The sequence below is a fragment of the Tripterygium wilfordii genome, chromosome 5, assembly GCF_013401445.1.
Source record: "Tripterygium wilfordii isolate XIE 37 chromosome 5, ASM1340144v1, whole genome shotgun sequence".
Classification (NCBI taxonomy): Eukaryota; Viridiplantae; Streptophyta; class Magnoliopsida; order Celastrales; family Celastraceae; genus Tripterygium; species Tripterygium wilfordii.
Genome location: NC_052236.1, coordinates 7,812,138 through 7,884,226, shown reverse-complemented (window position 1 = coordinate 7,884,226; position 72,089 = coordinate 7,812,138). Strand labels below are relative to the sequence as shown.

At 37.9% G+C, this 72,089-nt stretch overlaps 2 protein-coding genes across 2 annotated transcripts; both read right to left on the bottom strand.

Annotated features, from left to right (window-relative positions):
* Nucleotides 1–59,274: 59,274 nt before the first annotated feature.
* Nucleotides 59,275–63,223, bottom strand: LOC119999073 (purple acid phosphatase 3-like). The gene is made up of 7 exons (XM_038846585.1): nt 63,095–63,223; nt 61,770–61,926; nt 61,563–61,670; nt 61,356–61,480; nt 60,368–60,496; nt 60,215–60,282; nt 59,275–59,488 (listed from the first exon to the last, which is right to left on the bottom strand). Exons 1-7 carry the CDS (start codon nt 63,221–63,223, stop codon nt 59,275–59,277), a joined length of 930 nt encoding a protein of 309 aa, XP_038702513.1.
* An 856-nt stretch (nt 63,224–64,079) lies between these two features.
* On the bottom strand, nt 64,080–68,600 carry LOC119998562 (annexin D5-like). Its single transcript, XM_038845908.1, has 9 exons — nt 68,468–68,600; nt 67,750–67,861; nt 67,541–67,632; nt 66,663–66,707; nt 65,943–66,088; nt 65,582–65,800; nt 64,739–64,933; nt 64,551–64,640; nt 64,080–64,464 (listed from the first exon to the last, which is right to left on the bottom strand). Exons 1-9 carry the CDS (start codon nt 68,598–68,600, stop codon nt 64,261–64,263), a joined length of 1,236 nt encoding a protein of 411 aa, XP_038701836.1. The 3' UTR covers nt 64,080–64,260.
* Between the last annotated feature and the right edge of the window lie 3,489 nt (nt 68,601–72,089).

The window sequence follows — 72,089 nt, the reverse complement described above, 5'->3', positions numbered from 1 at the left end:
GATTGTATTTCCGATCGATGGGAAATTTTCCCGATCGATGGGAGTTACTATTCACAACACAACAAATTTCCCAAAAAAACTCTGAATTTAAGTGGGTCCAAACCAAAACGACCCCAACTTGTATGAGAAACGACATAGGAGTTTAGGGAAGTATAAATAGATAGTTTTTAGGTTTTTAGAGGGACTCTCTCTCACATTCACACACATTCTACTACCATTGGAGAGCTTGGAGCCACCATTGGAGCTTAGAGAAGAAGAGGGTCTACAAGGGGGTTTTCTCTCTCCTTTTCTATCCTGGTTTCTATGGTTGATTTCCTTTGTTTAATGATGTATTTTGCTTCCATGAGTGGCTAGATTTCTTACTAGGGTCTTAATGTAACCAAATCTTGAAGATTCAATAAACTTGGTTTCCTTATTTATTGATTTATCTCTCTCTTGATTGTCTATGGGTGTGATTAATGTTTTTAATGTTTGGCCATCATTCAATTGATTTGTTGCATAGATTGAGACCGGAAGGAGATATCTAGGGTTTGCCTCAAGCCATAGATGACATAGGGTGCATGAACCGTAGGAATATAGGTTTGTGACTTATGCAATCGTTAAATGATTTTCATAGTTCTTAATGGGTTTTTGATATATTAATCCGATTGTTAGGAATAACAGGGATTTATATTGAAAATACGTTTGATGTATCGAGGAATAGAACATTGAATAGGTTGGGAAATCGATTATTATTATAGAGAGAGGAATTAGGGATTAAGTGACCAAGGGAATTGAATTGGATAGGTGAGGTGACGTTAAGTACCCTAGTGCTTTCCATCTTTGATTACATACTTGTGTTTGATTTGTCTTTGTTCTTTTGCTTTAGTTTAGTTTAAAAACAAAACCAATCTCGAATCTTTTTCCCCAATTTGCATAGTTGTTACTAGTTTGACATTGATCTTGATTGCCATTATATCCTCGTTGGGAACGATAATTTACTCATCTCTTTATTACTTGTGCGATTTGTGCGCTTGTAATTAAATCCATATCACTAGGCCCTAGGCACTTGGAAAGACCCATGTACCGTAATTCTTTCACTGAGAGAGTATACCGTATTCCACTATGAAAGACTTTTCTCACCTAACTGCCAGATCTGTTCGATATGAAAGAGTCCTGAAGGAAGAACAAGTATCCAAAGGAACCTACTACAGGGATTCAAACTACATGGTGGCCAATGTCGATGAGGATCTTAATCAAGAGGCGGCCGTAGCAGAGATTCTAAGCAAAAAGTCCTACATTTGTAAAAATATTATCAAGTCAGAACCTTCAAAGCAGCCAGCTACAGAAACTAGGGGTGGAAGCGGTACTGTTCGATTCGGGTTAAATCAGATTACACCAAAAATTGAATATATCCAAAACTTCAAATCATTACCGAACTGTAAATTGATAAATCGAACCAAACTAAAAAATACGATTTGGTTTTTGATTTGGTTCGGTTTTTAACAACCCTAGCAGAATCATCCAGGTCAGCCAAGTTCTATGCTTATGACATATCCAAAACAAAAAATCTTTGACTGCCACCTGGCAGACAAGATGATTAAGCTACCTCTTAAGCATAGAATTCCTCCTCCAAAAGATATCAGGAAGAAAACTTACTGTAAGTGTCACAATTCTTGGAGCCGCTTTACGTCTTTACCAATGATTTGTAGCTTTTAGGAATGAAATTCAAGCAAGGATAGAAAGAGGAGACTTTATTGTTTTTGAACCAGCAATGGGAGACCTCCTGTTTAAACACCAAATCCTAAGCAATTTTGGTCTAATTAGAAGTTTTCACAGAGACGACAACCAATGAGACCCTCTAGAAGGTCGACGTTTTGCCCAGAATGTGGACACCATACATTCAATTAGAGACAACCTTTGTAGAAAGAAGGAAGATTCATCCCAACCCCAAGGAAGAGACCTAATGCTCCTTTCCAAAAGTCTGGAGCTTGCAGCTCGGGTCTAGGCTCGGGGGGCAAGGTTAATGTAAGGAAGGTAAATTTAGAAGATTTTAACCAATTTTAGTAGGGTAAAGGACTGAAGGTTCCTTTCCAAAAGTCAGAAGCTTCAAGCTCGGGTCCAGGCTCGGGGGCGAGTTCAATACAGGGAAGGTAAATTTAGAAGGTTCTAATAGATTTCGATAAGGTAATAGCGGAAACGGGATCGAGGGAGCCAGAAGGTTTAGTGCCAGGCCAATCCAACATCATTCATCTCAACAGCCGTTTAAAGAGCCTACCCAGTTTCCATCTAGGCAGTCTATTGAAGAAGGCGTTTAGTTCGTTGCTGGTAAATTTCTATCCTTAGCCTTGGGGGAATCGACTACTATTCACTTTTCAGGCAAGTGGCCCAATATCCAGCAGAAGAAATGCATTTTCATCAGAGTAATTCATACCAACAGGAAACTCAGAAGAAAGACACTCTTGACTCAAAGAAGATAACATTCCTGAGGCGTCAGTCTACTGTAAAACAGGAACAGGGCTTGGGGGGCAAGAATGGTAACTCTTCTATAGACCCAACATACTATGAAAATCTCTCCAGTAATGTGACTTATATTTTGCCCAGAGATATTGCAAATGTTGAAGCCATCCCAATAGTAAGTCTATTTATCATGGATCAACCAGCAGTTGCACTATCTTGAAGTATCCAATCAACGAACAAAGCCAGAAGTCAATCAAAGGTGAGCCCCATAGACATTCTCCAATAAAAACCAACACTCAGCATGATTCAGCACCTGTGGTCCATCTATCTTTTAGGACATGTAGATGGAATGATGGTCAATAGACTCTTGGTGGATAATAGATCAGCAACAAATCTTATGCCTCGATCTACTATGCATAAAATTGGTAGGCAAGAGTTTGAATGGGTTTCCACTAACGTTACTATATCAGACTTTTCCGGAGGTATATCTACAGGTCATGGTATTCTAGTTGTAAACCTCACTATCGGAAACAAGACCATGACCACTCCGTTCTTTGTAATCAACTCATGTTCTTCGTATAACCTCCTATTGGGAAGAGACTAGATAAACTCCTGCATGGCAATCCTATCCTCTTCGTACCAATGTGTAGTGCTCTTGAACGAGAATGACATAGAAGTGATCAGGGTAGAAAAGAATCCATTTTTGGCATCAGCAAACTATGCAGAAGCTAGGCCCATAATGAAGACATTGGCAACGTCAGAGTTACAGGCCTGGACAAGCAAGGCAGACCCAAATCACTCACCTTTAGCAAGGATTCATCCTTGGAAGAGGTAAAATCTATCTACACTCAGGTTTTTGGCCCCCTAATGTCCAGAATTTATAGGTCGATTACTGGTATCATCCAAGAAATCAATGAGGTTGAGACCACCGACAAAAGTTGAACAGGCTCAGGCCTTGAAGGTCACCATGCAAAAGATAACCTCCTACTTAGCAGAGAAATATTTGGAGAGATTGTTTCACACTAACTCCTTAGTAAATGTAGTAGAACTGGTCTTTGAAGAAGACCAACTAGAAGATCATGCTCCGAGCTAGAGGAACTTGAAGCAGCCCAGCAAAGCTAGATGACCTAAAAGCTGACATTCAAGATCCTTTAGAAGAAATCAAATTTGGAACTGAATAGTCTCCAAGACCGTAGTTCATCAGTCAGTTCCTGCCTCTAGACATCAGAAAAGAAATGATTCAATTGCTTGAAGAATTTCAAGACTGTTTTGCATGGAAGTACAAGGAGATGCCAGGCCTCTCCAGGGAGTTGGTGGAGCATAGGTTGCCAATGGAGGAAGGCTATAGAGCGCACAAGTAGCCTCCCAGAAGAATGTCAAATGAGGTGACATTGGTGGTCAAAAACGAGTTGGAGAGACTCCTCAAAGTTGATGTTGGGATTAAAAATTCTACACTAATATAACACTTGTATGATAAGTTAAACTGGTCAGTTAAAATAGTCTTGAGGTAAGCTTCTGGTAAACTCCAGAGGTTACCACAACCAGATCTGAATCTGCAGTTTGTGTTTTACTTGAACTTTATCTCTGTATTGATTTGGAACGTGTTTTTATTTGGATAACATTGATATGGATCCCATCTAATCAGGAGAAGTGATAGGAACAAAGTATTAAGGTTTGATATGGACTCCTTGTGGTTTAGTTGTTGGATAAACACTAATGTCCATTAATTGGATATATATGTGTTGGTTTTATCTTAAACATGTGTAGCAATTATCTTCAAGATAATCATCTTATCAACATTTGAGATTATCAGAAGTGGTTCGTGGTGTCTATATAAAGCACATCGACATGGAGGATCGAAGCTTTGAGAGAGAAAAACCTAGAGAGAAACATTTTGTGCTTCGAGTCTATTTTGTTTGTTTTTTTTCACTCTCTTAGATGTTTTGATGAGTGATTCATATCTGTATTCATTATGAGAGAGTGTGAGTTTCATGTTTGGGTGCTGCTCTGTTGACTTCTCTGGTTGATCCATAAAAGGAAGAAGAAGTGTAAGACTGCACTATTTCGAAGTAACCTACGTAGGCTATCTCGTATGTTATCTGGATCTTACTTCAGTACATAGTCTCTTGGAGGCACCAAGAGCAATTGCAAATCATTATTGGTGTGTTGATTTGGGGTTAAAGCATACACTGAGTCAAGTTGTATGATCGAGTTGTAGATAACGATAGATTGTAAATTTTTCTTCACATAGTGGATCGCTTTGACGGGCTAGTCACTCATAGACCCGAGGTTTTCTCCCAGTTCGGGTTCCCTCGTTAAATTTGTGGTGTTCTTATTTGTTTATTTTTCGCATTGATTTTCTATTACGTTGACTAACAATCTTGAGAAAGGAACATTGTATTATCAATTGGTATCGGAGCAAGTATCAACGATGGAATCAAGATTAACAAATCAGGTATCACAGCTTGATGGATCAAACTACTCATTGGAAAGCCCGTATGAGGGTATATTTGAAGTTCATTGATGAATGAGTTTGAATGTTAGTTGTGACAGGGTATAGTGTACCTGAGTCCATTGACGACAAGGGTAACAAAATTCTTAAACCTTTTGAGAATTGGACTAAGGCTGACCTTAAAAATGCAAGTTGGAACAGTAAGACAATAAATGCTTTATTTTTTGGTTTGAGTAATTCTGAGTTTTACAGGATCTCACACTGTGAGGATGCAAAAGAAGCTTGGGATCTGTTGGAGGTGACACAGGAAGAAACCAATACAGTTAAAAGGTCAAAGCTTCAATAACTTACCGCTATGTTTGAAAATTTGAGGATGAAGAAGAATAAGGTATTTGATGACTTCTATGAAAAGTTGAGTGATATTGTCAATACATCATTTACTCTAGGAGAGCCTATTGAATCAAGCAAAGTGATAAGGAAGATTCTCAGATCTCTACCTGAAAGATTCACAATGAAGGTGGCAGCAATTGAAGAAAGCAAAGACACTGAAAAAATAAAGGTAGAAGAATTAGTTGGCTTACTACAAACTTTTGAGGCAAGTTTTCTAAAGCCTAAAAAATCAAAAGGTGTTGCTTATCTCTCTACTAATGATTCTAATAATACTACTAATGAATTATTGCTGTTAACAAAAAGTTTAAAGAAATTCATGAAGAACAGGAACTCCAAGGATTTGAAGAATGAGGAATCTTCATCGTCCAAAGATAAAAAGAAAAGTAAAGATCCAAATTCCTCTTAATGCTTTAAGTGTTAAGAATTAGGACATTTTGCTTAAGAGTGTGCAAATCAGAAAAAGAAATCGAAGGTTTATTAGACCACTTGGAGCGATGATACAAAAGAAGAATTTGATGCTGAATCAGAGGATGAAAAGGATACTCTAGTAGCCTTTCTAGTAACCTTAAGCGACCAAAGATTTGAAACAAACTCAGAAGAAGATGATTCGGTTATTGATATATGTGAGCTTTGGAGTGCCTATGAAGACATGGTTGAGGAAGGTATCAATGCTAAAAAGGAAAGACACACTGCTATTAAAGAGAAGGAACTTCTAGTGCTGGAAGCTTTGAAGAAACCTTATGTAACCTCTGATATAGCCTACTTTACAGCGCTGAAGCAAAAACAAAAAACATGCTAAAAAAGGTTTGTTCTATTGTTAATAAATTTGAATCTGGTTCTAATCATTTGCAGAACATACTTGATATGCAAAGGACAAGTCAGGAGACGTTTGGACTTGGATACGTAATAGGTGAAAGTTCACAAATGGGTGCACAAAACAAGACCCCAAAATTTGTAAAGTTGGTTCCTTCCACCTCTAGGACTTTGGCGCAGGAAAATCAAAAGTGCAATATAACGTGGTGAATTTTAAAAATGGGAGAACACCTTCTCAGTTAAGGTATGAAAATTTTTATCGGTTTGGCTACACAGCTTAACCATTCCATCCTCAATCCTTCTACGGGAGGCAAATTTCACAAAGGTATGACCAAGGTAGGTTCATTCCCATTTGTCATTATTGTGGAATCGAGGGACATATTCATCCACATTGTCATAAATTGTATGGGATACCTATGTCATACATGTCTAGAAGGACTAATGTTGTGCAAATGCAGAAGCAAAATTTCTTTAACAGGTTTCAACCATTAGCTGAAGATGTAACTTAAGATAGTTTACCTAAAAGGTTACCTAGAAAGCTACCTGAGGCAAAATAGCCTACACAAGCACCTCAAGCTAATAAACAATGGGTTAAGAGTTCAGAACCAAGGTGCATGTTTGTCCAGACAGCATTAGTTGCATTCAAGACTAATTCCTGGTACCTAGATAGTGTTGTTCATGACACATGAGCGGTAAAAATCCTTTTTCACATCTTTTGAGTCTTTCGATGGTGAAAAGGTAACTTTTGGTGATGGTAGTCAAGCTAAAGTAAAAGGTAAGGGCATGATAAGAGCTTCTGATTAATGCATCTTAAACAATGTTCTATATGTTGAAGGTCTCAAAGCCAACTTATTCACTAAGCGATTTTGTAGGATCTACAATGACAAACATACGTGCATCTTAAAGGCTAAGAGATCTTTGGACAACTGCTATACTATCCCAATTGAAGCTGGCTTTTCATGTAATTCTTCTATTGTTTCTACCACAGATAGGTTGTGGCATGAAAGACTTGGGCACCTCAACTATCAAGACTTGAAGAAATTATCAAATAAGGAGGTAGTACGAGGAATGCCAAGGATTGGCTCAACAAAAGGTGTGTGTGGTCCATGCCAACAAGGTAAGCAAACTAAGGTACCACACAATAAGGTAAGTATTGTAAACTCTTCAAGACCTTTTGAAATAATTCACGTGGAACTTATAGGACTTACCCAAGTTGAAAGTCTGGGAGGCAAGAAGTATATTCTTATTGTGGTAGATGACTTTTCCAGATACTCATGGGTTAGGCTTTTGCGTGACAAAACTAAAACATTTGAAGCCTTCTATGATTTGTATTTACTATTGAAAAATGGAAAGAAAGATGATGGTTTTAATTTGACTAAAATTAGGACAGATCATGGAAGTGAGTTTGAAAATGCTAAAATTGATACTTTTTGTAGAAGTTTTCGAATCAAACACGAGTTCTCTACCCCAAAGACTCCTCAGTAAAATGGTGTTGTGGAGAGGAAGAATCGGGTACAAGAAATGGCAAGAACTATGATGCACGCAAAGAGTGTTGCACAAAGGTTTTGGGCTGAAGCAGTAAACACTTCATGCTCTATCTCTAATCGAGTTCATGTGAGATCTGGAACAAAGCTCACGTGTTATGAACTCTGGGAAGGAAAGAAGCCCACTATGAAACACTTCAAAGTATCCAGAAGTAAGTGCTTTATCCTTCGAGATAGGGAAAGCATTGGTAAGTTTGACACTAGAAGTGACAAAGGCGTTTTCATGGGATATTCTTTAAATAGTCGAGCTTATCGTGTTTCAATACCAAAAGCGAAATGATGATGGAATCAGCAAATGTTGTTATACATGATGATGTTTTTGAAAGTGATGTTGGACAAAAGAATGTATTTCAGTCGAGAAATGATGAGCTAAGTACAAGTGCTGAAAAGGAATCTGAAGGTACTGATATAATTTCACAGCAAGCTACCTTTTCATAAGCAAAACTTGCTGTAACCACTGAAGTAACCTTGGAAAAGCCTACATCAGCATAAGTGTTGAAGTATTCTACCTCAGATGTTCTTGAGCCTTCTAAACAAGTAAAAAAGAACCATCCACAAGATCTCATTCTTGGAGGAATAACCGCCCCCATGAAGACAATAAGGCAACTTCAAAATAAGGTAAGTTACTTGTGCTATGTGTCTCAATATGAGCTCAAAAATGTTAAGGATGCCTTAAATGATGAGTCATGGGCGGATGCAATGCATGAAGAGTTAAATCAATTTGCACGCAATGATGTTTGGACTTTGGTTCATAAACCTGAAAATGCCAATATCATTGGGACAAAATAGACTTTCAAGAACAAAACTGATGAACATGGTTTGATTACTAGAAATAAAGCCATATTAGTTGCACAGGGGTATACACAAGTTAAAGGGGTTGACTTTGATGAAACATTTGCACCTATTGCTCGTTTAGAATCCATTCGCATTCTTTTGTCTATAGCGAGCTTACTTCGTTTTAAGTTGTTTTAGATGGACGTGAAAAGTGCATTCTTGAATGGATTATTAAACGAAGAAGAATATGTTAAGTAACCTCAAGGTTTTAAGGATCCAAGCCATCCATCACATGTGTATAAACTTAACCATGCCTTGTATGGTTTGAAACAAGCCCCTAGGGCTTGGTATGAAATACTCACAAATTTTCTCTAATGTACAGAATTTTCAAGAGGAACAGCTGACAAGACACTCTTTGTAATGAAAGATCACAAACATATTTTGGTTGCTTAAATATACATCGATGATATTATGTTTGGATCCACTTCTATTTCTTTGTCAAAAGAGTTTGGTGAGTTAATGAAATCTGAATTTGAGATGAGTATGATGGGTGAATTAACCTATTTTCTAGGATTTCAGGTGAAGCAATCCCAAGAAGTGATATTTATTTCTCAAACCAAGTATGCAAGTAACTTGGTGAAGAAATTCGATGTAGCCTTGAGCAAACCAGCTCCAACTCCTATGAGCCCGAGCACTAAGCTAAGCAAGGATACAATTGGAAAGTTTGTGGATCAGAATTTGTATAGAAGTATCATAAGAAGCTTACTGTACTTGACTGCAAGTAGGCCTGACATTGCATTTAGTGTTTATGTGTGTGCTAGGTACCAAGCCAATCCCAATGAATCTCACCTTACGACAGTCAAAAGGATCTTGAAGTACATCAATGGTACGCTAGACTTTGAAATTTTCTATTCAAAGGACACTAATGCGTCATCGACAGGTTACTCGGATGTTGACTGGGTAGGTTACAATGATGATAGAAAGAGCACTTCAAGTGGATGTTTCTACTTAGGTACAAACTTGAGAACTTGGCATAGCAAAAAGCATAATGTTATCTCCTTCTCCACAGCTAAAGTAGAATACATAGTTGCTGGAAGTTGCTGTACTCAATTGCTTTGGATGAAACAAATGCTCGTTGACTACGAATTGGAACAGGAAAATATGACCATATTTTGTGATAATATGAGTGCTATTAATATTTCTAAAAATCCTGTTCAACATTTTAGGACTAAGCATATTGACATTCGCCATCATTTCATTCGAGACCTTCTTGAAAGCAATATCGTGAAACTTGAGAACATTGTTATTGAAAATCAATTGGCCGACATTTTTACAAAACCTCTATACACGTAAAGGTTTTTGTTCCTAAGAAAAGCACTAAGGGTGATTAAAATAGAATAGATTTTTCAAGTAAGCTTGAGGTAACAAGTTTGTGGGATATGCGATTGAATTCTCAATCGATGATTATAGCATTGATTGTTTGATGTTACCTCCACATGTGTTTATTGTTAACTGGCTAATCCATCCATGAAACTGAAAAGATCATGTTATTAGTCATATATTGTTATTTCACAAATCTCTTCTAGTAAAGTCTGAGTAATATAATGTGTGAGAATTGACTTGATAGGTCTACTGAATAGTTCGTTGGGAAACTTGATGCAAACAACACAAATGGAAAGGGCTATGTCAAAGGTAAAAAGAAAAAAAAAGAAAAAAAAGGAAAAAAAAAGGTATGTAGCTTTTGAAATAAAAGAGCCACCTAAGTGTGATTGTGAAAGCCGTCATCTAATCTATGGTTTCACCTCTTGAAATAAATGGGGTAACTTGTAAGTTGCTTGCATATACATAAAAGTACCAACGGATCTAGATTTGACAATCTATGAAAAGTCTATCTCTTGTATTATGTTATATCTTGATCTAACTAGTATTGAGATTAACACACAGATGCACAAGAACGAATAACATGCATCAGATTTCAAGGAAATGATGAGGGAATAGTAAGTCCATTTCATGAACACATCTTATGGTAAGTCTTTCTAATTATTGTTTATTTCATTTGATTGAGTATTAAAATCTAGAAGTTCCATTCTTGAAACTAATTTCTCTTGATTATCTATTTTATTTGGATACTTTTTTTTATGTGTTTTTAATTCTCTGGGATAGCCTAATTGTGTTCTAGGTGGGAAAATTTTTAAAGTAGGTTGGCCAACTGAGAAGTAAACTGTAGTGTAACCTTAAATGTCTAAACAACCCTGACCCAAGGACATTTATGGAATTTTGTCCAAACTGACAAGTCATTTAAAGAGGTATGCTTTTCAAAAATGGCAAGTTGCGTGGGAATGGGTGAGTTTCATTGAAGAGATACATCTTTCAGTTTTCTACTCTTTCTCAAATAGCAAGTTACCGGTTCGGTTTTTCTCTCCCATTCCTATTTCACCCCTATCTCTCTTCCGTTTAGTTGCTAAAACCCTATTTTCTGTCGAGTTCCATGGCCAAAAGAAAACGGAAGATTCCAAAGTCTTCTTCAGTAGCAACATCGAAGAGACCTCTGAAGAAGCCAAGGAAGTCAAAGAAGCCACAAGAACTGTAATACCCCGAACTTCATTTCTTTTAGAAATTAGGTATGATAAACACGTGTTGAGTATATATATATATATATATATATATATATATATATATATATATAATCATTAGAAATTAATACCGAGTGATTTGGGGGGTGTACGAGTGGTTTTAAAACTAAAATTTTTGACTACAGGGGTAACCGTCCGGACAGTTTGTAAAAGCTGTCCGGATAGATATAGAAGAAACTGATACAGGTGCATTTTTAGCTTAGGTGTCCGGACACCTATCCTTAAATTTTTCACCCGAGAAGTTGTTTTAAACACCCATTTTCGCGATTCTTTCAAAATAACCGACCAAAACAAACCCTAAACCTCATTTTCTCTCAAATTTCCTCCCTCCCATCAATCTAAGATCATCAACCAAGGTAAGATTACTCTCTTTCAAGTTGTTTCAAGTTGGATTCCTAACTTCTCTCTCTAGCTTACATATTCCAAAATCCCTCTCTTTGTTCTAATCTTTCAAGGTTTGAACCCAAACTCAAATCCATGGGTTCCTACATCATTTGAGGCCTAAAGGAAGCTTGAATCACTTCCCTCTTCTTGTTTCTACAACCTTGGTAAGTTTCTTAAACCTAAAAGCTAGTATTTAAAGATTAGGTGATTTGGGATGCTAGGGTTTCATGGGTTTTGTAGATTTGGGGAAAATTCTATAAATTAGATGAAATTAGTGATCTAATAGGTTGATTTAGACTTGTTTATGGTTGTATTGCTAGATTCTATTGTGGATTGGAGTAGCAAGCTTGAGTAGGTGAAGTTCAAGAATTTGGGAAGTTTTGGGTAAGAGAAGGTAATGAGTTCTTGATTTATTAGATTAATTTGTGTTAGATATGTACAATTGAAGTTGTTTGTATATTGATTGGAGGATGGGTTTATCGAATAATAGGTTGGTTGAGGCCGGGAAAAGTCAAGGTTGAGTATTGACTTACATAGCTAATTTTTGAAGTGCGAGGTGGGGAAATTTCACCTTTGTTATTCTCATGAATATGTTATCCTATTCCGAATGTTTCTCTTTTCCAATGTTCATTAAAATTGGTACTCGCCTTAATTGCACCTAAGGGAGAACAACCCCACTTTGTGATATCCTTATTGCATGATTTGAATTATATTGCATACCCTACTTGTTCAATCTTCCATTGAGCATGAATTACTCTTGAACATGCATCATGTAGTAGCATATGTATATATTTGGGTTGTAGGTTTACCCTATTGCATAACCATGTTGGACATGCATTGTAATTGCATGGAAGATGTCGGGTATGGACCCATATATCTCCTAGTTGTGATTGATGTGAAATGTGGAATGCCGTTGGGCTGTTCAGGGTTCCCATGACTATGGGAATGCAGGTGGGCCGGATCAGGATTTCATATGTGCTTGAAACACCATGCGATGATGCCGTTGGGCTGTTCAGGGTCCCGATATGTGTAGGGATGCCGGTGGACCAAGTTAGGATCTCGTATGGTGTGGTTATCTACTTGTGTTTGGTGTACATGATGTTATTTCTTTGATATTTCAGCCTTATATTATTCACTTACTCTTTATTATTCCCTACTAGGCCTTTCGCTCACCCTTTTCTTTCTCCTATTCCCTCCTCGCAGGTGAGTCTAGTTCCGGTACCAGGGTCGCGGATCAGGAGGAGGGTGCGTGACATGGATGGACCCCTGGAGAGTGATAGGACTAGATAGTTCTAAACTTTATTTATGTTATTACTATTTTGGTCGTATCTATATTTCTTAGTTGAGACGTTGTGTGATATCCCTATTCTTGACTGTGGGATGGACGGTAGGGAGGGTACTCTGTGTGATCGGGACTCCCAAACTGGGTTTGTGGACCTTGTGTCCTGACGACTTCTTATGTTGCTAGGTTGCTATTTGTGCAGGATGTTGATTATATATGTTGTTGTGTGGAGAAATTATGTGTGACTGTTAGGTGGCCTGAGGCCCTGCTTAGATGTGAAATTGATTGATGATATGACATGCTAGGAGGCCTGAGGCCCTGCTTAGAATTGAGAATTTAAATTGTGATATGAATTGTTAGATGGCCGGAGGCCCTACCTAGGTTGTGAATATATTTGTGAATTTGCTGCGTGTTACTCCAGGTTGGCATCCTCCGTATTATGGGGAGGTGCTGTCGAAGTTTTTAGTGACTTAATGATTGAATCAATTAGGAGATTGATTAAGGGGATACTTAAAGTAACGTATTCCGGGTCGGGGCGTTACAAGAACCACCCATGGAAAGGTTTTCCACCACTGATGTTGAAGCCTTCTTTGATGCCCACTAGTCCCAGTTCTCAGCACTGAAAGAAATTTTTTTTTTCTCTGAGTTAGATGACCTTGATAAATTTACGGTATTCTTATTTGTTTATTTTTCACATTGATTTCCTATTACGTTGACTAACAATCTTGAGAAATGAATATTGTATTATGACCTGAGTTCACTAGAACTGCAAGGTATGTGGAATGGTTATCTAACATCGTTCTTGTAGTGAAGAAGAATGGGAAGATCAGAGCATGCATTGACTTTCGGAATATAAATCTTGCTACACCAAAAGATGAGTACCCTATGCCTATGGCAGATATGCTGGTGGACCGAGCAGTAAAGCACCATGTTTTATCAATCATGCATGGACATTCAGGTTACAATCCAATTTTTATTGCTGCAGAAGATACACCCAAAACAGTGCTCAGATGCCCAGGTGCTCTAGGGGCATTTGAATGGGTGGTGATGCTATTCGATCTGAAAAATGCAAGAGCTATATATCAAAGATGTAACAACCCGCTCCCTCAAGTCTAGTACCACTTTGTCCGCTTTGGGCCTAACTGGCCTTCACGGCTTTGTCTTCCCAGGAGGTCACCTATCCCAATATTGCTCTCGGCCAAGCACGTTTAACTATAGAGTTTTTATGGGATTTGGTGCTACCACTCCAAGGAAAACTGGTTATTACTAGTTTGAGAGTTTGACCTATTATATTCTACACTTCCTCTCAAGCATTGTCTGATGTGGGATAGCGGACATGCCTCCTGTGCCACACGCTGTATCCCACTCAGGAGCCGTACACATACGTGTCAACACATAGAGTCCACATTCCACCCCTCTTAAGAGGCTCACGTCCCCGTGAGCGCACCCACACAGGACTATGAGTACCAGACCGGCCCGACCCATTTGCTCCGATACTAACTGTAATAGCCCACCCCCTCAAGTCTAGTACCACTTTGTCCGCTTTAGGCCGAACGGACCCTCACTGCTTTGTCTTCCCAGGAGGTCATCCATCCCAATGTTGCTCTCGCCCAAGCACGTTTAACTACAGAGTTTTTATGGGATTTCGTGCCACTAGTCCAAGAAAAATCGGTTATTACTAGTTTGAGAGTTTGACCTATTATATTCTGCACTTCCCCTCAAGCATTGTCCTATGTGGGATAGTGGACATGCCTCCTGTGCCACATATTGTACCCCCCTCAGGAGCCATACACAAACTTGACAACACATAGAGCCCACAAAAGATCCATGAATTCTATTTTCCATGACATGATTGACCGATACATGGAAATCTACAATGATGATGTGGTGGTCAAGTCTCCTTCTTACAGGGAACGCCTTTTAGATCTCAGGCAAGCACTGGCCAGAATGCGGAAATACGGGCTGGAGATGAATCCTTTGAAGTGTGCTTTTGAAGTTTTAGTAGGGAACTTCTTAGGGTTTCTGGTTCATCAAAGAGGCATCGAGGTTGATAAGAATGAAGCCAGTGTCATTCTTGAAGCACAACCTTCTAACAACAAGGAGGAACTCCAAAGATTCTTTGGACAAATCAATTTCCTTAAGAGATTCATCTCTAATCTTGCTAGGAAACTCCAAGTATTCTATAAGCTCCTAAAACTAAAACAGGAAAAAGGATTCATCTAGGAGGAAAGACATCTGTAAGCATTCCAGAAGATCAATACGTATCTAGCAAGGCCTCCTATCCTTACTCCTCCTCTGCCCAAGAAGGCATTGAAGCAAACGAGCAAACGAGCTTGCACAGGTGGTCGCAGGAGTCAAGATTCCTTAAGGAGCCTATGATAGAACCATCACAGTACACAGGAAACTTTTGCCTTCTGTCAAAAGGAGGGCACTTGTTGTTCTGGAAGTGTTTCGTGTGGAAATCTCCTAGTCAGATTGGAGGCACCATCTGAGCCAATCGTTGAAGTATCCAAACTTGTTGGCAGACCAGAAGACCAGAAGGAGAGTAGTCAACTATGTGCTGATAGATGGAGAACTTTATAGGAAGAGCCCATAAGATGATTTACTCCCGAGATGTCCAAGTCAGAAGGAATCCATGAAGATTAAGGAGGAATCTATGAAGATTATGGCGGAAGTATATGAAGAAGTTTGCGGAGCTCATCAAGCAGACAAAAAAATGAGGTGGTTCGTCAGAAGGTATGGATACTATTGTTCTTCTATTCTGACAGATTGTATTCAATACTCTAAGGGATGCCAGCCTCGCCAAATACACAAATAGATTCAACATGTACCAACTACTGCCATACAAGCAGTTGTGAAACCATGGTTATTCAGGGGATGGGTTATGGATCTCATTGGGAAGAGCTTTCCACATTCTAACGAAGGACATTATTTCATCATAGTAGCCACGGATTACTTCACAAAATGGGTGGAGGCCTTTCCACTCAAATCCGTAACTCAGCAAGACGTGATAAAAGTCATCAAAGAGAGCATCATTCACAGATTTGGTCTTCCTCAACACATTGTGACAGACCGAGGGACAATCTTCTTTGGAGATCAAGTACAAGCTTTTGCCTTGAAATATGGTTAGTAAAACTGTGCGTTTTATACACATAATCCTAATAGCCTCTTGCAAGCTTAACATGGTCTGCGACAATGTTGAGCTTGGAGAGAAGAAATTGTAGTTGAGATATTGTTATAGGTTTAGTGAAAAAATCAGTTGGTTGTTGAGTCGTCTATGTTGGACCAAGACTTAGTGTCTAGGTCAACATTGTGTTTTTTATGATTGTGTATGATTGTATGCCAAAATGTGTGTAAGCATGCTTGACTTTTAAATATCTTAAACTATTAGAAAACATGCCTAAATGGTTGTTTGTCAAACTACATGTTGTTTAATCTTAATTGTGCAAATGATTCATGTCTTAAATGCTTATGCTTAAATGTTTACATGTGCCAAGTAGTTGATCTTGTACACTTGAGTTAAGTGTGGCCGAAGGCCTTATATGCTAAGTGTTTCGTGTGTCACTTACTTGAGAATTGTGTCTATACTTGATAAGTGAGGCTTATGCCCATTTTGAGGAGAAATTGACATACATATACGCTTATGCCCATTTTGAGGCTTATGCCCATTTTGAATCTGTGCTGGAAATTCACCTTTGAGAATGAGCATACATGGATTAAGTTAAGGTTACAAACTTTGATTATCATAATTTAACCAACTTAGATTCTAATGACTTAGAATTTGAACCACTTGTCCATGAAGATCTAATATATTTTCTAGTACAAGGAAAAAGTGAAATTGAGTGCATTACACTTAGATTTGGTCATATGCTTAAATTCCACCAAAACTAGATTTAACCTAAGTTTTGTGTATATGTGCTCCTTTGTGAACGTGATGAACCAAATGAACTCCGATTTATATGAAAAATTGTATGCAATTTATTTTCATCATTATGAACATACTTGACTAAGGATGATTCAAGAGAAAATGTCATTTAGATAGAGTTTACTATATGTGCCCTATTTGTGTAGTCAACTTGGGTTAGGCCATAACTTTGTCATTTGTGAACCAATTGAGTTGAAATTTGGTATGTGCATTATATTTACTGTGATCTTTCATATGAATACTTAGTGGCCAAATTTAAATCACCACACATAGGGGCTGCATGGAATTTATCGCTTTTCGACTATTTTAAGCTATTTGTTTGGTTGAGTGACCAAACGATTCCCGATTGTTATGAAATTTTATATGGACAATATAATTTGTATAAAATGATTTATCATTCAGTGATTTGAATTTTCTGGGTTGTTTTCGAATATGATTGACCTAAGTGCTTTACATGAAGCTCATTGAGCATACATACAATTGGAGAGTTTTACCTCCTATTAATTTGTAGGTGAGTCATCATGATGATCATATGTGCCTCAATATTCAGTTTGGACAGTGATTATAATCCGGTTTTCAAGTATGAGCTTGGAGCTCTAGGAAACCAAGAAAAACCTATGTTCATCAACCTTCCACTAAGGACATATTTGATTGTTGATTGGAACCAGCCTTAGGACTAATTTTCTGGAGTATATTGAGCTGCATATTCAGTTTATTAAGTGAAGAATTGAAGTTGTGCATGGTAGTGTGCATTGGACTCGAGAGTAACAAGTTGTGCAACATTGTCTTGTGCATGGAATTTATCTTGAACAGTATATGTGGACTTATATTTGCTAGGATTTAATTGATTAGGCTTCAAGAAGGAGTCTCCAATATTGGAGGGAAGTTTGGTGGTTGTTTGAATACAAGAGACAAAGTGTAGAGCCAAAAGACAGAGGAGAATGAGCCACATCTTTCTCTCTTAAAGGACCAACATGTGGGACCTACTGTGTACTACATTTCAGAATTGACATACTCTTTGTTTGGCTACACTTGACAAGGAAATTGAGCTACAGTGAAGAAATCTTTGGTGCAACCAAATAAGACTTAGCTTATGAAGATATTCTTGAAGACTACAAGCTCCAACGGTACACTAATCTATGGCTAAGATTGAATTGGTTTGAATCATGAATGGATTAGATTACAACAAGACTCGAAGGGTTAAGATGAACATTTAAAGGTGAATCCAATGGTTGTGCATGTGACAACATTCTCGCTTGCAATATGGGTATTGAAATCATAGCATGCCAACGGCTACATATTGCAAAGCCATGATTTAATGAGCTTTTGATCCAATGACCATAACTACTTGCTCCACATGAAAGGTCAATATGAAGACCTAGCTTTGATCCAAGGGTTGAGAATGCAAGAGCTAAAAGGAGGGGTTCTTCCCCATTCCAACTTGGAGAAGCCATTGTCAACATTGAAAGATCTTTTGCTCTCAAGAAACCAAGTCACATCAAGCTATTATTTCTACATTGCTTCTACCCGAAATCTCTATTAGGCTTCACCATCAATTTGCTTTTGCAAAGAGTGGAGTGCTACCTACCATCTTTTAGGCTACTTCTTTGAAAGAAATCACAAAGCCCCTTTGTCTAAATTTTCTATTGTAACCATGAGGCATTTGTGGGTGATTTGAGTATTGCTCACTATATTAGCTTAGAGCTAACCTTGAGTGAATCTATTGTATCCAAATTTGTAAAAGTCCCATTGTTGGGCACAAACCTTGAAGAGGTTGAGTTTGAGGGAGTTCTTGAAACCCTTGTAGTTTGAGGGAGTGCTTTGAAACCCTTGTGTAAGAGTTTTGTGGAGCTCTTGAAAACCCACACGTCAGTGGAGGTTGTGAAAATCCTAGGCTGGTGAAGCTAAATAATAGACGTAGGAGAAGGGTTCTCAGAACTACTATAAATTGCTGTGTTGACCTTGCTTGCTTACTTGTCTTTGTTTGCTTGTTATTTATTTGTTGAAATTTCTACAACCCCAATCTTCCCGTGCATGTTCCTATAGCTAGAGTTTGAATTTTTATATAGTGTTTATCAATGTGTTGTGACATTGCATATACATTTTGTTGCATTTCGACATCATTTGATAGGTGAAATCTGAGTTGCAAAATTTATGCGCAGTGTGTTGTTTGAAAAATCTATTTTTGAAAAATCTGAGTTGTAATTCCTTGATTATTTGATATTTGATCAATCACCATATTGTATAACATCTTGCATTGGATTGAATATTGATTAAGATAATAATTAGAGTCCAAATTTGTGTGTTACTTGTTCCACATAATCTCATAATGGAACATCAACGATTGTGCTAATCGAGTGGACCCCGATGCTGACAAGTGCAGATTTTGATATTTTTTAGGTTTCCTAGTTTCCTAATTGTTGGGATTTTGGCCCTACTTATAGTGACAGGTTGAGTGCTCAGTCATGGAGGATTAATTGCTTATTATATATGCGTGAATGAGAATTTCAATAACTATGTAAAAAATCAATTTCACAGTAAGATTCATAACATCGCATGATGGTTTGATGGTTTGGAGTTTGATATGGTTGAATATTATAACAACGAAGGAATTATACATCAAAAGACTTGCCCTAATACTGCACAAGAAAATGGAGTGGTTAAAAGAATCTAAATTTGTCAAAATGTGTTTCCTTAGGATATCCTCCTAATGTGAAGGATTATAAATTGTTAGATTTGGAAACTCATAATATTTTCATTTTTGGGGATGTCATTTTCCATGAAAATGATTATTCATTTGAGAACAAAATGTAGATAAACAAATGACATACAATCTGATAGAGTTGAAAGCATGCATGATGACATAAATGAACATGGGACAGTGCATGACTCTAAAAGGAGAAAAAGAACTCCCACATACTTAAATGACCATGATTACAATACTGTTCTTATAGATGCATATGGAAATTCCATGACTGGTCATGCATCATCTTCATTATCTATTGATAAACTTTGTTCATATAGTTTAGTTACTCATGAAGATTTCTTGGCTGCTATCACATCCTATAAAGAACCTAAAGTTATGTGGAAGCTCTATGTCAGTCAAGGCGCTCCCTTGGATGATCATATGACTTACAGGATGTTAGTGGCAAAACTAATCTATTTGACAATAACTAGGCCATACATATGCTATCTAGTTGAGAAATTGAGTCAATTCATGAATTCTCCAACAAATCAACATCTCTAGGCAGCTCAAAGAATTTTAAGATATTTGAAGGGTACTCTGAATCAAGCATTGTTCTACCCTGCTGTTACTACTTCACAAGTTAGAGCCTACTGTAATTAGACTAGACATCCAAATAGAAGGAGATAAACTAGAGGTTACATAATTATACTGGGAGATGCCCTGGTGATGTGGAGATCCAAGAAATAGCAAACGATATCCAAATCTTCCGCGAATGCTGAATACAGATCTCTTACTTCAACCACAAGTGAACTTGTGTGGATGAATACTTTAATTACATGAAATGAAGAACAACATGAATTATGTTCACATACCCAAGTTTTTCTAGTTCACTTCATCATTCCCTATTTGTCTGACTATTCCTGAGCAGTTTATGAATCACGTGAATTATGTTCGTTCCTTAATCTTAGCTATACGAGCCTAATTGCATACCAAATTGGTGATCAAACAATCAAATAAACAGACTATAAGCATGTAAATTAAATACAAGAATTATTAAACCAAAATCATGCACTCATCAAATTGAAATACTTGTAATATTCATGTTAGGCTATATCAAACCCTAAAAATTGAGTTTCGTGACCCCCTTTACATAATAGGGTTAGTGAAAGTTTGTTATTGTTCAAGAACAATTAGCCAAATTTATGGAACTTGCGGAATAAGTAAATAACGATCAAAGCACACCAGAATAACGAGGAAAACCTAGCAGGGAAAAACCTCGAGTCTATCAAGCGACCACCCTTGAAAAACAATCCACTATACGAATAAAAATTACAAATGATCTAACCTAAGATACCTTAGTACATCAACTATCTAGTGTATGTTTTCTAACACCCAACAATTACGTTAATTGGTCAAACTCTGGCCGCAACCAAAGTGTCAATATTGAGAAGACATTATCTGGTACTGCACCAACAAGCAACACACTCCACCAAAAGCTGTCTCGCGCCATAGTTCTTCTTCAACAGTCATGCACGCATGAAACAAATAAAAATCCAAAGCTTGAAGAATAATAGTTTTTATTTCGTCATGCACATCAAATAAAAACACATTTTTACACGCTCCTTCGTACAAAAGCATCAATAGAATGATTATTGTTAGTCATGTTCCCACATTTTTTAGCATGAAGCCTGAAGACCAACAAAGTGAAGACTATGACGACTTCCAAGAGAGCTCATATCCTTCTTGAAGAATAAGCACGATCAGAGAGATGTTGTGATCATCCTTATTTTTAGGAGAAGGTTGTATTTATGAAGATCACTAACCCATTCTCTCCAGCAAGTAACAAGAAGGTGGCTTTACCACGGTCCCCATAATGTCCCGTAATTGAATACGTGAAGAAAAACAAAAGAAGAATTGTCCATCACTTGGCACTATAAAAGAAGAAAGAAAATAATATTACAAAGACCCGTGTCAAATACAAACCCAATGTCTTCAATCCTTTATTGCTCTCTTAGGCATGGCTTCGGCCACTTATCTTTTTATTTAGCATAGCTCTAGCAAACTAGTTCTTAGATTTGTCTTTCCCTTCCAAAAGTCCCTGCAGTTATGTCTTTATTTTAGGATGTAAAGCACGCCTATATCTCAAGATGTATCCCTTTTCAATGAAATTCCTAATGCATTCTAGTAATGTGTTATTTTTCATGCTTTTTGAAGATTGACACTCCACGAATTTTAAGTCCTTCTCTTAGAAGGCAAATCTCAAGCCAACAGTCTTGTGTTCTCTAACTGCACACAGTCTATTTGGTACAAAGGTCATACTTGGTGTAAAATCCTACAAAAATCCTATCAAATTCTTTGGGCTGACAACAAACCCTGGCACACCTGCAAATTCAACATCTCAAGATGTATATCCCTTTTCAATGAAATTCCTAATGCATTCCAGTAATGTGTTACTTTTCATGCTTTTTGAAGATTGACACTCCACGAATTTTAGTCCTTTTCTTAGAAGGTAAATCTCAAGCCAACAGTCTTTTGTTCTCTAACTGCGCACAGTCTATTTGGTATAAAGGTCATACTCGGTGTAAAATCCTACAAAAATCCTATCAAATTCTTCAGGCTGACAGCAAACCCTGGCACACCTGTAAATTCAACATCCAGATCCACAAAACTTCTATTCCCAACAACTGAAATTGTGAGATCTCCTGTCTAGAGCAGAAGATAACCAAAACTTTCACAATGGCTTTTGTTTTATATTATTCATAATTCTATCAAACACATATTCGATACATCAATGAAAAAGTAAACTACATTGACATCAAATTTATTGATGTAGGACAAATAAGAGGCCCAATAGTTGAAGTCTACAAAGGCCCATCTAGTGCTATGCCCACAATGTTAGGAGGCCCATCTAGTTTATTTGGTGGCTAAATTTTACTTGAAGAAGTTTATAAATTTTCTTAGGTATCTATTTTATTTATGGGTTTGTATAAAGAGCATCTCATGAACTTCTGAATTAGACTTTCATTTTGAAGAAATATATTGATAAGCATTGAGAGTTTTCTCAACTCTGGTGGATTACAATGTCCTTTTCTTTGATTAAACATTGGTTTAGTCTTCTTTGTTATTTCCACATGTGTCATTTACAAATCAAATTCTAAAATGTAAGCAACAAAATAAAATATAGGAAAAATAAGTCTAATCCCAAAATACTTTTCTTAATAGAGATAATTAATCATCTCTAAACTTATTCGTACTTGTTACTAATTAATTATGGAGAATGGCTCAATGTTGTTGTAGTGACTCAATGTTGTAGCAGTAGAATTCTTGACGGAGGAAATGTTACAAGTAGTTGATTTTGCGCTCGAGCGAATCTGGTTGAGCATCATGCAGCATTAGGTAGAGGAAGTGTCACTCGAGGTATTGGTTTTGCACTCAAGCGCAAAAAGTTGAGCATCAACCAGAGGACATGTAACACCCAAACCCGGAATGCGTTATTTTTGCTATCATCTTAATCAATCTACTAATTAATTCAATCATTAAACCATCGAAAATTTTGACAGCACGTTCCCCATTACGGATTAATGCCAATCTGGAGTCAATGCGCATCGAAAATCACAATTACATCCTCAAACCTAGCAGGGCCTCAGACCATCTAACATTTCTTACCACAAATGCATTCTCAAATCTAAGCAGGGCCTCAGGCCTCCTAACAATCACACATAAATTCTCCACACACAATAACATACGTAATCCACAACCAATGCAAGGAGCAATCCAGCAAGCATAAGCCACCGTCAGAACACAAAGTCCACAAACCCGGTTTGGGAGTCTCGATCACAAGGAGCACCCTCTCAACCGTCCATCCCACCATCGAATTGGGGTATCACACGACATGTCTCAATCAATAAAATAGGTATGATGAAATATTAATAACATAATTAAATTTTAGAACCATCTAGTCCTATTGCTCTCCAGGGATCTATCCATGTCACGCACGCTCCTCCTTATCTGCAACCCAGGTAGCGGAACTAGACTCACCTGCGAGGAGGGAATAAGGAAAAGAAAATGGTGAGCGAAAGGCCCAGTAGGGAATAATAAAGAGTAAGTGAATAATATAAGACTGAAATGATAAGAAAGACACAAATGCAACAATATGATAGCTAACATCATGTACATAAAACACAAGTAGATAACCACACCATACGACATCTTAACTTTGCCCTCCGACATCTCTATGCATATCGGGACCCTGAACAGCCCAACGGCATCATCGCATTATGCTTCGAGCACATATGGAATCCTCACTCGGCCCATTGACATTCCCGTACTCATAGGAACCTTGAACGGCCCACCGACATTCCACATTCACATCAATCAAACTTAGGAGATATGCGGCCATACCCGACATCTACCATGCAACTACAATGCATGTCTAACATGGCAATGCAATAGGATATACATACAACCTACATATATATATACTACATGATGCATGTTCAAGAATAATTCATGCTCAATGAAAGATTGAACAAGTAGGGTATGCAATATAACTCAAATCATACATGAAGAAATCTCAAAGTGGGCTCTCCCTTAGGTGCAATTAAGGCGAGAACGAATCATAATGAATAATGAGAAAAGATAACGTTCTTAATAGGAAGAAATATTCAAAGAGAATAGCAAATGGTGGAATTTCCCTACCTCGCACTTCAAAAACTAGTTATGTAAACAAATACTCAATCTTGAATTCTCCGGCCTCAATCAACCTATTATTCGGTAAGCCCATCCTCCAATCAATAGACAACAACTTCAATTTCATAAATCTAACACAAATTAACCCACTAAATCAAGAAACCATTACCTTCTCTTACCCAAAACTTTTCAAGTTCTTGAACTTCACCAACTCAAGCTTGCTACTCCAATCAACAATAGAATCTAGAAATACAACCATAAGCAAGTCTAAATCAACCTATTAAATCATTAATTTCCTCTAATTTAAAGATTTTCCCCCAAATCTACAAAACCCATAAAACCCTAGAATCTCAAATCATCCAATCTCTAGATATTAGCTTTTAGGTTTAAGAAAACTTACCAAGATTTTAGAGACAAGTAAAAGGAAGGGATTCAGGCTTCCTTTAGGCCTCAAATGATGTAGGAACTCATGGATTTGAGTTTGGGTTCAAACCTTGAAAGATTAGAACAAAGAGAGGAATTTAAGAATATGTAAGCTAGAGAGAGAAGTCATGAATCCAACTTGAAACAACTTGAAAGAGGATAATCTTACGTTGGTTGATGATCTGAGATTGATGGAAGGGAGGAAATTTGAGAGAAAATGGGGTTTAGGGTTTGTTTTGGTCGGGTATTTGAAGAGAAATCACAAAATGAGTGTTTTTAAAACAATTCACGCGTGCTGATTTTAGGGAGGTGTCCGGACACCCTCGATGGCCGTCCGGACACCTCTACCTATTTTGGCAGATCAGCACTTATTTTCCTTTGGCTGTTGGACAGCTTTACAAAGCTGTCCGGAAAGTTACACCTACAAACCAAATTTCATCTTTTAAACCACTTGTACACTCCCAACTCACTCGGTATAAATTTCTAATGATTTTTACACTTAAATTTGACTTCAAACATGTCTGTCCGACTCAAATGGATATATACTAGACACGTGTCATTTGTACTAGGACTCTAAAGGTACGGGGTATTACATCCTTCCCCACTTAACAAAATTTCATCCTCGAAATTTATACCACTTCCTAATTTGAAACATTCGTAAGCAACAATACATAACACTAAATGTTCACTAGTCAAGAGTTTCCAATCATATAAGGATTGTAATTACTCGTTGTGTAACATTCTCCCCACTAAACAAAATTTCATCCTCGAAATTTACCAAAAAAATCTAGTTTATCCATATTATCGATTATTTATAATTTACCATGATAACACTAGACATGATGTCCATGCTATCAAACAAAACTTCAAATCTCAAGTAAAATGTTACAAGAGAAATTCTACCATGAATTTCTACTCCAAAAGATTCAATGCTAGTATAATTCATTCTCAGATTCTTTCAAGTACAGATAAATAAGTAATTAAGTAAATCTAATATGGGATTGGAAATCATGCACACTTAATAACTCATAAATTCATCCGCTAGACCAAAGATCAATTTCAAAAGAAACAGAGGAGCCTTGAGTCAAGCCCAACTAATTACTATTTAACATTACTATCAAACATGATCATTTTATTATTAGTACTTTTGGAAAGATGTTATCATTCCACGTTGATCACCTCAAAGAAAAATGTAAACAATAAAGGAACTAAACCAATCAACGTGACCAATAGAACGAAACAAAATGTCTACTATTTGCATTATGCAATGAAAATAGGCCCTAGCCACGTCAAGTCACATTCTGACAATCAACACTTTCTACACATAAGGCATAACTAACTTTCAGTAACATGTACAAGAAAAATTTGATAGCATTTCACTACCCAAAGGAAGGCACTCACAATGAACATAAACAAAATACGTGTTAGTACTAACACTAGATTAAAATTTGTTTAGAGGAATCACATAACACAAAGTTTTTAGAGAAACTTAGTTATGCTTCTCAGAGAATGTTTATTTCATATTTACATTATATATATATATATATATATATATATATATATTTTATAATATCTAGACATTCTATAAGTTACCCTCAATAATTTTTTTTTACAAAGTCGATAAAGTTAGTTCAAAGTTAATTACAATACATGAAAGTTAACAACATTTCCTTTCCTAGGTAGTATTTAGCATAAGCCATAAAAACTAACAAACAATAAAACTCAACAACACAAATATATATTTGAAATCGAGAACCAATTAAAGCACACATGATCTCTCTAACTAGCTTGAAGGGAAAAACTCACAGAATTCACAAATTTGTCAATAAAAACAACAAAATAGACATTGTCAAACTGAGTCAACAGATGCGCCAAACAATGCCCAAATAATTTCCATAATTAACGAGAAAAGAAATGATCAATTTTTCCTATCACCAAGAGTGAGTAAATTGTGTCAATCAGTCAACAATCACCTAAATTCACACTACTACTTTAAAATATTCGTTAACTATTATTGCCCTCTAATAAGGATCATACCCAGAATGTAATTATCATTATTGTAATCTACCATAAGATATCATGTGTAATATTCATTCTATATACCTTCCTATAAAAGAAGAATCCCTGAGTACTGCTAAACGACGAAGATCCAAACCTATTAGTATGATAGATTATCTACTAAGGAATTACTACTTTACCTATATTATAAAAATCATACAACCTTAACTACAATAAGATCACCAATCAAACCCTTGTAAACAATTATCCTTCCAAAACTTTATTTGATCCACCATAATCATAATACTCCAATCATGACATCACAAATACCACTAAAATAATTAATTTATGAATCCACATAATTGAGTAACCATGTCTCCAATAAAAATCTAAGAACTTAAACTCTTCAATTATTTCTAACTAGCATAAACTACCAAAAGGTTTTAAGCAACTATAAGCATCCACAACTCACATAATAATCAAAATCATCGTCAGAATTAATGTAAATTCACACATATACATTACATATTCTCCACCTCATATTTTTATCCCCAACTCTCAATAGTTTCGATATCATTTAAAATTTGTTAAACTTATGACCACAATAGACAACTTCAACATTTCCTTGATTTTTTCTTTTGACATCTTATATTCTACAAGATTATCAACTTACACAATAATTTCTCAACAAGTTCAAGATATAACGATTCACCTATATCAAGAAACTCCAACATGTTTACAGCATTTTCATAATCACACTTTTATAATTAAACACTTTAAATTACTATGCTCGTTATTTAGACACATTTTCTCAAACCTTTAAACATTAACTTCTCACAAGGTGTCCTTAATCAAGGACATCATACTATTACTAAGGCATTTACTCTCTTACAATTAAGATCGTTCTCTCACCATAAAGTGAACTAATCTCCAAACAATTCCATTGGTCACCATAATATCTAACACTCACAAATTTCCTTCGAGTATTGAAAAAAATTTATGTTAACCATTTATGACATACCTTATTATCCACACAACTTAGTGATATTTGAAATTTCTTAGAATCTCACTAACATCCTTATTTGGGAATTGCTTCCCAACAAGAGTTACTAAACCACACTTAAATCTTAGTAAATTCAAGTCATCCACTAAAGATCTCACTACATACTTCAACCATTTAACAACTTTAAACTTATTAACTTACATTGTCAACTTTTCATATAATTTTTCTTTCCAACATTGCTATGATTTTACCACATACCTCAACGTGTATGTTACATACTAATACCCAATATTCTTGTGTTTTAGTTTCACAACTTTAAACTCAAATGTTAAAAATTTATCGTACTTCTTAGTTATTATAAAGTATCCATAAAACTCTAGAACCTTAAGTCCAACTCGTCTTAGGACTTATCATTATTAGGTTGATGGAGTCACCCAAAATTATTCATTTACATTTCCTTTGGTAAGTCAGTACTTATCAATCTAGACACATACAACCCTTTTCATCGAGAAAGGTTACCATGACTTTGGATGTCATTAACATTGTAAAACTTTAACTATTTTGTTTCACTTTGGATGCCACTAATCAATACCAAGTCGTCACGCCCCGTTTCGGGTGGAGCCGTGAGATAGGAAAAACACATCTATAAATTTGACAGAAGCGTAATATTATTGAATAATTACGCCAACATGTACAATTCCCTCCTCCTGTGTCCCCATGTCAGAATCAGGTACTGACTCTTGTGTACTAGAAGTATGCCTAGTAGTGCGTGTCTTCCCACTACCTCTACCTTTAGCTTGGCCTCTCGGTCTTCCTCGCATGCCCTCGACCCTAGGGGTCTCCATAGTACGAGAAGATCAGATCATCCTACGAGTGTCCATCTACATCACTACAGATAACATTGTTCAATAAACAATTTTAACGAGGGTTTATAGGGAAAGAATACATACCGGATCAGTGGAGGTCGTGACATGGCCTAGAGACTCACTAACATATCATACACACCCCTTGGACTCATACACATATCCTATATTTCGTAACCTGGCTCCGATACCAAAATGTAATGCCTCGACCCAGAATGCATTACTTTTGGTATCATCTTAATCAATCTACTAATTAATTCAATCATTAAACCATCAAAAATTTTGACAGCACCTCCCCCATTATGGAGAATGCCAACCTGGAGTCAATGTGCAACAAAAATCACAATTACATCCTCAAACCTAGGTAGGGCCTCAGGCCATCTAACATTTCTTATCACAAATGCATTCTCAAATCTAAGTAGGGCCTGAAGCCTCCTAACAATCACACATAAATTCTCCACACACAATAACATATATAATCCACAACCAATGCAATGAGCAATCCTGCAAGCATAAGCCATCGTCAAGACACAAAGTCCACAAACCCGGTTCAAGAGTCCCGATCACATGGAGCACCCTCCCAACCGTCCATCCCACCATCGAATTGGGGTATCACACGACATGTCTCAATTAGTAAAATAGGTATGATGAAATACTAATAACATAATCAAATTTTAGAACCATCTAATCCTATTACTCTCCAGAGATCTATCCATGTCACGCACGCTCCTTCTGATCTACAACCCTAGTATCGGAACTAGATTTACCTACGAGGAGGGAATAAGGAAAAGAAAAGGGTGAGCGAAAGGCCCAGTAGGGAATAATAAAGAGTACGTGAATAATATAAGGCTGAAATGATAAGAAAAGCACAAATGCAACAATATGATAGCTAACATCATGTACATCAAACACAAGTAGATAACCACACCATACGAAATCCTAACTTGGCCCGCCGGTATCCCTATACATATTGGGACCCTGAACAGCTCAACGACATCTTCGCATGGGGCTTCGAGCACATATGGAATCCTGACTCGACCCATCAACATTCCCGTACTCATAGGAATCCTGAACGGCCCACCGACATTCGACATTCACATCAATCAAACTTAGGAGATATACTGGTCCATACCCGACATCTACCATGCAACTACAATGCGTGTCCTACATGGTGTTGCAATAGGATATACATACAACGTAGATATATATATATACACTACATGATGCATGTTCAAGAATAATTCATGCTCAATGGAAGAGTGAACAAGTAGGGTATGCAATATAACTCAAATCATACACGAAGAAATCACAAAGTAGGGTTGCTCTCCCTTAGGTGCAATTAAGGTGAGAACGAATCATAACGAATAATGAGAAAAGATAACGTTCTTAATAGGAAGACATATTCAAAGAGAATAGCAAAGGGTGGAACTTCCCTACCTCGAACTTCAAAAACTAGTCATGTAAACCAATACTCAACCTTGAATTCTCCGGCCTCAATCAACCTATTAGTCGGTAAGCCCATTCTCCAATCAATAGACAACAACTTCAATTTCATAAATCTAACACAAATTAACCCAATTAATCATGAAACGATTACCTTTTCTTACCCAAAACTTCCCAAGTTCTTGAACTTCACCTACTCAAGCTTGCTACTCCAATCAACAATAGAATCTAGAAATACAACCATAAACAAGTCTAAATCAACCTATTAAATCAATAATTTCATCTAATTTAAAGATTTTCCCACTAGAATCCCAAATCACCCAATCTCTAGATATTAGCTTTTAGGTTTAAGAAAACTTACCAAGATTGTAGAGACAAGTAAAAGGAAGGGATTCAAGCTTCCTTTAGGCCTCAAATGATAGAGGAACTCATGGATTTGAATTTGGGTTCGAACCTTGAAATATTAGAATGAAGAGAGGAATTTAAGAATATGTAAGCTAGAGAGAGAAGTCATGAATCCAACTTGAAACAACTTGAAAGAGGACAACCTCACCTTGGTTGATGATCTTAGATTGATGGAAGAGAGGAAATTTGAGAGAAAATGGCGTTTAGGGTTTGTTTTGGTTGGGTATTTGAAGAGAAATCGTGAAATGAGTGTTTTTAAAACAATTCACGCGTGCTGATTTTAGGGAGGTGTCCGGACACCCTGGATGGCCGTCCAGACACCTCTACCTATTTTGGCAGATTTGTACTTATTTTCCTTTGGCTGCCGGACAGCTTTATAAAGCTATCCAAATAGTTATACCTACAAACCAAATTTCAGCTTTTAAACCACTTGTACACTCCCAACTCACTCGGTATAAATTTCTAATGATTTTTACCCTTAAATTGACTTCAAACATGTCTATCCAACTCAAATGGATATATACTAGACATGTGTCATTCATACTAGGGCTCTAAAGGTATGGGATATTACAAGACGTGTCGCTCAAGCGAATGCAGTGGTTGCTCAACCGAAAATAGTGCACTACAGAGTCTAATGAATTCTACGCCCGAGCGAAGTCCCATCTGATACGATTTTAAGTGATATCGCAAAACAAAAAATTAGGAACTTATATAATTTCTGCGCGAGGGAAAGAGCGAGAGTGAAGGAGAGAACTCCAAATTGAATGCAATCTCTGGTAAACTTATCTAGTAATCTAGATCTCGAATTGAGTATGAACTAGGGTAAATCTTTTTGTGTTGTTCTTCTTCATTATTTTTGTGGTTTTTTGCTTATATTTACTTTGAAATTCTTATGTTTGCTGGATTAATTGCCTTGGATATATTATGTTCGTGTTTGCTTGGACTGATTTCACATCTAGCATATGTTTATTCTACCTACATCCCAATTTTTGTTTTTGATAGTGAAGATTGTTTGTTTTTAGATAGGAAATATTTAAGAATAGGTGATAATATCATATTATTGTAGCAATCCTTAAGCTTGTTAGAACCTAGAAATGATAGCTTAACATTTCCCCCTTAAGAGCTGAAATTTGTAATTATTATTGTAAAATCAAAGGATGACCATCGGTTGTTTTAGAGACATTTTTTTGATTTAATGAATAAAACTGAATATAGAAAATTTCATAAACAAAAGAGAAAGACGATACAAGATTTAATAAGGTACAGTAGAACTTGCGTACGTTCTCGGGCGAAAGAACAACTAAGGACTCCTCTAATATGAAGAAGATTATAAAAGATATGATCCCTTGAACTGACCAAAATTCCTTTCCCTCAGACTCTAACACTCTCAGACTCCTCTCTGGCTCTAGACGACTTTGTTTCACAACCTAGAGAGTTGCACAAACCTTTAGCTTTTATAGGTTACACAAACTAAAGAGAAGAAAACTCTAATTCCAACTCAAAACCTAACAGAATTATAATTTTATAACTAAAAAAAAGTCAGGCCCGTGGCTTCCTTGAGGAAGGTCAATTTGGTGTGAATGAAAAATTCAAGCCCTTTTCCACAATATCTTAGAAGGAATAGAGAACAAACTTTGTCACTATAAAAAACAACCTCAAAGACGAATATAGAGCAAAAGGATTCCTCAAGAAGCTACAATCACATCACTCAATACTGTGGAGTCTTCTGATTTGCCAAACAAGATGAAATTGGGTGAGAATGAGACGATTCAACTGACAGGAGAGTGTAGTGTCATATTACAAAGGAATTTATCTCCAAAACTTAAGGATCCAGAGAGTTTCACTATACCTTTCTGCATAACTGGTAAAAATTTTGGACATACTTGATTGGATTTGGGTGCATCAATTAATTTAATGCCTATTTTTGTCTTTGAATTTTTTATTTTAGATACGCTAAAAAAGATCTCTATGGACATCCAATTAGTTGATCGATCTATTTGATATTCTAAGGGTGTCCTGGAAGAAGTTTTAGTTAAGGTATATGAACTAATTGTTTTTAGTTGAATTTGGTCTTGATATGTAGGAATGCTAATTTCATGGAGAAGAGCTTCTGTTGATTTTGGGTCGACCATTCATGAAGAATGTAAGGACGAAAATTAATGTGTACGAAGGCACTCTAACAATGACAAAGAATGAAGGCACAGTGACCTTCAAGCCTAAGGTAGCACAAGGATAGAAATCAATAGAGAAGTTACATACTATTAAAGCTGAAATCGTGAATTAGGGAGAACATTCTACTAAGATTGAGTATGTGAATCTACTTAGAGTTGTTCCATATGAAAGAGGTAAGTATACTCCTATATTTGAGTAGTTTCCTTTATCCACTAACAAGTTTTTCCCCTCCATTGATGTGGAAGCACCCTAGGCTAATATTCTGTAACAAGTTGTTTTAGGAAAAAGGAAAAAATGATACTAAGATTTTCTTGAGGCCTGAATTGCTCTTGCAATTGTGAGTAATGAAAGGCATGCATCAGATGTTGATTTGGATATGACTAGAAGAAGAGGAGTGCTATAACTCAATGAACTAAAAGTGAGCTTTCAAGTTCACTAACTTAGCTATTTGAAGAGATATGTCTCGCCTAGATGTTATATAAAGCATTTCGTGGGAGGAAACCCACCCAGGTAAGTTCATTCCTGTTATTTTGTATTGTTTTTAGTTTATCATAGAAGGACACTCCTCCCACGTTGAATTGAACTTGATTAATTGTGCAACAAATGCTAAAAGAAAAGGTTGTGCAAAAGTGTTGTATTGGAAATTTTCTGGGGGCAAATACAAATGAACAAGCATGTGAGTCCTAGCTTTTGTAGAATTTGTCGGTTCATCAAGCAGCCCTCATATGAAGGATAAATAGATGGTTTTACGACAATTGCGCATTGTTGAAAGTCTAGCGGAAATTATTTTCAGAATGTCTTCGCTGTCAGGTTGTGTTGCTCTAACTCTATGCTTTTTTTCTATTATTTTTCATAATATTACAAGCACTAAGGGCATTTCATAATTCACATATGGAGTTGGGAATTTATGTTCTTCTATTTTCAAAAAATCTTTGATGTTTGTCGATGTCGTCCTGGTAGACCCTTATAAGACCATAATTCGTTGACTAGGAACAACTAGGGGCTTAAAGCTTGTGGTATGCGCTAAGTACCATCATGATTCTGTACAAAAGTGGGCATAGCTTAGTTAGTTTTTGTTTTCATGTTTTTGGGTTCTAAACTCCTTCACAATGATGAAATAATTTGTTCCACTTGATTGCCACGAAGATTGTTTGCTTGAATTTTTGATTTGGAGACTAAAAGGTGTGAGCTTATTCTAATGTGGTTGGGAGCCAGAAATTTGAGAAGTGTTGGGATTGCTATATTGAAACTTTGACGGTTATCTTGGAAATTTTATACTTCCCCATACCCTTCTTTTACCTCTAACTTTAGCCTTACGTAACAAGGCTAAAATGTCCTAATTGATCTTTAAAGGTGATTTGAGATATAATTATTGTTCTTGGTAAGTAGTATCCTTCGACGGGATCTACTTTTTATTTTTCTTTTTGAGCTTTCTTCATGATATGTATATGGAATTTTGCCATCTTATTTACATTAGTCCGCCCACATATGCTTGAGAGAGTTATTTTAGCCAACTTCAATGTAAATTTTATTCTGAGTGAATTATCTGTGAGATTTCAAATTGAAGTTAAGAGTTTTGTGATGATTGAACACTTGTGTGACTATAAGATGGATATGAAGATTCTTGATTCCAATTATCTTGTACTCTCTGCTTTGAAGTTTGAGTACATTATCTTTTGTTGTGATTTTGTGGTACGAATTTCTAAGATTAATGAAGGAGTAGGAACTTATTATGTGTCTTTATTTATTTTCTCTTGTTTTACTCGAGTACGAGCAAAAGATAATTGTGGGGTATTTGATTTGTGTATTTTGTACCACACTTCTGTGCATAACTTTGTTTAAGTTCTCGATGTCCTATGATGAAATTGAATTGATTCTATGTGAATTCTTGAGTTTTATTGTAGGAGAGTTCAAGCACATATATGATGCAAAAGAGAGTATAATGCAGCACAAATAAAACATAGAGGGCTACTCTAGCGCCGAAAGGTGCTCTAACGGGAGAAAAGATGACTTCTAAACCAGAAGAGGTGTCCAAGGCTGCTCCCGTGCCAATTGAAGACAAATCTGAAGCATAAGCTACAAATGGTGCCGCCCCAACGTCCTAAGGGGCTCAAACGGGCCCTGACGCTAGAAGTTGTAGATTTTAACTTTTTAGAAATCCTAACTTTCCAAACCCAGGATATAAAAGGGGCACACGAAAATTAGAGACCCACACTCTCTTTTTCTGAGTTTTTGGGAACAACTCTCCTCTCTAAGCATAAGCATAGATGCCAAGGGATAAAAGGCTTTTCCAAGAACTCAATTGCATCATTCACAAGGAGGTTTTTCTTCAATCTTTCTCTCAATGTATTCTCTATTGATTTTTCTTTTTTACTGCAAGGATGATGGGTTGTAAGTTGTAACTAAACTCATTTGCTTGGGGGTGATGTAGCCTGACATGAATATTATGAGTTATTCAATTAGATGAGCATAAAATTATAGTTCTTTAGATCTTAATGAGTCATTAGCTTTGGATTAACTACTGTGAAAAACAGGATTAATCAATTATTTAGTGATATTTGCTGGCACCACGAACAAACTAATTAACATAATTGAGAAAGAATCAACCCTTGAATTGGAACTATTAGTTGTGTGGCTGTTAATTGATGCTTGTGATCGGATTATTAGGTGAAATCATTACCCTACTCTCATCTTGATAAGAACAATTTGAATTTTTCTTCTTTGCTTTTTTATTTTCTTACATTAATTATTCTTCCATTCTACGACCTTTTCTCAAATCACTAATTAAGTTATGTATCAGAATTAAACTGAACTTGTCTACGTGGGATCAATCTCGTACTTACATAAACTATACTATTCATAGTTAATCGTGCACTAGCGAGATTTATTACATCATCACCTTGCATAGTCCATGCAATCCATACATCCAAATATCAAAATGCACCAACATTTCAAATGGTGACTAAGAACCCAAATGACAATTGTAATATAGTATCCCAAAAATTCTACGACATAACTGCATAGCCACAATGGACTACAAAGTGCAATCAAACTAACACCCTAGTAGACCATATAGTTCTACTAGCAAAATAGAGTGCAAAAGTAGAGTGGACTACGTTGCATCATGCCTCCGACAGTAGCTCCTCAAATAGCTCACCTAAAAACAAAAGTAAAGCAAGAACAAGGAAAAAAGAAAGGGTGAGCCAAATGGCCAAAACAATATAGAAAGTTAGTGACATGTGTCGTAAAAGAAACAAATGTAAACTCCAAAGACAACTCAAATACATTGGATATGATGATCCAAGAATGATGTCCATACAACACCATGATATAATAAATTGTCAAAATGCATGCTAAAATCCAATGTAATATTTCAATGAAATAAATACATTTCTAATCAAGCACCAGTCACCGAATATAAAAATAATTAATCAACCAGTCAACAATTCTTTAGTCGAACCATAATCCTCAACCAAACTTTCATTGGAAACTGATCACAAGTTACGGTTATCGCGATCCTCCGCCGAACTTTCACCGAAAACTGATCTCTAGTTAAGCTTAACTAGGTTACAAAATAAGCTAGTAGGACATGCGGAGCCTTTCCATAGGTATTAGAGTGTACACCTCTAATAACCTCTACCTTGACTAAAGAATCTACTATAGGATGTAAAGTTACACAATCTATATGGGACACATCCATCCACTTTTTCATACAAAATCACGTTGGAAAATGATGCATGCCTCATTTAAAAGAGTTTAAACCTTTTCATAACAACCTCCTCTTATACTCACATATGTCCAAACCGTGCACTTGAAAACAAAACCAAGTTCAATTTTCATTTTAAACTACGTGAAATATATTTACACAAAATCATTGTTTGAACTATGTATATTAAACATACCATTTAATCATTGTCTGAACTATGTATATTAAACATACCATTTACATAGTTCCCCTATGCTCGTCTACCCCTCTCGTGAGACACCACACCCACTCGACCAATGACTAACAAAATATTTCACCATCATTTAATGCAATTTAAAATATACTTACAATTAAATCATAATTTCATTACATTAAGGAATTTGTAAAACCTTTTAACAACTTCCAAAATTATGAATGCATGCACCACCTTCTTCCAAGAAAAGTTTAAGAGTTGACAACAAACAACTGGATATCAACAATTCCAAAGGAAAAATACGAAGGACACAATTTCAAGAAAGACTCCAAGAATCACAAGATTTTCACAACCAACTCTAGCAACCTAATCAAAGAAAGACAATGAGTACGATAATCAAGAGTACACCAAAGACTAAGAATTTTATCAATGAAAGTCCAAGAATAACACCATGTCATAATAAAGACATAAAGTACAAAATAGTGTCCAAGATCAATTTAATCAGTGATTCATCTATGGCCATGCAAGGAGTGGTTTCCACAATAACCACCGCATCAAGAACAAGCAACAATAACAACATTGAAACTTAGTGCCAAAAGATGAGAAATTCTCTACTTATTCTCCTTAGGGTTATATCAAAAATTAACAACTCAACCCACATGTGCACCCTAGTGCTACCTGAATACTATCCATTAAGCTAATACCCATAAAACAATATAATATATTACTATGAATATCAATTAGTTTGATTTAAATTAAAAATCCCTAAGTCCCATAAACACTATTATCCAAAATTACCCAAAACGCGATAACAAGCTTCTAGGTTTAGGAGGTTTACCAAGGGTGAAGAATAAAGTTAAATGTAGCTGATTTGAACTCCTTTTCGGCCTCCAAGGATCTCCAAACTCGAAGATTCGAGCTAGGGTTTGAATATTGTGAGAGAGAGAGAGAGAAAACCAAATGGGTTAGAGAGAGAATAATCTAATCAACTTGAAATCAACCAAAGTTTGAAGAATATTGTCTTGGATGATGATCTTGAAGGATTTGGAGAAGGAAATTTAAGAGAAAATGAGAGTTTGTGAGTTTTTGGGTTGAAAATTTGGAGAAAATCACGGAAGGAGGATCTTTTAAGAATTGTATCTCGTGCTCTTGATCTGAAGTCGATCGATTGACTTTTCAAGCCGATCGATTGATTTTGGACCTATCAATTTTCTAAAACTGTCATATCGATGATCGATCGATCGCCTCCCTTGGTCGATCCATCGACCTTGGTTCTAGTTCTTAAAAATAGTTCTTTTCCTTGTCAAAAATTTCTCCAATCACTCCCAATCAACTTCTGAGTAATTTAATACATCGAAATAGACACAAATATGTCTAATTAACCCTGAACTACTCGTTATCAATTTACTAAAGTTTTGAACTCCAAGTTTGACTATTTAAACTTCTTTACCCAACTCAAATTGATACATACTCAACATGTGATCTGTAACAGCTCGCCCCTCTGCACTAGTAACACTTTTTCTATTTTGGGCCAGTCCATACTAACCCTTATAGCTTTATCTTTCAAGGAAGTCACCCATCCTAATATTCCTCTGCCTCTCATGGCCGCCAATAGCAACTCATGCATGTGAGTTTCATCTCCTTGATTCTGATAGGATCTTGAGGTCATAATAGTTATTTTGTAGTATCATAATGCAAGTGGTATTAGTGGTGGTTAATTGTAATAGAATTGACTTATGTGGCAATTGATTTGTCAATAGTTGATGGGTCCTCTTAGATCTATATTAGGAAGGAAGTTGTTATTGTAAAGATAGTTAGGAAATGGAATGAGTTGCTCTCTCACGCATTACTCTTCTTGTGTTCTCTCTGTGATTGTTCTACATCCTTCCTTTACAATTTCCTATTACTACAAGTTTAGGATTGAAAGGGATTTATCAATTGGTATCGAAACTCATGATTCAGAGCAAATCTATTATTCCTTTCCTGTGTATGCCATGCCATCTCACACGTTTTGAAACTATGCAAGTTTGCATGTCAAACCTAGAAGAAAACATGGATAAATTGATCGTTACGGCGGGCAAATTACAAACTTCAATGGAAAATGAGTTTGCTCATCTGTCTACAGTCATTGATTCATAGATTTATTCGAAACTATCTGTTAGCATTGAAAGGTTGTGTCGAGATCTAATTTGTCGAGAAATGGGTTATATGGAGGAAAATGATAACATATCTGACCTAGGGTACAATCACAATGTCCGAAGATATGAATGGCAAGATATGAGGGGTCTTCCTCACAAACCTGCGTAGTAGAAGATTGATTTCCCAAAATTTTGTGAAAGGGATGATCCTCTAGTTTTGATATACAAGGCAGAACAATACTTCTCATTTTATGGTACCCAAGAACTGTGATGCCCTGCTCTGCGTCGATTGAGGGGCGAGTTGTAACAGCCCGACCCACTAAAGCCCAATCTCCCCACCAACCATCGAACTTGGCCCATACCAAGCCCAACCTGGCAGTTCCCAATCCCTTCCGGCCCATACCAGAAAAGATTGGACAATAGTTTAAGGTCTGCAGCGTGTTATATTCTGCACCCAAGACTCGTCCCTGGCCGATGTGGTATTTCATCCAGAATAGTAACCCCCACACCTCGCCTCATATGACGCAGAGCAGGGCATTACACGAGTAGTGGGGGTTACTGTTCTGGATGAAATCCCACGTCGGCCAAGGAAGGTCTTTGGGTGCAGAATATAACAAGTTGCAGACCTTAAACCATTGCCCAATCTTTTCTGGTAAGGGCCGGAAGGGGTTGGGAACTGCCAGGCTGGGCTTGGTATGGGCCAAGTCCAGTGGTTGGTGGGGAGATTGGGTTGTGGTGGGTCGGGCTGTTACGAGAACATTAGAAAGTTCTTGCCTCCTTCCACTTGAAAAATGAGGCGTTGCAGTGGTTTCGTTGGATGGACTGCCTCCAAACAACTCCAAAATGAGAAGATTTTTCAAGCTAGGGCGCTTTGTCATGAATTTAGACCATCGGAGTTTGATAACTGCACTGAGTCATTGTTCAAACTCAAGCAAACTGGTACTCTCAAAGAATTTGTTACTAAATTTTGTAGATTGTCTAATCGAACAATTGGGTTAGTCCAACTTTATTGAAAAGTTATTTTCTAAGGGATTGATGTAAAAGAATGAGCTTATATCTTTTCATTGATATCATATGTGAATATATACACGTAAAGAAGGCAATGTAAACACACATATTTTGTATAACTATTGAGTCCTAAATGTATTCTATCATATCCCTAATCTTTAGCTGTCTTCCTAAAACTAATATGAATTTCTCTTGTCTTGTGTCACTCACATCCTTGAGTCACGCATAGGTTTGATATCAGTTATTAATGTATTCACAAAGTCTTTATATAAATATGCTAATTTTGAGGCATGCGTGGATCATGGATTGATTCCGCTACCTTCCTGAAGTGGCGCTAACATTATGATCAATGTTAGGGAGTCGCTATTTGCACACACCTGTTTAATACACCTCAAATTTTTATTAATACACACATATTTAATTGCCCAAAATACCCTTTCACACATATCCTCAACCTTTTTTTTGTATGTAGCTTCTTCCCCACCCACATATCTCAAATCTTCTTTAAGAACCACAAAAAAGAATTTGATATTTATTTCAAAATCAAGTTCCTAATTAGTAAATGGATCAACTGTTGATAAAACGAATGCGTAATAAATTAACACAGAAGTCCTAAATTCATTGGATAGGGGAAGTCAATCACAGCTTGCGATAATGGCATGACAATGGAGACAGTAATATGGTCTATCTTTTCTGTACAAAGCTTAGAAGACCAAATCAAGTCACTGCTAAAAGGGGCAAGCATCCAAGAACTCACCAAGTAATTTCGCGGCATAAACAATTTGGCAGAATGAAGTATAAGCTACTTTTACAGATCTTCTATTTCTATACAGCAGTAGCTGCACTATGGTCGTTAGTTGGGCACTATAAAACTTCATTTTTAACAGCAAACTGTCACGTGAGGCTAAAGGTTTGCCAACTCCCCCAGATCCACTGATGTGTCAAATATATATATATATTTATACATCTTTTATACATAAATTCATCCCATTTTGAGTTGATATTGCCTAAGAAAGCTATATTTGCATATTGTGGGTTCCAAGACAAGAAAAGGAGGAAAAGAGTGCAAAATGAAGATTTGAACTCCAGAACCGATTCCCGCTCGGGAATCGGATCATTCCCGATCGATCGGACCTGCCAAAACAACCTTAAACTCATGAAGATAGATTGCATTTTCGATCGATCAGAATAGTTTCAGATTGATCGGAGTTACTATTCACAGCACGCACAGTTTCGTGAAAAAGTTTCGAATTCCCGTGTTTTTGAGCTAAAATGGCCCCAACTTGTTTGGGAAACGATGAAAGAGTTTGGGGAAGCATAAAAGGGCATAAAATAGGGTTTTGGGGGAGTTCTTGAAGGTAGGATTCATTCTCTACCTTGGAGGCCACCATTGGAGCTTGGAGAAGAAGAGGGTTCACAAGGGGGTTTTCTCTCTCCTCTTTTATCTTAGTTTTTATGGTTGATTTCCATTGCTTAATGATGTATCTTGACTCTATGAGTGGCTAGACTCTCTTACTAGGGTCATAATGTAAGCAATCCTTGAAGATTCAATAAACTTGGTTTCCTTATTTCTTGATTCCTCTCTCTTATTATTGTCTATGGGTGTGCTTTATGGTTTTGGATGCTTGATCACCATCAAAATGATTTGTTGCCTAGATTGAGTCCGGAAGGAGATTTTTAGGATTTTCCTCAAGTCATAGATGACATAGGGTGCATGAACCATAGAAATATAGGGGTGTGACCTATGCAATCACTTAATGATTAATCCACAAATCTTAGTAGGTCTTTGTCTTTTGAATCCGATTGTTAGGAATAACAGGGGTTAGAGATAGAGACACTTCCGATGTGACTAGACATAGAGTATTGGATAGGTTAGGGAGACCGATTATCATTATTGAGAGAGAAATTAGGGATTAAGGGACCAAGGGAGTTGAATTGGATAGGTGAGGTGAAATTAAGGACCTTAGTGCTTCCCATCTTTGATTACATTTGTGATTACTTAATTGCTCTTTTGTTCTTTGTTTTAGTTTAGTTAAAAACAAACCAACCACTCATCCTTTTCACCCAATTTACATAGTTGTTGCTTGTTTGACATTAATTTTGATTGCCAATACATCCTCGTAGGAACGATAATTTACTCATCATTTTATTACTTGTGCGATTTGTGCGCTTGCAATTAAATCCATATCATCCACCATGGCATTACTTGTAGGAATGACATTAAAAAACTGAGTCAATTGAAATGAACCATTTGCTTTGCAATGTAAATGGGTTTTAAGGTAATTTCTATATAAGGATAATTTGGTAAATATAAAATTAAAAAAATGTGTGTAGTGAATTCAAACTCGTGTGCGAATAGTGACTCCCTCATTGTTATTTGTTTCCATTCTTAGATCTTCCCTAATACGCCCCCGCAAGATTGGGCTGCCATTTACAAGGCCAATCTTGTGGCAAAGATAGGTAGTCCATTAACGGGAGAGTGGCTTAGTGAGCAACTCTGCAAGTTGGTCCTTGGTATTGATATGTTGAACGAATAAGTGACGTTTTTGAACCAAGTCCCTAACAAAGTGAACATAAATTTGAATATGCTTCATTTGGGAATGTTAAATTGGATTGAAGCTAAGATGAGTTGCTCCGAGATTATCGCATGGAAGTGTAAGAACAGATGTAAGAGACAGACCAAGTTCAGCAAGAACATATTTGAGCAACATTGTTTCTACTGCACACATTGCCAAAGCTCAGTATTAAGCCTTTGTAGAGGAGTGTGCAATGGCTTGTTGTTTCTTTGAGCTCCATAGGATTGGATCAGCACCAAGAGTGATCAGGTATGAAAAGGTGGAACTACAATCATCCATATTGCTCGCCCAGTCTGCGTCAGAATAAGTTGTGAGCATGAATTTTGAGGCCTTTTTGATATGAAGACCATGGACGATTGTATTTTTCAAATATCGAAGTAATCGCTTTGCTATTGTCCAATGAGTTTGAGTCAGTTTATGCATGAACTGAGATAGTTTATTCACTGTAAAACTGATGTTCGGTCTTGTTAAGGAGAGATATTGCAAAGCCGCTATAACACTTCGATAATCAGTGCTGTCAACGAAAGTAGTACAATCGTGAAGTTGAAAAATAATAGATGTAGAAAGAGGAGTTGTGATATCTTTGGCAGCATCCATGTTGGTGCGTGACAACAAATCACGAATGTACTTATGCCGGGAGAGAAAAATTCCCTTGGCAGTTGGGATGACTTCAATGCCCAAGAAGTAACTAATTGAGCCCATATCTTTAAGGGAGAAGTGATAACCAAGCTCTTTGATAATATTTGTGACAAAGATAGGAATGTTCCCTGTAATTATCAAATCATCAACATAAACCAGAAAGTATGAAATAATAGGTCCAGTTCTGTGCACAAATAATGAGCAGTCAGCTTAAGAGTTGACAAACCCAAGTTCCAGTAGTGCATTTTTTTTAGTTGAATACCAGGCTTGTGGCGCCTGTTTTAAGCCGTATATTGCATGCTTGAGTTTGCATACATGATGAGGTCGGTTGACACTTTAAAACTATTAGAATTTAGACCGGGGGTAAGTCCACGTTACATGGGTCTATCACATGTGGGTTTATTTGGCAATGGAGGAAAGCCCATCTTCACTCAAAAGCTTAAGCCTATGAGTTGGACCTCCCCCATGCCTTATAAACCCACACTTTCTTTCAATTTTTCCAATGTGGGACTTTTTGTGTGGGTTCCAACACTTCCCCTCACACACAATGTAATATCCTGGTCTAATTTTACACTATTCATAGTATCTTCTCGTGGTGGTTGAGGTGGAGGGAACCTCTGTGTTGGTGAACCGGTATTTGAAGGAGTAAAAATTAAATTGTGATAAAATTATAAAAATATTTTTAATAAATGGGGAATTTTAAAGGAAAATTTTTAAAGTAAGAATTACTTAAATCGGATTTAAATTTGATTTGTTATGAATTTTTGAAGTTAATTATAACAATTTAGTTAGGGGCGTTTTTGACAGGTGGGTGTTTTTGGTAAGTCAAAGTTATTATAAAAGAAAACTTAAAATCAAAAAAAAATAAAAATTCTTAAGCAGTTTCTTCTCTTCTTCCTTTTCTCTCTCCCGTACATCTTTGTTACTATTCATTTTCCGAGTCCGACGATGGTGAGCGACACCACCGGTACCAAAAGAAGCGTATTGACGAGACGAGTATAACCCAACTTGAATCACGTCGATCGGAGTTGTGGTTAGGGAGATATCGGAGTTTGAAGTTCCGATTTCCTCGGATTTCTTTTGGTCGATCCGGCCGATTCCGGCAACGGTTTGACGTGTTTCAGGTACCTATGAGTTTATCTCATCGAGTTCTTCAATTTGACATAAGATTTGACAGGTTTGGGTGGTCGGATCGCCGGCGATGGGGTTAAATGGGTTTCCGGCGAGTTGACCGAGTCAGGCCGAGTTGACTCGGTTGACCGGCGAGTTGACTCGGTTGACCGGTGAGTTGACTCGGCTGGGTACTATTTGACCCGATTTGACCCGGTCGGGTACTATTTGACCCGGTTACTGACCCGGTTACTATTTGACTATTGACTTTGACTCGGTTACTATTTATACGTTGACTTTGACCAGTACTATTTGGCCGTTGACCATAGTTGACCGACCGTATTTTTACCGTATTTTCATATATCGTGTTTTTCGGTGTAGACGGTGGTCACGATTGAGATTCGGAGCGGGTTAACTTTTCGAGGTAGGGGTTGCCTGGGACGCGTGCTTGGTTTTAGCACTCTGATTTCCAGGTAGGGGTTTCCATTCTCTTGCATGTGACTTTAGAGTTCCGGTTTTAGGGACTCTGGTGATATTATGGTTTTGTCGGTTTCCAGGGGTGGAAATACGACCTGTTTGCATGTTGATTTATATTCCCTGTTATATATATCATTGTTGGTATGTTTTCTGAGAGTGGGGTGATTGGAGGTGTTGGATGAGGATGTGGATGTGGATGTGGATGTGGATTGTGGGCCCATATAGGCGCCCAAATGATCGGATATGGATTTCTGATGGATGATATATATATACATATACAGACCGGATATATACCGGTGGACCGTCTGAGATGGGGTGCATCACAGGGGACGCCCTCTGGTGTAGGCTATGCTATCGGGATACCCGATCCTCATCCAGTTTCGGTGTAGACCTGGATTGAGACACCCTACGGGGATTAGGGTGGGTCCAGGGGTGATGGATTGTTGGAGATTGATGTGGTGATTACAGTGTTGGATAGCCTTATCGGCTACCATTTCACTTGATTGGATTGGTGTATGGATTTCTGGAGACCAGTGTGGGTGGTTCCAGTGTTGCTTGGCCTTATCGGCTATTGTGCTATTTGGTTAACTTACTGATGGATGTATATTTCCTGTATCGCATACTATGCATTTCATTTCTGGGTTTATCAGTATTATTTATGGATATTGGCGTTTCCTCTCTACGCCCTACTGAGCTTTGTGGCTCACCCCTCTTCTTTATCCCCTTTCAGGTGAGTTGGATGTAGGTGATGGCGGTCAGCGGCGGGATGCGTGAGCTGGTGTGTAGCCTTGGGCTGACTCTTTAGTGGGTGTGGGGACTTTTGATATTGTATTTTGTATATATTACTGGGTTTGATATCGGGTAGATATATTTTATTATTCCGCTGATGTATTCATACTCTGGTATTTCAAGTGATTTAGGTGGTGGTATGTATGATATTTTGGGTTCAGTACTGGGTATTATACATTGTGGGAGCTAGTATGATTATTATTATTACAATTTATTTTATTGAGTTTAATTGTATGAGTTGGGATCAGGTTCGGGGGACGGGGTGTCCCTTGCCGGTCACGTTCCTATGGTATAGGTACACTTCGGTATACCTTAGGGGAGAGGGGCGTGACAGTTTGGTATCGGAGCTGTAGGTTTAAAAACTTACAGTGGTTAGGTTACCTAGGTTATTTTGTTGGCTACACATCATGCGTTTCCCGGCTGACCTGGTGAGTTTTTATTTTGATGTTTCCTGCTTTAGATTTATGTATACATGTGTTATATTTTCCAGATATGGTTGACACACGTAGTACTCGGGTGCGAGGACATGGATCGGGTAGAGGGGAACACGAGGCGGATGAGCCTCAGGGGGTAGATGAGGTGGGTATGCCTGAGTTGGCTCCATTAGAGCGGGGGCGAGGACAGAGAGGTAGGGGTGCGAGACGTGGTAGGGGCGGAAGACGTGGGAGAGGTGGTGGCAGGCGGCGAGTGAATATAGATCCAGTGGATGATATTGGGGAGGATCAGGAGGGATATCTAGCACCACAGCGGGTAGAGGCTGTTGTTACGACTTTACGACAGGAGGTTCGGGATGTTACTGAGTTGGTACGAGCTCTTGGGCAAACTGTTACAGGACTTGTGACACAGATGACTGCTCCAGTTCCAGCTGCATTACAGGCTCCTGTTGAGGTTCCAGAGCAGGTCCTGACTTTGGGTGAGTTACAGGAGGGTACAGGACAGATTGTGGAGGCACAGGTAGCTCCTTTGGCGATTGATACGTCGATCAAAGAGCTAGCCGAGTTACGAAAGACGAATCCTCCGGTATATAGGGGAGTGATAGATCCAGTGGCAGCAGAGGAGTGGGTTCGTCAGTTACGCAGGAAGATGACTTCCTTACGGATTCCTGAGGAGAGGAGGGCTTTATTAGCTGCTGAGTTTTTAGAGGGAGATGCTTTCACTTGGTGGGAGGTGATGACAGTTAGTCGGGGCAGGGAGGGTATGCCGTGGGCAGAGTTTGAGACTGCTTTTCTGGCACAGTATGTACCACAGACAGTGCGTGTTGCTAAAGCTAAGGAGTTTCTCGAGTTGATTCAGTCTCCGGACATGACAGTGACACAGTATCAGGCTCGTTTTGAGGAGTTAGGGCGATATGGGGAGGAGTATATTTGCACAGAGGAAAAGAAGATACTGAGATTTAGGAGAGGGTTGTCGCCAAAGATTTCACCTCATTTGGCGGCTCAGACTATCACCACCTATCGTGAGTGTATTGATAAGGCACTCGGAGTGGAGAGGACTTTAGTGGAGATTAAGGATTACTGGGAGATCCATAAGAGGAAGCTTGAGAGTTCTACATCTGCTACTGGCGAGAGTAGTCAGCATAGACAGAGGACTGAGACTCGGGGGCAGCAGCAGAGTCAGGGACAGGGTTCTCAGAGTCGGAGGCAAGGTTACCGAGGACCCAGGCAGGGACAGCAGGGTCCTAGACAGGTTCAGCAGGGGCAGAGACAGGGTCAGCAGGGGCAGAGATCAGACCAGCAGAGACAGGCTCCGAGACGGGACCAGCAGCCTCAGCATTGCTATGCTTGTGGTCATGTGGGCCACATGAGTTGGAATTGTCCTATGGCAAACAACCCGTTATGTTTCCAGTGTGGATTGCCAGGACATACCAGGAGAGATTGTCCACAGGGTGGAGGATTTGCACTGCCAGTATTTGGAGGTCAGAGAGCTCCAGCTCCAGCACCGGTTCCGATACAGAGGGGTCCTGTAGGACGGGGTAGGCCACTAGTTCAGCAGCAGAGGCAGCAGTAGCAGGTTCAGAGAGGTGGAGTGTATGCACTTAGGCCTGATGTGGTTCCAGCAGAGCGAGATCACTTGGGAGGTAGGTTTCTCTTATTCAGTTCTTGTGCACGTGTTTTGTTTGACACTGGTGCTACGCATTCATTTATTTCTGCATCATTTGCTGAGACATTGGGTTTGGAGATTACGGGAGTGGCGAGGAGATTTATAGTTGATTCACCACTAGGACCAGGCACTGTGATTAGTGGTATCTGTAGACACTGTGTATTTAGTTTCTCAGACCATGAGTTTAGAGCGGATCTGTTTGTGATGCCATTTACTGATTTTGATGTTATTCTTGGATTGGATTGGTTGACTGAGTATGAGGCGATTATAGAGTGTGCTGAGAGGAGGATTACACTGACCACACCTACGGGGAGGGTTAGATTTCGTGGAACGAGATTTCTTCCGTGTCCACATTTTCTAGATAATCCTCAGTACACCGATTGTGTTATAGCTGGTTTGATTACTTCGGCGTCTAGGGAAGATTCTTCGAACCCTATACCGGTTGTGGAGCATTATATGGATGTTTTTCCCGATGATTTACCGGGGTTGCCACCGCAGAGGGAGATTGAATTTGTGATTGAGTTGTACCCGGGTACAGATCCGATTTCTATACCACCGTATAGGATGGCACCAGCAGAGCTGAAGGAGTTGGACACTCAGTTGACAGATTTACAGAAGTTGGGATTTATCAGACCGAGCACTTCACCTTGGGGAGCACCTGTTTTGTTTGTGAAAAAGAAGGATGGTACGATGCGTATGTGTGTGGACTACCGGCAACTGAACAGGGTGACAGTAAAGAACAAATATCCATTGCCGAGGATTAATGATTTGTTTGATCAGTTGAGAGGTAGTCATTATTACTCCAAGATTGATCTCAGATCGGGGTATCATCAGTTGAGGATCAGAGAGGAGGATATTCCAAAGACAGCATTTCGCACACGGTTTGGCCATTATGAGTACTTGGTTATGCCATTTGGGTTAACCAATGCACCTGCAGCGTTTATGGATTTGATGCACAGAGTGTTTAGACCGTATCTGGATCAGTTTGTGATTGTGTTCATTGATGATATATTGGTTTATTCAGCCACTGAGGAGGATCACATTAGACACTTGGAGATGGTGTTGCAGACGCTCAGAGAGCATAGATTGTATGCCAAGCTGAGTAAATGTGAATTTTGGGTGACTCAGGTGAGATTTTTAGGGCATGTGATTTCTCAGGAGGGTATAGCGGTGGATCCAGCGAAAGTAGAGGCAGTGGTGGCATGGAGGAGACCGAAAAATGTAGGAGAGATTCGCAGTTTCCTGGGATTAGCAGGTTACTATCGGCGTTTTATTGAGGGATTCTCGCGGATTGCAGCACCGATGACACAGTTGACTCGGAAGGATACTCCATTTGTGTGGACAGATGTGTGTGAGCAGGCTTTCCAGGAGTTGAAGACTCGGCTCACTTCACCTCCAGTGTTGGTGATACCCGACAGGGGTATTGGTTATCAGGTATATTGTGATGCTTCAGGAGTTGGTTTGGGTTGTGTGTTGATGCAGCAGGAGGGAGTGGTTGAGTATGCTTCACGTTTGTTGAAGCCGCACGAGAGGAATTATCCTGTGCATGATTTGGAGTTGGCTGCAGTAGTGTTCGCACTTAAGCAGTGGAGATATTATCTTTATGGAGAGAGGTTTGAGGTATTCTCGGATCACAGGAGTCTTCGGTACTTGTTTACACAGAGAGATTTAAACCAAAGACAGCGTAGATGGATGGAGTATATTGAGGACTTTGATTTTACCTTACAATATCATCCAGGCAAGGCCAATGTGGTGGCTGACGCCTTGAGTAGGAGATTGATTGCAGCTCGATTGGCTATTCAGGAGTTTGGGTTAGTGGATACACTTAGTCAGTATCGACTAGATGTGGGGGAGCGTAGAGATGTACTGAGTTTACAGAGTTTGATTGCTCGTCCAACCCTGGTACAGAGGGTGTTGGATGCACAGTTGGGGGATGCATTATTTGATGACATTGAGGATATGGAGGGATGGGTTAGAGGCACTGATGGTGGAGTCAGATTCAGAGACAGATTAGTGGTTCCAGAGGACACTGAGTTACGCGAGGAGATACTTCAGGAGGCACATTACTCCCGATTTGCGATGCATCCTGGTGCTACTAAGATGTATCGAGATTTACGGAGGCAGTATTGGTGGAGTGGCATGAAGAGAGATGTGGCACAGACTGTGACTCGATGTCTTACCTGTCAGCAGGTAAAGGCAGAGCATCGACGACCTGCTGGATTATTGCAATCGCTTCCATTACCTGAATGGAAGTGGGAGCATATCACTATGGATTTTGTGATGGGTTTACCTATGACTCCGCGGAGACATGATGCGGTTTGGGTTGTTGTGGATCGGTTGACAAAGACAGCTCATTTTATGCCTATTTGTCAGACAGATTCGATTGAGTCGTTGACGAGATTATATGTACGAGAGATAGTCCGATTGCATGGGGTACCGTTGAGTATTGTATCTGATCGGGATCCCAGATTTACTTCACGGTTTTGGGGCAGTTTTCAGGATACTCTGGGGACGAAACTGAACTTCGGTACAGCTTTTCATCCGCAGACTGATGGACAGAGTGAGCGGACTATTCAGATTCTAGAGGATATGCTTCGGGCTTGTGCGATAGACTTTCGAGGAGATTGGGAGACTCATATTCCTTTAGTGGAGTTTGTGTACAACAATAGCTATCAGAGTAGTATTCAGATGGCACCGTTTGAGGCATTATATGGGAGACCTTGTAGATCACCGTTGTGTTGGTCAGAAGTTGGAGATAGACCATTATTGGGTCCAGAGATGGTGCAGCAGACTACTGAGGTGGTGACAGTGATTCGACAGCGGCTTCTGACAGCTCAGTCACGTCAGAAGAGTTATGCGGATAGGAGACGTAGACCTCTAGAGTTTCAGGTGGGGGATCATGTTTTTCTGAGGGTTAGTCCTCGTAGAGGAGTACAGCGGTTTGGGAGAGCGGGGAAATTAGCCCCTAGATTTATAGGGCCATTTGAGATTCTGGAAAGGGTGGGGACGGTAGCTTATCGATTAGCATTACCCCCACAATTGTCAGGAGTACATGGGGTATTTCATGTGTCTATGTTACGGAGGTACCATAGGGACCCTTCTCATATATTAGATTGGTCTACATTGGAGATTGGTGAGGACGCTACTTTCGAGACACGTCCTATTAGGATTACGGATAGACAGGAGAGGCGACTACGGTCGAAGACCATACCCTTGGTTAAGGTGATATGGCAACATTATGGAGTGGAGGAGACGACTTGGGAGTTGGAGTCGGATATGCAGACTAGATTTCCGGATTTATTTACTACCTAGGTATGATTTAATTTCGGGGACGAAATTTTCTTAAGGGGGGAAGGATGTAATATCCTGGTCTAATTTTACACTATTCATAGTATCTTCTCGTGGTGGTTGAGGTGGAGGGAACCTCTGTGTTGGTGAACCGGTATTTGAAGGAGTAAAAATTAAATTGTGATAAAATTATAAAAATATTTTTAATAAATGGGGAATTTTAAAGGAAAATTTTTAAAGTAAGAATTACTTAAATCGGATTTAAATTTGATTTGTTATGAATTTTTGAAGTTAATTATAACAATTTAGTTAGGGGCGTTTTTGACAGGTGGGTGTTTTTGGTAAGTCAAAGTTATTATAAAAGAAAACTTAAAATCAAAAAAAAATAAAAATTCTTAAGCAGTTTCTTCTCTTCTTCCTTTTCTCTCTCCCGTACATCTTTGTTACTATTCATTTTCCGAGTCCGACGACGGTGAGCGACACCACCGGTACCAAAAGAAGCGTATTGACGAGACGAGTATAACCCAACTTGAATCACGTCGATCGGAGTTGTGGTTAGGGAGATATCGGAGTTTGAAGTTCCGATTTCCTCGGATTTCTTTTGGTCGATCCGGCCGATTCCGGCAACGGTTTGACGTGTTTCAGGTACCTATGAGTTTATCTCATCGAGTTCTTCAATTTGACATAAGATTTGACAGGTTTGGGTGGTCGGATCGCCGGCGATGGGGTTAAATGGGTTTCCGGCGAGTTGACCGAGTCAGGCCGAGTTGACTCGGTTGACCGGCGAGTTGACTCGGTTGACCGGTGAGTTGACTCGGCTGGGTACTATTTGACCCGATTTGACCCGGTCGGGTACTATTTGACCCGGTTACTGACCCGGTTACTATTTGACTATTGACTTTGACTCGGTTACTATTTATACGTTGACTTTGACCAGTACTATTTGGCCGTTGACCATAGTTGACCGACCGTATTTTTACCGTATTTTCATATATCGTGTTTTTCGGTGTAGACGGTGGTCACGATTGAGATTCGGAGCGGGTTAACTTTTCGAGGTAGGGGTTGCCTGGGACGCGTGCTTGGTTTTAGCACTCTGATTTCCAGGTAGGGGTTTCCATTCTCTTGCATGTGACTTTAGAGTTCCGGTTTTAGGGACTCTGGTGATATTATGGTTTTGTCGGTTTCCAGGGGTGGAAATACGACCTGTTTGCATGTTGATTTATATTCCCTGTTATATATATCATTGTTGGTATGTTTTCTGAGAGTGGGGTGATTGGAGGTGTTGGATGAGGATGTGGATGTGGATGTGGATGTGGATTGTGGGCCCATATAGGCGCCCAAATGATCGGATATGGATTTCTGATGGATGATATATATATACATATACAGACCGGATATATACCGGTGGACCGTCTGAGATGGGGTGCATCACAGGGGACGCCCTCTGGTGTAGGCTATGCTATCGGGATACCCGATCCTCATCCAGTTTCGGTGTAGACCTGGATTGAGACACCCTACGGGGATTAGGGTGGGTCCAGGGGTGATGGATTGTTGGAGATTGATGTGGTGATTACAGTGTTGGATAGCCTTATCGGCTACCATTTCACTTGATTGGATTGGTGTATGGATTTCTGGAGACCAGTGTGGGTGGTTCCAGTGTTGCTTGGCCTTATCGGCTATTGTGCTATTTGGTTAACTTACTGATGGATGTATATTTCCTGTATCGCATACTATGCATTTCATTTCTGGGTTTATCAGTATTATTTATGGATATTGGCGTTTCCTCTCTACGCCCTACTGAGCTTTGTGGCTCACCCCTCTTCTTTATCCCCTTTCAGGTGAGTTGGATGTAGGTGATGGCGGTCAGCGGCGGGATGCGTGAGCTGGTGTGTAGCCTTGGGCTGACTCTTTAGTGGGTGTGGGGACTTTTGATATTGTATTTTGTATATATTACTGGGTTTGATATCGGGTAGATATATTTTATTATTCCGCTGATGTATTCATACTCTGGTATTTCAAGTGATTTAGGTGGTGGTATGTATGATATTTTGGGTTCAGTACTGGGTATTATACATTGTGGGAGCTAGTATGATTATTATTATTACAATTTATTTTATTGAGTTTAATTGTATGAGTTGGGATCAGGTTCGGGGGACGGGGTGTCCCTTGCCGGTCACGTTCCTATGGTATAGGTACACTTCGGTATACCTTAGGGGAGAGGGGCGTGACACACAAGTCCCTTAAATCCCATCCCACTTGTTACATCGAACCCATGCTCAGAGGTGCTCATCCACATGACATTGTCTTTGCGTGCTCAGAGGTGGTGATACACATGTCATGGTCGTGTATTCAAAGGTGAGAGGCCTCAAATTTTATTTTATTTATATATTTTTTTTAACGGGCCACTTTTTCTGGCCTCAAACACACCCGCAATCGGGCTTTGATATCATGCTAGAATTTGGATTGAGGATGAGCCCATGTTACATGGGCCTAACACATGTGGTTTCACTTGGCAATGGAGGAAAGCTCATCTTCACTCAAAAGCATAAGCATATGAGTTGGACCTCCCCCATGCCTTATAAACCACACACTTTCTTTATATTTTTCCAATGTGGGACTTTTTGTGTGGGTTCCAACAAAAAACAGGAGGTTGGCGCATATATACATCTTCCTAAAGTTTGCCATGCAAAAAAGCATTATTGACTTCCATTTGTCGTATAGGCTGACCCTGCATCATAGCAATTATAAGTACAAGTCTAATGGTAGCAAGCTTTACAACAGGACTGAAGATTTCTTTGTAGTCGATGTCAGGTCTCTGGTTTAAACCCTTTCTACTAGTCATACTTTGAATCTGTCAATAGTTCCATTGGATTTTCGTTTAACACGATATACCCATTTGCATCCCATGATTTTACTGCCAACTCTTGGAGGTACCAATTCCCAAGTATCATGACACATTAAGTCAGTAAGCTCATAAGACATTTCCTCATGCCAGTGAGGATCCAAAAGTGCATGAGTCACATTGGTAGGTTCATGAGAGGGTGTAATTGGGTGTTTGGTGGCTAGATTGATTTCCTTGGGTTTGAAAAGTTGGTTATGTTTGCTCGAGAATTAGGTGTGGTAAGATCGGGGAAGGAGGTGATGAAGAAGCCAAGTCTGTGGTAATCACGGTGGAGGGGGGATAAATATGAGGTGTAGATGCATCAAAGGGAGGATTAGAAAAAGGTAAGAAGGTTACATGATTCATACCTTGAGGAGTGAAGGTGGATGGTGTTATCCTTGACTCATCAATGATTACTATAGATGTCAAAGCCGGTGCTTGAGCCACAACAAGAGGAATGAAACTGGATGGTAACACTGGTGTCTAGGAACAGGGCACATTGGTGACTGTAAACGGGAGAGTGTCTTCATGAAAGATAACATGACAGGATCAATAAATTTGTTGGGTTTTCAGATCTTGACAATGATATATGTTTTGACTCTGGGAGAATCCAATGAAGAGAGAGGTTATGGAGTTGGCTTGGAGTTTATGTTGATTGTATGGCTTGGTGTAAGGAAAGCAAAGGCACCCAAATCGTCTCAATTTGAAATAATTGGGCTTCTGATGGAACAACATCTCAAATGGAGATTTTTGTTGAAGGATGGGAGTGGGCATTCAATTTAGAAGATATGTTGTTGTTTGAAAAGCATATGGCCAATAAGTTTGAGGTAGATATGAATTAGTGAGGAGTGTGAGCCTTGTATCAACCAAGTGACGATGTCGTCGTTCAGAGATCCCATTTTGTTGAGATGTGTGTGGGGCAATGGTGTAGTGACTTATCCCATGAATGGAGAGATAATAATTTTTTAAGGCAATGTATTCCCCCCATTGTCAGAGTAAATGCTCTTTATTAAAGTGTTGAATTTATTTTCGACGAGATTTCAGGTAATGGGCCCCACACATCTGTATATCTAAGATCAAGAGGATGCTTGCTTATAGGACTATTGGCTCAGAATGGTTGCTTGTGTGATTTATTCGAAGACCAGGAAATATAAGAAGATAACTTGGAATTTTTTTGGACAGGTAAATCAAAGCAAGAAATTTAATTTTGAACTGAACAACATGAGGGATGTCCAAGACGTTTCTGCCAATCATCGAGTGACGTCCTCTCATGCACATAAGCAACTGGTTTGATATATGATTTCTTCAGTGTTGATGGTAGGGGATAGATACCATTCTCACATTCTCCGTGCAGTATAATCGCCCCCGTAGTCTGATCCTTCACAAAAAAATAGTTTGGATGAAACTCTATTACCATATTATTTTGCTTTGTAAAATGGTAAATGGAAATCATTTTTTTTCATAGAAGGAAGCTATAAAGCATCAATTATATGAAAGCTATGTGAAGGTTACTTAAGAGTTAAAGACCCAACATGTGAAATAGGCAAACCTAAACCATCACCAATTACCACCTCGTCTGTGCCAGCATATTCATTGTGAATAGACAGATTACTAAGATCAACAGTGATGTTATGAGATGCACTAAAGTTAACCAGCCACTTGCCATTATCCGTTATAGAATGAGCATATGCACAGTGTGCTTCAATATCAGCATTGGGTTTCCTTTCACAGTAAGAGTAGTGCTGGCAGGAAGGCCATGTGAAGTGCGTAGATTTGTGTCGATTGTTGTTATTATTGGGATGGTTGTAGGTGGGTACCTGTTTGGACCCGAGGAATTCCAAAAATTACCTTGCCTATGAAATGGACCTGAGTTCCTCCTCTGATTATTATGAGAGAATGATGATTGTTAAGTATTGTGAGATTGAGTGTAGTTGGCAATGGCAACTGGAGTTGGAGAGTTTTGCTTAAGACGTTTTAGATAGCTTTCATGGGAAAAGCATGTCATGAAGTTCTTCAAATGTGAGACTTTTCTCGAGCACGAATATGAGCAACAATTTCATGATATTTAGAACCGAGACCTTGCAAAACATACAAGCTTCATGGATTGTTTTAGAGTGAGTAATGAGAGTTGTGATGGTAGGAGAAACATAGGAAAAAATGGCATGAAGGATAAGCTTGTCTTGAAGAATCCATTGGGATCATTTTCAGATGGACATTTAAGAGTACCATCTACATAACCTTGTAGATCATAGTAGATCAGCAATGCATCGAATTGAGCTCTCTAATAGGAGTAGTTAGAGCTGGTTAACTTCCCATATATTTGCGTGGCAGTGTCGATAACATCAAAGGTAGGTGTTCTTGTGGTGGAGGGGTTGGTGGTGGGTATGATGATAGGAGTATCATTGTTGGTGCTGGAAGTCATGATTGTATGAATTGAATGGCATATTAAATTTGGCTAATTCTAGCTATAGTGACAAGTTTGGATCTTGAATTGCATTAGATGGATGTAAAGACTGCATTCCTCAATGGAAAATTGGGAAAGAAAATCTATTTGGAACAACCCGTTGGTTTCATAATAGAATGCCAAGAAAACAAAGTGTGTCGATTATTGAAATCGATATATGGCCTTAAGTAGTCTTCTAGATAGTGGTATATACATTTTCACAATGTAATAATGTCATATGATTTCATCATGATTGTAGAAGACCACTATGTAGAGGTCCAAAGATAAGTTTGTCATCTTCGACGATATAATAATAGCTGAAACGATAAGGAGTTTGTCAATGTTATTAAAGGCTAGGTAGCCTCTAATTTGAAATGAAATATATGGATGAAACTGCATATATTCTTGGAGTTAAGATTTCGAGAGATCGTTCAAAGAAATTGTTGACTCTATCACAAGAATGTTATATCAAAAAAGTTCTTGAACGACTCCATATGCAAGATTGCAAACCCATTGACACTCCTATAGCAAAAGGTGAAGGATTAAGCCATCATTTGTGCCCAAAGACTCCACAAGAAAAAGAGCACATGCACAGAGTTTCATATGACAGTGTAATTGGAAGCCTAATGTACGCAATGATGTGTAGAAGACCTTACATTTGTTTTACGGTTGGAATGGTAGATAGATACCAATCCAATCCAGGTCTAGCATATTCGAATTGATATGCATCTAGAAGGTTATACTGATGCTAATTGGAGAGGAAATTTGGATGAAAGAAATTCCATCTCTGGTTTTGCCTTCTTACTCAACAACGGTGCCATTTAATGGAGTAATAAGAAGCAAATGTGTGTAGTCTTATCCACAATGGAAGCTGAATTTGTAGCATCTTTAGCAACAGCACAAGAAGCCATCTGACTTAAAGTTTTTCGGATCATTTGGGAGTTAATGACAATGCTGCACACCCTGTATTAGTTTAATGTGATAGCCCAACAAAAATTGCATATACAAGAGATCCCAAATATCATGGTAAAACCAAACACATAGATACGAAGTATAATTTCATAAAAGACATGGTAGCATGAAAGTGATGAGCATCTCGTACATATCTACACATAAGATAGTCGCAGATCCAACGATGAAATCAATTCTTAGAGATATCTTCCTCGGACATGTTAAATCTCTAGGATTACGTAGATCTTGTTGTACTGAATATTCCATATGTTTCCCAACATGTTCATCAATAAAAAAGTATCTTTGTGATATATACCTTGTAAAATTAATCATACATGCTTAGAGTAATACTAAGTGAATTATTCATTTTGATTAAAAAATGTATGTCAGACAGATAGATGATTAGCCCTCTCACACGGGTAATCGCCTTCATTGCTTTGAAGTTAATAGAGATTAGACAATTTTAAATTTAAGTGATAACGTGAAAGTTCAAAGCTTAAAATGTGATTATCGCCTTAATCAGAGTTAAGATAAGGTCATAATATGTGTCATGCCCGAAAGTGAAAAGCCCTACGTTTCACTATATCTATCTTTAATGCAAGATGTGAGTTTTATGAATCTCTTCGGAAAAATTAGAATGGCAACTTAAGTTAGACATTGTGAGCGTGTCTGAACTATCATCTGTACGATATTCAATTATTAATTGAAGACATAAGCTCGACGTGTTGAATACCAAGTATCAGATTTCTCCTTAATTGATTACAGAAGAAGGTGGACAATAAAATTTTCACATGCTTTGAATGATATTTGCATATCTTGCAATTCTCATACGTGTGACATGGTAGTAAATCTCATCTCGAATTTCTTGATGTAAATAATTTTTCTATCTAATTGATCAAATCTCAGTATGAGAATTCTGTTAAATGCATATCTTAATTTGCTCAGTTGATCCATGCCCAAATTTTTCATAGACTTGTGTTTCTTTGAAGTAAGCTCAGGTAACCCACTTCCTCTGAATTTCACACCATCTACATGACATGTTCATCTGAGAGCGTTTGGTCAAAATCGGTACAATTTTTGTTCACTACTGATTGGACCTCTATTTTGAGGTTTCAATGTCCTTTAATTAGGATGTTCTAGCACTTAGCTAATGTATTTTATTGTATTTTAACTTAGTTTTTCACTTACAAATGTTTTCCCTTGGTTTTGTAGGAATCGGACCTAATTTGGGCAACTTGGAGGCGTTTTTTGGGCATTTTTACAGTGAAGTGTCCGGACATCTCTCAAGGAGTCTGGACACCTATGTCTAAACACCCTAATTAGGTGTCTGGATACCTCCTTTGAAAAATGAAACAGAGCATATGACGAGGACTTGATGAAACAGAAGCCATCTGGACACCTCATCGTGAACCAACTGTTGAAACACAAATTTTTGAAGGGTTTTTTTGAGTATTTCTTAATTGTAACCAATGGGGAGGTAGTTAGGTATTTTTCATTGCAAAATGAAAGGAAAACCCTAAGATTTGGGGTTTCTACCTCATTCATTCATTCTATAACATCTAGACTCCATTGTAGTTTCTTCTATAAAATTGATGTTTATCTTCATTATGATGAGTGACTAAGTCTCTTTTCTAGTTTCTAGTCCCGAACGGTGGGTGAGAGGTTTCGATTGCTCAAGGTATGTATAAAGAGTCGTAGCTTCGATCTCTCTCTTTCGATTTTATGATAGTTGTGTATTTGGGTGTATGAGAATAACATGTTTATTGTGTTTTTGGATTGTATAGTATAGGGATTCAATTTAATATGCTTGAATAGGAATTGTTAATGTCCAATGCATGATTTCCTCAATTGATTGAGTTTTCATTGTATAGCTATTAATTGTGTGTATTGATGATGGGATTTTGTGGAATTTATGGAATATGCATGGTAGAGTTATGGCTAATTGAATTTTGAGTGTGAAACTAGGGTGCTAGAAAAGCCAAGCCCTAAGGGGAACATTAATCCATAAGAATAGGTGTCTACCCCTTTGTCTTCATCGTAGACTAAGAGGCTCGATGACCTTCATGTAGGAATCGAAGTCTTCATGCCCAATTTCCTTTGCATATGCATAGTTAATAGTATCGCATAATGCATTGTGTATGGTTGTACGTGTTTGCAATGATACCTTGAGTATGAGAGCCGAGTAGTCACCAGGACAGATTAGGGACTAGGTTTTTAATTAATTGATTAAAATCAAATCTTGTTTAATTTTGGTTCCAAATTGTCTATGCTACCGAGTCATTCGGCAATCTTTCTTACTTGCCTTTATTTTAATATTCATTACGTTTATTAGTGTTTGCTAGTTATTTGCATATCATTTAGCACCAAATTTGCATTGCTTCCTAGTGGATATGATACCTGACTTACTGGTTTTATCACTTACCGATACCCTACACTTGGAGTAAGTACACACACTTTGGTGTCGGTCAACTACATCGCCATTATTTACCAAATCTCAATATAATTTGTTATTGCTAATACAATTATATATGGAAACAAGTTATACACAAGCAAGAACTTACAATCAAAAGATGACAAAAAGACATATATTCAAAATCTCCAACTACCAACCTAATTCAAATCTTACAAAACAAGAAGAGTTATGTATGTATGTGTTTTTATATTGCAGAGTGAAGCTCCTTAGAAGTAGACCATTTGTGGAGCACTTGTCCAAAAACATCATAGACAACAATCTTCGCATCAGTTGGAGTAATATACACAGACATGAAACCTTGACCATCATAGAAGAATTTCATGGCATCTTTGTCATAATCTCTAAATTCATGCCCCCATGCCTTGGAGCCACCTCCACTTGTTAGATATTGAATTGGACTGCATTATTTGAAATCTCCAAACATAATTATTCAAAAAATTAAGTGCATATATCAAATTAAAATTTTATTAAACAAACTAGTGTATATAAATCAATCAAGGATAAATACCCATGAAACTCTCTGAGTTTAGTCGATTATGCTAAATAACCCACTAAGTTTTTAAATTGACGGGTACGCCCTATCCATACATTAGGTCAACTTGACACTTGGGGCTAAAGGTCACTGAGGGAACCGGAAGACCCTAGTGACTCAGCAAGTTTTCCACTAACCTTAATATGGGTTGATTTGTAGGCCCTTGTCAAAAAAAAAAAAAAAGACTCCCGCCCACTAGGATAATAAAAAAATCTCACCCACCTTACTAAAGTGACCCGCACACCCTACTTTGACCAGTCCACTAAGATACTCAACAAAAAAAAGCGCGCCTGGCCCACTAAATGACCCACTCATCCAACTTTTACCCAGTCCTCCCAAACTCAAACCTATTCCTGATTCAACAAAGCTCATCTAGCCCATTATGCATTTTCTTATTACTTTGAAGCATTATTAATGTGTTTTGTATTTATGGTCTATATTCGTGAATTCATGACATAAATAACTCAAAAATAATTTGTCCCTAACCCCGTACCACTTTTTTGTGCCCCATGATCTTAATTCCTAGGTCTGCCATTGTTCACTGCATTTTAGGGGTCTCAAGCATTATTCATCAATTAACGACCAACTCTACCTGTCGAGGCTGGTTATGTGTTCCAGGCAATGGTCATGTCCATTCATGTATAGATCAACATCGTTGGCCTGAAGATTGACAATTAAATTAACTCAATTAGTTAATTGGCAACAAAAAGTTTACATATTTTGATTAGAGGATAAAATATTTCACCTTGAGTATAGGAAGAAGACGGTCGACGAGGTCTTGAGTATCACCATGATGCCCAGCACTTCTGATGCCATGGTGACCAACAACAATCTTCCACTTTGCCCTTGACTCTCTTAAACCTAATTCCAAATCCTTGTGCAGAAAATCATGATGTTAATTATGTGTGTAATCCAATAATTTTCATTAACAATATTCAAGTTCAATGGCAATTGTGGTAGGTTCCAATTGTAAGCTCTAATTCATTGTTTTGTGTCTGTAATGATGCCAAGTGAATAAGAAAGAAAGAAAGAAAGAAAGAAAGAATTAGACCTGAACAGGAACTTAAGATTTGTAAAAATGTTAAGAATCTCAGTGTTTTTTGTTCTTGCTATCCCAAATGATGAGATGTACGCACATGGTCCATGTGAAATCGTAAGTCTCACATGATCCAATATGAAATCGTGTTCGTCCATCCAAGCATTTGAGATAGTTGGGACATAAAAAATACTATAATCTGTAAGACTGCTAGATTTTGCGTGGTAGTAGCGGTTGCCGGAGTCAAGAGGGAGAGTTCAAAAGCCTTTCATTATATTTTCTAGTAATGATAGAGATCACAGTAGCTCGTATTCTAGTTATCCTAGTTATTCCGCCTATTGAGTTGTACACAAGATTTCATGTGTATCATGTGAGATATGTGGAACCCACAAATTCATTTGGCTCCAATGCATCCAACACCGCAGTTGAGATAAGTGGGACAATTGCTTGGATCTTTTTCATTTAGTATATTTTCCTATCGGAAGGCTCTCGAACCCTCCCCTCCCAAACCTTGGCAAACGCTACTGCCAGACATAAATAATAAGAAAAATAGAGCACTCATTCATTGGGTATGATTTTCAATGAGCCTCTTACTATGATATCACCAAACCCAATGAATGAGTGCCACACATTACTAGAAATTTTTTAGGATGATTATCATTGGGATCCCTAGCATTGTTGTAAGTTTAACTATCACCTTTTGAAGATTAGCCAAATAATTTTCTCGGGGAATGACGCCTCGCCAGTTGTAAGTATGATCTGGGTCAGTTAGATAAGCGTCGACGAATGGTGTAGTGTCTACAAAGAAGAAATCCACGAATTCTTGACCAAAACAATGTAAGTGTTAGTACAAAAAGTGGATTTTCGACATATTTATAATGTTCAAATGGGATGTATAGAGTACCTGCATTGACAATAAAGGATCTCAAGCAAATCCATCTACTGTCAATCTTTCTCAAGACAGGACTAAGTTGTGCCTCTACATCACCTCTGTAATCATGATTTCCTAGAACTAAGAATATATATATATAAAGTATCATTTTTGATGTAATTAGTTAATAAATTAATAGAGAATATAATGTATATATTGAGTAATTAAGCACTTAATTACCAGTGTACCATTTCTTCTGCAGGCTCTTGGCAGTGTAAATTTTTGTGAAGGACTCCTCAAATGCTGGATCAGTTTCCCCCTCTAATCCGTCGTCGTAAAAGTTATCGCCCGTCGAAACGACAAAATCAATGTCAAGTTTCTCTGCAACCTTTCCCATCTATTGGATAAAAGCATTGGTTTTTATCAGAAATCCACACCTCTATACAACAAATCATATTGTCCGCTTTAAATTTACCAATTTCAGTGGATACATCGGACTAGCACGAGTTTTTTCCTCTTGAGCCCAACAAATGAGTCGAAACCCAAGTTGCTAAGCCCAGGAAAAGGCCTGGTTATTTGTTAGGGGTGGGCTTGACCCATATAAATCCATTGGTAGACTTGTGTCTAACCGATGTGATACATGTTCTTAACAGTCCCCCGCACATGCGGGCTATCCAATCCAACGACCCAACACGTGGAGTAGAGGCTACGTCCAATAGTAATGAATTGCTTTGATACTATATCAGAAATCCACAATCCATACAGCCAATCATATTTTCCACTTTGGGTTGATTGGTTCCCATGGATACATTAAGCCTGAACAAGTTCGTTCGTCTTGAGCCCAATGACTAAGCCAAAGCCCAAGCTGTTAAGCCCAGAAAAATGCCTTGTTATTTATTAGGGGTGGAATTTGTCTATATAAACCCATCGGTATACTCGTGTCTAACAGATGGGATACATATTCTTAACAATTTTCTTGTTAACTAATACAAACACCTCAAACCCACCTCAACCCAAAACCTTAAAACTTTAGGTTATAACGGGGCATTTGGTTGCTAATGCAATGAGTGTGAGTGTGAATGTGAGGCGAGTATGAGATGAGTGTGAGATGAACATTATTATGTTTGATATGAAATGAAGAGTGAGTATGAGTGTTAGAATTTTATTTGTACAATTTTCATACTACCCAATTTTTTGTACATAAAAATAAGAATAGAGTAATTTAATGGTTGTGATAATTACTTCTTAATAAGGGATATAATATTCTTTTGATTAACAAACTCATTCTCCTTTGTGGAGATTAGCAAATCTCACCATTTTAGTGAGCTTGGCTAATCTCCACAAAGAGGTAATGAGGGTGGCATGAGTTTGGGATTCCACCCTCCCAAACTCAAACAAATGAGAGAATCAGTGATTCTCACCCTCGGCTCGTCTCATTCCCCCTCAAAATGTCAACCAAATGCCATGTAAGTCCATCCATGTATATTAACCAGTTAACATGATCCTACTTAATAATACCCAACATTCTTAAACAGAGAATAAGGAGAGGTTTATTTAACACATACCTGGACAGCAACTTGGGATTGATTATAAAAGCCTCTTCTCCCCCAATCTCCTACAACCAAGAAACTAAGTGACCCATCACCTTTTGCCGGATGTTGGAATCTTTGAAGCTCTGCAAAACTGGAAGTCATGATCAATGACGCCAAAGCCAAAAATGCCAATGCCATGATTATTCTATTAATCATGGCTTGGTTGAAACTACCCTAATTTATACGAGAACGAAAGACGGAGAAGAAGAAGAAGAAAAACGTATAGAACGCCAAGTAATGGCTCATAGATCCATGACTTTTTTCTTTTGTCAATAGAAATAACAAGAAATTTTGAAAGCCTATTATATAGCTATCCTTGGAGGATCATCAATGGATTTGGATGCCTCTCTATTTCAGTCTCTTACATAATTGTCTACACTACTTTTAGGAAAGTGAAATAGTGGTTAGCCTTTGAAGCATGATTATTTTAAGGTTCTTGCTCATACAATTGGATGCTTTATGCTCTCATATTCTCATGCCTGGATTTAGCCATTAAGTTTTCTTTACTTAAAATTTAACATCCTCTTGATGAGATTATCAGCCCCACGGCTCCTTGCGCATTGGCATTGTTAGTCCGGTGTTGTATTGTTTGTTGTTACCTTGATGTAATCTTCATTAATAAACAATCAGATTTGCCAAAAAAAAAAAGATATCAAGAACAATTTAATGTAGTCTATCATACATGATCCTTAATAGCTTCCTCATCGTAACTGAAATGGCTTAATCGTGGCTTCTTTCGTTTGAATTCATATTTGTTAATGAGTTTTGCTTAATACATAGGTGCAGATGTATGAATAGGCTTGACATTAAGTTTAACCTTTTTACATAGCTCATAGATTAAGTGTCCCCTGTCTGTAATTTATCTCCTATCAATGGATCCACATCTTCGATCCCAAAAAAAAAAATACTCCATATTTTTTATTTTAATATAGGAGTTCATTTATAGAGATATAGAGTTTGAGGTAAATAGCATACATTAAAAATACATTTGTCACTGTATCAATGACAAAACCTATACATATAAGCTAAATTAAAATCAATATACGAATACAAGTTTGTCTGCCCGGATCTCTGTCTGTTCTCATATTCATAAAGCTTATTTGAAAATCGCTGCCTTGATGGTTCCTTTGATGATTGTCCTAAACATTGGAGCCTATCAGAGAAAGAAGAAAACTCCTGTAATTGCCTGATGTCTCTGAATGAACTGCATCATATAATGTTTTCTTGTAAATCTTCCTGTATTCCAGCTTCACTTGTCGCATATCAAACTCGGCCCTTGTAACAACAACTCTAATTAGCGTAGTGTCATCTGTTCCCAAGCCCTTCATTGCCTTGTGTAACACCTGCAGAGTTACAAACACTAGATATATGTCATTTTGGTGTCTAACTTGGGAACGCGAGAGTTAATAGCATAATCACAGTCCAATACCTTCGCAAAGTACTTGGCAGGATCTTCAGCACATTGTAAAATTGTCATAAGGGCATGCTTAAAGATCCCAGAGGTTTCCCTTTTTAGTACCTGCAAGAAGTTCAGGCATTTCAAACACCATATCAAGGATATTGAAGGAGAAGCACTGAGCAGTGCAACACAGTTGACGATACCAATCGGATTTATACCTTTCTTAATGGTTTTCCATATGTAGCATGGAAAGCAGATTCGACAGCCACCAAATGTGCCCGGCTTCTTTCACAGAAAATTTGAATGAAACAGTTATCCTCTGCTCGATGAAGAGCTTTAACATCATTTTCTACCATCAGTTTATCAATTTCTGGGCCCTCATATCGTGTTGTACTTACATATGCAAGCAGCAACTGGATAATAATAAATCAGATCAAGAAATTGATTATTCAAAATTTTGAATCCCCAAAATGATTTTCCAAACAAGCAACATAGTTTGGTTTGAGGTTTGAGAACTATGTATGGATTAAATAAATGTTCACAACAAAAGAAAAACTATTCGAAAGTGCACTCACACACATACAAGAACTGAACATCTATGGTACGTCTACACTAGGACAAAAGAAGTTGGCAAGAATTCCAGAAGTATCTTCATGAATAAAGGATCAAAATGACCATTAAGAGCAAGAACTTGTTAATCCTGAGAACAACAAAGATGAACCATTATAGTTCTAACTATAACTTTTTGTAAAGAAGTAACTTCATTTGCAAGAACAAATGAAGCCTCAAAGCCGTGGTAGTTGCAATTGGATCTATATGTCGTATTAGAGAACCCTATGAGCAAGAAGTAATAGAAATGTGAAGGTAACTATAACTTTCTGTAAAGAAGTAACTTCATTTGCAAGAACAAATGAAGCCCCAAATCCATGGTAGTTGCAATTTGATCTAGATGACGGTATTAGAGAACCCTACAAACAAGAACTAATAGAAATTTAAATCATACTGTTTTGTTCAAACGTTGATATTTCATGCCACTGATCAAAATTAAATAAATGGCAAACCTTCTTGTAGTTGCCAAATGCTTCCGATTCAATATCTTGTTGAAGGCGAGTATCAAACATTGAGTAATATATTTGTTTAATCTGACGTAAATGAGCGCTAGAACGAGAGCATATCACTTCAATGGCAGCTTCGTGATTAGTAATAGTTCCCTTGAAAGCATTCCTCAATATGGTAGCGTCTCGTGCTACGGGTTCATGCATCCATAGCAAAACTGCTTTCTGAAACCATCAAGAAGACATGACAGAAAAAAATGATGGGAGCAAAGAACTAAGAATTACCAAATATCTTTTTGAATCACAGGGATACCAATTCAAGTAATGCTTATATGATGAATGGGATATTGAAAAACTTTTAATATACCTTTACATGGCCATGAAGCTCTGAGTGCAAATGTTTGACAAGTTCATCTCCAAACCTGGTCTCAAATTCCTGTTGGATCAATCCACGCTGCTCTGCATCCCGGTGAGCAAGAATATTGATGACTGTAGAAGTATCGCAGCCCATTCCTGAACAAATAGCCAAAAATGAAAAGATCACAAAATTATAATGGAGAAATATCATAGAGATTATGTTTCCTACAATAAGCTAACATGGAGTATCTCATGAACATTATATATTATTCAATTCAAAAAGTAATTAGTAAAATAAATATATGGTAAGTTTAGAAAATACAAAGTACCCATCAATAAACAATATGTCAGACCACAAAAGCTGCCAAATGCTTCTTGTAGATTGATCAGACATACAAAATGAGAGCAAGCACAATAAGTGAAGAACCCTTTTAACAACTATCCAAACGATCTCATTTTTCCTTACAAAAAAATTCTCTCATACCTTCTAACAAATACATTATCTTCATAGTTTTTGGATTTACCTTAAATACCTACAAAATTGAAATTCAATTTCTGCACTAAAAATGGAAATGCTTTGAATAATTTTTCTTATACCCCACTACGAATCCGTTTTCATCATTACAACAAAAGAGGGAAAGCAAAATCAAGAAACAATTAGCGGATGATTAATATCAATATTTCTGATGATTATGATTAATATCAATTTAATAAAAAGAAAAATTATTACCTTTGAAAGCACGGTGTAGTTGCATGGCATCTTCTCGGGGAGAAACTGCAACAGAGGGCGTATTTAATGTTGACATTGATATTTATCTTCTGAATGAATCAATTTCGTCAATGTAAGAGCGAAGATGACAAACGAAGATGATATGAGAAGACATACAAAAGTTAAGGTGGAGAGGCAGAGTCGCTTGCATTTGCACGGAAAATGGCAAAAGGGAAATATATGGCTAAACAATATCCTGTCTTTCATGTTCAATAGCCTACTAGGATTCACTTTCTTCTCGAGAATGGGTTTGACTACTATATTTGTGCACTCATTGGCCAATGAAGGGTTTATCACCTGCCTGGCAGCCTGCCCGGTCCGGCCTGCTTAGCCAAATGAAAAGTGTTAGTTTGGGTAGTTGTACTAGGCTGAGTAGATCCCACCCACATTGTTCAATAAAGGAATGAACGACTAGTAGATAAGGAGTTCTCACAACCTAATCCAGTATGATAGGTTTTTTGGGCCTAAGAGAGAAAGTTGGGCCAGAAGGAACAAATCCGTGAGAGATTCGTGTTGGACCAAGACTTATTGTCTAGGTCAACATTGTGTTTTTTATGATTGTGTGCCAAAATGTGTGTGAGCATAATCGACTTGAATATGTTTTAAAATGTGAAAAAGCATGTTTTGATGGTTTACCAAAATACATGTTGAATACGTGATCTTGAGTGTGAACTATGATTATATCTTAACTAAATGATTTGTCTGTGAATTGCTTATACTTATAATGCTATATATGCTAGAAGTTTAATTATTTGATCATAACTAACCTATGTTTCAAGCATGAAGCTCAAACGAGCTTACAAGCATTTTTGAGAATATTTCAAGTTAAGTCTAAATACTCCAATGAATATGTGAGCTATCCGACAGTCCAAGAATGGTCTTGGAAGACCTAGGGCTTGCTAAGAAATTCCTAAGTACCCTTGGCAATCCACTAGATGCAAATTGGAGTAAATTTGGAAAATGCCATATTGGCAAGTGAGGTGGCAAAGCATGCTATATTTGTGTAGATGACATGGCACGTTTGAATTATTGTTCAAGGTATGTGAACCAAGCATATGAAGAAAATTCAATATCCATCCTTATGCGTACTTGACGTGGAGAATATTTTGTGATTAAGTGAAAGTTCCACTTTCCATACTTAAAATCTGAAATCAAGGAAGCTATTTCGAAGAGTAATTCATGAGAGCTCAGTCAAATATTCAAGAAAGCATAAATTACTGAAGCATTTAAAGTAGATCTTTCCATATGATGTAAGAATGAAGTCGGCTAAGAAGGAAACAAATAAGATGATGCAAGTCAAAACCAGCCAAGCAATGAATCAAATCGTGAGACTTTCCTTTTCTACATTGAGACAAATGAGTACACGGCAAGTGAGGAAGTTTAAAGCTACATTCCATATCTATCAAAGAGAAGCCAATTAACTAAAGAAAGAGATTTGAATTCAGCCGATCATATCAAGTCAAAAGGAGATGATTTTATTTCCTATTTCATGAAGATTAAATTCAAGGCAATATGAAGATACTTTCCATATTCATGAAAGAGAAATCCCTAGCTAGTCTACATCAAAGTCAAAGCTGATTTGTTTTCCATCTTATGCGAACTAAAATGGAGTCATGTTTCCCAATCTATGAAGAGGTAAATGTGGGATGAAATTGCTGAATTTATGGAGACAATACTACAAAGTTTGATTGGTGAAATTCATGAGGAAAAAGTTGCTGAAATCATGAGGAGACTTTTGAGGGCTTTCAAACCTTATGTGGCCACACCTATATATGCAACATATTCAGTAAGTGGAAGATTTGAAGAACTTATGCTATTCTCTTGAACCGATTTTCTATTCTCAATCTCTCCAAGTGCAAGCAAGCTTATTCTAAGTTCTTCTACCAAAGAGAGTCGCATACTTGTATTCATTGATTGTTCTTCTTTAAAGCTCCTATACACTTCATTCACATATCCTACCCGTGAGCTATCATCCTTGTTCTCCTAGTTTGCTGCTGTAAACACTGAGAGAGAACCTGAGTCAAACACTTGTAAAAGCCCTTAATTGGGTATACCATCCTTGTAAGGATTGTGAGAGTTTTGTGGTTTGCCTGTAAAACCACTTGTGTAAAAGTTAGGAGGGTGAACTTGTGAAAACCTCTGAGTTTCGGTGGTGAACTCCGGAAAATCACCGTTTATGTAGTGGATTGAACTCCTAAGCAAGGGTGCTTAGGGAGTGGAGTAGGAGGACTTGGTGAAGTCTCCGAACCACTATAAATCACTGTTTGCATCTCTCTCAACTCTACTATTTTATAGTTTTGTTTTATTGCTTTAATATGATTTTATATCTTATATACTTGCTTCTATTTGACCTCCGTGATTCTATGTGAGATAAACTTATATTAGTACTAGTTTGAATCTGATTAGGATTTTTAGAGACCAAATCTTGTTTGTCTGTGTTTTGTGTAACGATTTTATTGAAGAGGATTCCTAATAGGAATTTGGGGACACAATTCACCCCCCCTCTTGTGTGGCCTAGGTCCTACAATTCGGTCCAAATTGGACAATATCATATTGTTGTTGGGCTTGCGGACTACACCAAATTTATCCAGAATTCAACCCAACTTGTCGGAAGGTATAAAGCATAGTTTTCAGAACCGTACCGTGCATTAAATCGTATTGGCTGAAGGTGTGAGGTTTTTGAGGTTCAACCGGTACAACAAATGTTGAACCGCTGATTTATAATGCACAATAAATTAATATATATATCTAGTTAGCTACATATATGTTGTATTAATATAAGTATATATATATATTACAATAGTGATGCATTTAAACCAAAAATAAGCTACTTAACCATATATAAAGAAAATATCACAATTTAAATTCATATTTTAATTTAACTCCACCACATGTAAAATTTTCAGTTCAATATTTTCACGTGTTATCTCATATCGGCCCACTTTTCAGGCCTCCACTAAAAACTCCATACAAATTTTAATTCATAATGTCATTTAAACAACCCATGCCACTAAAAAATAAAAACTCCATATGAGGACAAAAGTTTCCCTTCTTTCCAGACTCTTCTCCTCTAAAATTCCTGTAAGACAAAACCCAAAACACGAACAAAGTCCATCCAGCTCCGACGCAAACCGTGATACAACCACCACACGGCAGCAGCTTCTCTTATTCTCCTTCAAGTTCAATGTCTCACCTACCTTCTTAACCTCTCTTTGCAGAAGTAGTAGCGAATTTGGCGTTCTTGCCCTAGAAATCTGCATCAAAGGGACTGAAAATTGAATTCATCACCAAGCCATTGTAGCCATCACCGATCGAAATCATCTAAGCTCTATAGTGGAATCAGATCAATATAATTCATCTCTACGACAACCCTTGTACCATCACCATCGCTGATTATTACCGCGGTTTAATTGCTCATACAGTATAACTTCAACAAAAACCCACTTGCACCATCTGTTCCTAATTTTGTCAGGCCGATTGACAGTACGATAGGGTTTTGAAAACTATGGCATAAAGAGCTTTATTATTGGTGCTTTCATTGAGAGAACTTTGCGAAGGTTGTGGGCTTTTAATTGAGCCAGTGGCAGGAAGATAGTGGGCAGGAAGACAATATTTGGTATGGGCGTGCCGTAAAAGAAAAAAGACAAGAAGCTCAATAACTTGGAGAATGACAAGGTTATCCCGAAGTCTTCCTGGCTAAGTCTGGAGTCAAATCAATAGAGAAACAAATACAATTTTGGTGGATGAATGCAAACAACTAACTAAAGAGCTAAATGCAAATAATAACAAATAAAGTGAAAAAGTAAAACGCCCAAGAGTCTCGGTAGCATTGAACACGTTTGTAAACAAATTAAAGTAAGATTTGATTAAAAACAATTAATTAAAACAACTAGCCCTTAATCCTTTTCGATGGATGCTCATTTCTCATACTCAAGGTATAAGTACAGACACGCACAACCATACACAATGTATTGTGCAATACTATGAACTATGCACATGCAAAGGAGATTGGGCATGAAGACTTCGATACCTACATGGATGCCATCAGGCCTCTTGGTCTACGATGAACGCAAAGGGGTGGGCACTTACTCTTATGGATTAATGTTGCCCTTTGGGATTCGGCTTTGCTAGCACCCTAGTTTCACACTCAAAGACCAATTAACCATAACTCTCCCATGCATATTCCGTAACTTCCACAAAATCCCATCATCAATATACACAATCAATTAAGGAAATCATGCATTGGACATTAACAATTTCTAATCAAACACATTAAATTGAATCCCTATATTATTCAATCCAAAAAACACAATAAAACATGCTATTCTCATGCACCCAATTACGCAACCATCGTAAAATTAAAGGAGAGAGATCGAAGCTATGACTCTTTAAACATACATCGAGCAATCGAAACTTACATCCACCTTTCCAGACTAGAGACTAGAAAAGACAACTAGTCACTCATGAGTATTGTAATAAACATCCAATCTATTGTCATCGAAATTAGAGTTTATACAAAATCAAAGAGAGGAATCAAAAACAACAAAGAAAATCGAGAGAGAAAGCTATTCTACATTACTCCTATGTTGGCTAATGAGAGAATGAATGAGGGAAAACCCTTCTCTTAGGATTTTTGTCCTCTTTTTACATGTCAAAATACCTATCTGCCCTTACAAATCATCCCCCATTGGTAACAAATGAGATTTTCCCAAAAAACTCATAAAAATTCAGTGCAGAATTTGTTGGATCGCGACACATGTCCAGACAGATCCTGACGGTGTTTGGACACCTTAGCCTTTTCAATTTTTTGTGAAGCATTTGTATCATTTTGTGAAGAAAGTGTCTAGACACCTTGATTTGGTGTTCGGACACCTCCCTGCAACATTGTACAAAAAATACTTTAACTTGTTATAATTAAGTATGATTCCTGCAAAATCAATGGGAAATACTTGTAAGTGTAAAACTGAGTTAAAACTTAGTTAAAACACAATAAATACATTAACTAAGTGTTAGAACAACCTAAAGGATATGGGAACCTCAAAGGAGAGGTCCAATCAGCTATATTCGAGGACGTGCAAACTCCTTAATGGGGTGTGAAATGATGAGATCTTCACGTCGGTTAATAAAGGAAGGAGCAGCTAGTAGATACGAAGTTCCTACAACTTAACTTAGTATGATCGATTTTCTAGGCCTAAGAGAGGAAGTTGGGTCTGGAGGAGCAAATTTGTTGTCTGGACTTGTGGGCTACGCCAAATCTATTCAGAGTCCAACCCAGCTTGTTGAAATGCATAAAGACCTTCATCATATGAGGCTGGGGGACAGGCCCTCGGTCGAGATAGTGGCCCAATCAAATTTTTGACCAGGTTTAATTTTTGATTTGGAGATACC

Excerpts from the sequence above, each read along its gene's own strand:
- LOC119999073 (XM_038846585.1), bottom strand. The coding sequence starts at position 63,223 with ATGACTTCCAGTTTTGCAGAGCTTCAAAGATTCCAACATCCGGCAAAA. Across the intron at positions 61,927-63,094 it reads AATCCCAAGTTGCTGTCCAG|ATGGGAAAGGTTGCAGAGAA; the intron begins GTATGTGTTAAA and ends TTTATCCAATAG. Across the intron at positions 61,481-61,562 it reads ATCCTTTATTGTCAATGCAG|AATTCGTGGATTTCTTCTTT; the intron begins GTACTCTATACA and ends GTTTTGGTCAAG.
- LOC119998562 (XM_038845908.1), bottom strand. The coding sequence starts at position 68,600 with ATGCGACTCTCTTTGGTAGAAGAACTTAGAATAAGCTTGCTTGCACTT. Across the intron at positions 66,708-67,540 it reads TAGCTCACATATTCATTGGA|TTTCTCCCCGAGAAGATGCC; the intron begins GTATTTAGACTT and ends CCTCTGTTGCAG. Across the intron at positions 65,801-65,942 it reads AGCTTCATGGCCATGTAAAG|AAAGCAGTTTTGCTATGGAT; the intron begins GTATATTAAAAG and ends TGATGGTTTCAG.